The 60,948-nt window shown below is 45.5% G+C and overlaps 2 protein-coding genes across 3 annotated transcripts in view; both read left to right on the top strand.

Moving 5' to 3' along the window:
- The first annotated feature begins 437 nt into the window (after nucleotides 1-437).
- Nucleotides 438-25,357, top strand: LOC123833981 (cytochrome P450 4F6-like). The gene is given in 13 exon segments (XM_064598485.1): nucleotides 438-1,037; nucleotides 5,714-5,858; nucleotides 7,533-7,586; nucleotides 7,680-7,807; nucleotides 9,215-9,336; nucleotides 10,113-10,383; nucleotides 10,725-10,791; nucleotides 10,985-11,048; nucleotides 11,050-11,112; nucleotides 23,610-23,740; nucleotides 23,822-23,886; nucleotides 24,051-24,133; nucleotides 24,542-25,357. Coding segments are annotated over 13 exon segments (1,569 nt in total). The 5' UTR covers nucleotides 438-839; the 3' UTR covers nucleotides 24,720-25,357.
- A 15,553-nt stretch (nucleotides 25,358-40,910) lies between these two features.
- Nucleotides 40,911-60,948, top strand: part of LOC123841436 (cytochrome P450 4F3-like) — a 21,343-nt gene continuing 1,305 nt past the window's right edge. Inside the window, exons 1-9 of one of the 2 annotated variants that reach the window (XM_064598472.1) lie at nucleotides 40,911-40,977; nucleotides 41,334-41,532; nucleotides 45,604-45,748; nucleotides 46,852-46,905; nucleotides 46,999-47,126; nucleotides 50,489-50,610; nucleotides 51,367-51,637; nucleotides 52,643-52,709; nucleotides 52,896-53,025. In XM_064598472.1, the coding sequence (XP_064454542.1) occupies nucleotides 41,335-41,532; nucleotides 45,604-45,748; nucleotides 46,852-46,905; nucleotides 46,999-47,126; nucleotides 50,489-50,610; nucleotides 51,367-51,637; nucleotides 52,643-52,709; nucleotides 52,896-53,025 (1,115 nt within the window). In that variant the 5' untranslated portion in view covers nucleotides 40,911-40,977; nucleotide 41,334. Of the gene's footprint in view, nucleotides 40,978-41,333; nucleotides 41,533-43,362; nucleotides 43,508-45,603; nucleotides 45,749-46,851; nucleotides 46,906-46,998; nucleotides 47,127-50,488; nucleotides 50,611-51,366; nucleotides 51,638-52,642; nucleotides 52,710-52,895; nucleotides 53,026-60,948 lie in introns of both variants that reach the window. The other variant, XM_064598477.1, reaches the window with a different exon arrangement.

The raw sequence follows: 60,948 nt of genomic DNA, 5'->3' as shown, positions 1-60,948 counted from the left end.
ATGTATTGGGAGGAGGCTGGCCTGATCCTGTTCCCATGGCACCTGAACTCTCAAGTGCAAGTTTTTACCTGCCACAACCCCAGCTTTGAAAGGGCAGGGAGGCTGTTAACTTAGGGGCCCGAAATCATCTTTGCCCATCCCTCAACTAACCCCCCACCCCACGTGGGAGGTGTTGAGTTCTGTGTGACCCTGGACTGGTTTCTTTGTGTATCCCACTGGCTCCGTTCTCAGGTCTTGGGCGGCTGCCAGGTGGGGAGGTGGCAGACAGACATGCTGCCATTGGCCGACCCAGCCAAGCCCAGCCTCCCCCAGTTCAAAGGTCAGGGGCCGGGGACAAAGACCAGCTGGAGGAGGTGTGTAGAGCTCGTGTGGAAGGTGACCGGCTGGGGCTGGCAGGGCTGAGAGTGTTCCTGTCTGGAGCGGGGGTGGGGGGAGAGCACTGTCTTGGGGGGGGGGGGGGAGGGAGGAAGCACTGCCCCAGGCAGAAGGGGCTCCAGGAATCGGCTGGCTGGGGGTTGGTTCTTTCCTTGTAACCGGATCTCCTGGCAACCTCTCACTGACTGAGTTTGGGTGTTTTTTCATAAGTTTCTCTCTGTCTTTCTTCTCCCTCCTCCACCTCTGTCTCTCCCTCTTCCTCTTCCTCTGGAATTCCCCGTGTTCACCCACCCCCTCGGAGCCCCCATTTGCCCAGTGCCCCGCACTCACCTTCCCTGCCCCTCCCTGTCCCTGTCCCTCCCATCCTGGGCCCCCCCACCTCTGTTTGTGAGCAGTGCAGGGAGCTCACTTTCTGCCCCACAGCTGGGTCTCAGGAGCTCCCCCTCTGTCCCCTGTGCCCCAGGATGTCACAGTGGAGCCTGTCCTGGCTGGGCATGGGGCAGCTGGCTGCCTCCCCGTGGCTGCTCCTGTTGCTGGCCGGGGCCACCTGGCTGCTGACCCGCGTCCTGGCCTGGAGCCACCGCTTGCATGACATCTGCTGCCGCCTCCGGTGTTTCCCGCAGCCCCCAAAACGGAGCTGGTTTTGGGGTCACGTGGGCCTGGTGAGTGTGGGTGGGACATGGTCTGGGGTATCAGTGTGGATGGACTTCCTGAGGGGCCGGGAGTGGGGATCAGGGGTTGGGCTGGAGTCTGGGACGCAGTGAAGGGCTGCATGAGACGGGTCCCCCGGTGCCCCCACAGTCTCCCCAGGGCCACTGTCTAGGGTTCACTCCCTGCCTGGCCCATTTTTGTTGGCCTCAGGCCAGCAGGTGCTCCTGTCTGGGCTTTGGCTTCCCCACAGGAATCAACTATGACTTCTGCCCTCCCCTCCCCCCATGGGGGCACAGCTGGGCTGGAGGAGAGGTGTGGGCTGTCTGTCCATTTCCTCCCCTTCCTCCTTATGTAATCTTGCCTTCCATCCCCAAGGTATATCAATGGGGCCCATTGCTCAACTTGGATAAAAGTTGACCACTTCCCCTTTCAGAAGGAATCACTCTGGCCTTGACCTTAATGGCCAAACATTTCATTTATTGCCCCCATTTGGCCAATCTTCACCTGCTGCAGCCTGGTTCCCACCCCCGTCGTGCTTCCACGAGATGACCAGGACCTCATCCCCACCCAGAAGCAATCTGGCTTTGCTGACTGCTGACCGGTCCTGAACCTCCTTGTTCTCTGGGTTTTAGCATTCTAGCACACCGCCCTCCACTGGGCTCCACTGGGCTCCTCCTTCACCCCACCTCTCCACGTGGGGAGCCCTCAGGGTTCTAACCCTCCTTCCCTCTTCTCTGGCTCCCAAGGCCATCACCTTACCCCAGGATCTGACTCCCTAAGTGGGCCACATGGACTTCTTCCACAAGTGAATTACAAGTTCAAGTCCCAGCCTCCCCTCCTCAGGTGGGGTCTCCTAAACACCTCATTCCACCAAGTCAAAATCCAAACTCAGGTTCCCTTCCCAGTCCTGCCCCACCCTCCGTCTTGTCCACCCTTCCTTTGCCCACTTCCCACACTTTGGGGCCCCTGACCCCCCTCTTTTCTCTCCTGCAGTCTGGTCCTTCAGCACGACCAGACGTGCTGCTTCCACAGCCTCTCCTCAACCTGTCCCTTCTCTGCAATCTCCTGCCACTTCTCCTGCCACATCCACTGGTATCTTTCTCCAGGAAGCCCTCTCTCCGACTCCTCAGGCTCCTCATTGCCACTCTTGTCCCCTGTCGTCCTTTCTCTCTTGAGCCCTGGAGACATTTTTCTGAAATTTAGCTTTGGTTTACACCTCTATTTGGCTGAAAACCATTCTATAAGACTGCCCATCATTCTGAACATAGAGACTAAGTGTTGTCAGGCCCACTGCATACCCTAGATACTCCAAGCTCCTGCTTCTTTCCTCAAAGAGCCAAACCCTTTCTACCTCAGGGGCTTTGCTTGTGCTGCTCCTTTGCCAGGAAGGGCTTCCCTTCCTGCAGCCACTGGGTTGATCCCTCCTTTTCATCCCATTTTTTAAGCTCAAGTGTAACTTCTCCAAGCCTCCCTTGACTTCCCCCACTAGACCTGGACCTCTGACTTGGTCCTGCTTAAGCTTAAACAGTTACTTGTCCAAAAAAAAAAAATAAAAAAATAAAAAAATAAACAGTTACTTGTCCAATTATTAGTGGATTATCTCTCTCTCCCACTAGACAATAGCACTGGGGAACGGACATATCTATAATGCCCAGCTCAGGAGCTGCGTAGAGTTGGCCCTTAATAAATGTTTGATGATGTCATGGTGGAAGCCATGTCCTAGGTTTGGGTGAACTTACCATCACTCTCTTAGTCATCCAATGCCAAAGGGATGGGCATCCAGCTCCTCCCCTCCCCTCCTGCAGACCAGCTCATTACAGAACAGGATGTCCCAAGATCATCCTGAAGGTTGCTTAAAATTTTAGGTCTTGGAAATTTCTCATCAAGCCCTGGAAGTAACAGGAATGTTATCAAGTTACTGCAGTTCTACGCACCCCTCTAAGGGCTTGGCTATGGAAACTGGTCTAGGTCCTCTTCTCTCTGCTAGTCCCTCTCGCCGTGTGCGTGACCTCAGCTGAGTCACTCTCCCTGTCTGGGCCAAACTCATCAAGTGTCTCAGGGTCCTTGGGGATCAGGGGGCAGTCAAAAAGGTGAAAACGCCTTCTGTTCACCTGTCTGGAACCCCTGGGAGTTTTTGTCAGGCCAGCATGGGGCATCCTGGAGGGATGGAGAGGGACTGGAGAGGATGCGTCCCCAGGAGCTAACCATGCCCCCATTTCTCCTTTTGGGGCACGTGGCCTTGGTTTCTTCATTTGTAAATGGCATGACTGATGGGAGAGTCCATAGGTGCAGGGGAGATAGGTAGAAAGAGATAGATAGATGATATAGATAGATAGATAGATAGATAGATAGATAGATAGATAGATAGACAGATAGACAGACAGGATGTTCTATGCACAGCCTGGCAGGCAGTAGGGGCTCATAGGTGGGAGCTGCCCTCTTGACTGATGAGCAGAGTTCACATCTGTCCCCTGGGGTCTGCCAGGGCTGGAAGGTCTGCAGACCCTTCACCATGTGAGGAACTGGGGGCTATGTATACTGGCCAAGACATGACAGGGTGTGGGAATGAGCCCCAGTAGAAGTCCTGAGACCACCCTGCTGACCACAAACCTCCCCCATGGGGAGCTCGCTGAGTTTGGAACCACTCCCAGGAGAAGAAAAATCTGACTTCTCGGGGCCCCTGGGTGGCTCAGTCATTAAGCATCTGCCTTCGGCTCAGGTCAGGATCCCAGGGTCCTGGGATCGAGCCCCACATCGGGCTCCCTGATCGGTGGGGAGCCTGCTTCTCCCTCTCCCACTCCCCTTGCTTGTGTTCCCTCTCTCGCTGTGTCTCTCTCTGTCAAATAAATAAATAAAATCTTTAAAAAAAAAAAAAAAGAAAAATCTGATTTCTCAAGCCAAGGTCGGCCTCTCTGTGGGCAGAGAGCATGTCTTCTCTCTGTGACCTGGGATGTACCCTTGGGACGTGGAGAGTCCTCCAGGACCCTCCTGTCCCCAGAGGGAAGGAGCAGGAGGAAGCAGAGATTCCCTCCATCCATGCAGAATCTGGACACCCTGTGCACTATAGAGGCTGCAGGGGATCTGCCGTGGTTCCTTCTGGGGAGGTCACGGCCCCTTTCTTGCTTGTAGGCCCCCTGCCCCCTGGAGCAGGGCTTAAGGGTCATAACTCAGCTGGTGGCCACCTGCCCCCAGGGATTTATGTTCTGCATGGGCTCTCACTATTTTCTGCAATCCTGACATTGCCTGATCTGTCACCATGCCACAGGTACCCACCTGGAATACATGGTGGTGGGCCCTGTAGTAGCATCTGGGGGCCGCAAGCCCCTCCTTACCAAGCTTCTGTAGATCCCAAGGCCCTTCCTGCTCTTGGATGCCCTTGGTCATTTCTTTCTTTCTGCACACTGCTTCAGGATGCTTGGAGAGACTCAGCCCCAGGCTCTGTCCTGGAGGAACCCCAATCTTGGGCATGTAGAACTAGAGACAACCCCAATTCTGTGTGGTCAGAGTGGGTCTGAGGGAGAGATAGGGGCTGGGGGAACCCAGGGGGAAGCAAGGCCTCTGCTGTTAGGGCAGGCTGGAAGACTTCTTGGAGGAGGAGTCGTTTGAAGTGGGTTTGGAATGATGGGTAGGAATTTTTTTTTTTTTTAAGAAAAAAAGATAAAGTATATGCTGTGGAGAGGAAGAGCCCACTCAAAGGCCTGGAGGGGACAGAGTGAGCACCTGGTTTTTGAGCAACAAAGAGTTCAGTGCAGTGAGAGCAATGTTGATGAGAGGCAGGGGAAAAGGTGGAGGGGACAGCAGAGCCAGCAGGGCCAGGGGATTTATTCTGAGGGCTCTGAGGAGTCATGGAGGGTGTGGAGGTGAGGAGGCACAGACTCAGGGAGTAGGAGAGATGGAGAGAGAAATAGGGCTGAAGAAAGAGGGAGATACAGAGAAAAAGTGAGGGAGAGAGAGGCCATACAGAGAGTGTAAAAGAAACATACACATAAACAGATGCAAACACATATCATCTGTCTATCATCAATCCATCCATCTCTCATTTCTCTCCATCTGTCCTTTATCCATCCATCCATCCATCCATCCATCCATCCATCCATCCATCCATCCATCCACTCATCCAGCCATCCACCCATCCATCTGTCCACCCATCCACCCATGCATCCACCCATGCATCCATCCATGCATCCATCCATGCATCCATGCATCCATCCATGCATCCATCCACCCATGCATCCATCCATGCATCCATCCATGCATCCATGCATCCATCCATGCATCCATGCATCCATGCATCCATCCATCCATCCATCCATCCATCCATCCATCCATCCATCCATCCATTTTCCATTCATCCATTATCTATCTGCCTATCATCTAGCTAGCTAGCTAGCTAGCTAGCTATCATCGTCTAGCTATCTATCAACTACCTAAAGAAACAGATGAAGAGAGTGAGGGGACAGGGAGAGACTTATAGATAGATAGACACCTGAAAGACCAACAGACCAACAGAAGGAAGCTGACTTAGTGAGATATAGAAGTATAGACTAATAATGCGGGCAGAAGGGGGAAGTGGGGGAGGGGGTGTGGTGGGTGGAGGGTTGCAGTGGGCAGTTGTGAGCTTCTTGGTTCTCCTGTTTGACCTGGCCTCATCCCCCCACCCATCCTTTCCCGGCCCTGCCATCCACAGGTGAAGAGCAATGAGGAAGGCTTGCGGATGATAGAGGATCTGGGCCACCACTTCCATGATGTTCCCCTCTGGTGGATTGGGCCCTTCTACCCTGTACTGTGACTCGTCCACCCTACCTTTGTTGCTCCCCTGCTCCAGGCACCAGGTATCTCTCCCAGGAGCCCCAACCTAGCCACTCCCCTGCCCCTGCTCCCAGTCCTTCCCACTCCTGGACAGACCAGGTTGAGCAGGCAAATGGGCAATGTTGACGGAGACCTGCCATTAACCCGCTGGATGACTCTGGGCAGGTCCCTGGCTCTCTCTGGTTGCCAGTCCCTTTCAGTTTTGAGTGGTGGAAGTTCAACACTGTTGGTCTAAGTAAAGAAAGTGAATCTGTTGACTGAAAAATTGAAAGAATGTTGTCTTCAAGCATGGTTGACATGGTTGGATCCAGGTCTTAAAGAGTGCCATTGGGAATCTGTCTTCATCTTGTAGCTCTGTTCCTCTCTGACAGCTTCACTCTCATGCTGATAAAGATGAGTCCAAGAAACTCAGCTTCCATGGAAATGTGAGCTCATTCTCTGCAGACCCAGAAAAAGTTGCAGGATTCCTTTACATTGGCCTGGCCTGGGTCACAGGGACCAATTCTTCCTCTAGTCACTGAGACTTAATTGCTGAGGCTTAGGGTCATATGCTCAGCTCTGGAACAGAGGATGGGGTGGCATGGCCACTCTCCTAACTACTTGGATTGAGAGTGGAGGAGGAACAAGATGCTAGTTCCAGAAGGGGATGAATGCTGGGCAAGTAGATACCACAGATGTCCATCCACCAGCATCCCTGCTAGGTTGGCATTTCCTGGGTGAGGAAACCAAGGCTCAGGGGGCATAATAAGTTCTGAAGGCCACATAGTATGCTGAAGCTTCCCTCTTCTGTGTGTTCTTGGCTGCTCTAGCTGCCTCTGCTGGGAGGGACCCTAAGCTGGAAAGGGATTTGGGGTGTGAAGATGGCCAGAGTATTGTGGGGGAAGATCTACCAGACCTCAGGTTGGTCAACTGTGTCTGGTTGGCCCTGGAGGGCTGGTCTAGAGGCACAAGGGAGCAGTGGCAGCTCTTTGTGGTGGATGGGGCTCAGCATCTGAGGGTGGCAGCATCCTTTGGTCTCTTTAAGGGCATAGGAACCCCTTACCTAAGTACTTAATGGCCAGTATGGGGTGGAAGGGGATACTGAGGAAGGCTAAGTCACTCCTGGGCCATGTCTGGGACATTAATGGGACCTTTAAGTCCTGTTTGGGACCATCTGTAGGGCACACTGAGGTCGTGTCAGATTGTCTTTGGGTCCATGTCAGAGCATGTTGTGTCCTGTCAATGTGTGTTATGCATGTTGTTTCATGTCAGGACATGTCAGGACATAGCCCCAACACATGGTGTGGCCATGTCAACTGTTGCAGGAAATGTCAGGGGGCTCTGGGACAGATGAGGTGTCCTAGGTCCCTGTAAAGGCATTTTGTAGAGTGTTGATTTGTGTTCGGGTGTTTTGAATGTGTTGGACCAGGTAGGAGCCATGTCAAGGCATGCTGGAGTATGTTGTGCCATGTTAGGGTGCATCTAAGTACATCTAAGTGTGTCTGCAGGCTCTGCCTTTGCTCTGCTCTGTGCTGCAGCCTGGTCTGGTCCCCCTTCATCTACCCACTCCTCTCTGTTTTCTCTGCCCTTGTTCCCATTCCTGCTATGCTGGGCTTAAAGGGGGTATGCAGAACCCTGATTGGGATCCTCCACCTCCCAACAAAAAGGCCCTCCCCACCTCTTCTCCATGGCCCCTGATGGTCTATCTCTTGTGTCAGCCACCATCATACCCAAGGATATGTTTTTCTACAACCTCCTGAAGCCCTGGCTGGGTGAGTAACTGTGGGTGAAGGGGGTTGGGGACAACCTTGGGGTCTCCGGGGAAGGCACTGCCCTTGTCCATTCCTTGTGACTGCCTCTACTAGGGGATGGGCTCCTGCTGAGTGCTGGTGACAAGTGGAGCCACCACTGCTGCTTGCTGACACCTGCCTTCCATTTTGAAATCTTGAAACCCTATGTGAAGATTTTCAACAAAAGCGCAGGCATCATGCATGTGAGTTCCTTAAATCCAGGGTCCCAGCTGGAGCTTTGGGAAAAGGGGAGTAGCCTCAGACACATATGATCTGGAGTCCTGGTTTGGCTGGATGGCTTTAGGGCCATTCCTTTTCCCATTTAAGCCTCAGTTTCCCCATCTGTAAAATGGGAGGGGGATAAGCCCTTTTTAAAGGGTGATCAAGATGATGTAATGGAATCATGATCCTGGCACATAGTAGGTGCTCAGAAGGTTTTAGTTTCTAGTCTGCCTCACTGAAACTCTGTAAAATTCAAGACACTAATGATGAAGATTGTATAATAGCTCTTTCTGCATAGCATTCCACCTTAAAATTCACTGGTTTGAAAGAATGAGTGTTTGTTGTTGCTCCCAAGATGATGAGTCAGTAGAGTAGTTCTTATCCTGGCTGGAATCACTCACATGTCTGTGGTCATGGGTGGGTTTGGGAGACAGCTCTGCTCGTCCAAGCTCAGCTCTGTGGCACGTTTGGGGCACTGGTCGAGGATGGCTTTGGTGGAACAACTGGATTCCTGCATTTGTCCCTCATCCTCCAGTAGGCTAGCCTGAGCTTGATCACATGGTGGAGGCTCCAAGAGAAAGAAGAGAAACATGCAGTACCTCTTGAATCCTAATTTCAGAACAGGCAACTATGACCTCCACCTTCTTCTGTTGGCCAAACAAGTCCCACATCCAGCTCAAGAGCTGGAGAAAGAGGTTCTACCTCCTAATGGAAGACCTGCAAAACCTCATTGCAAAGGGTGAAGGTATAGGGAGGGACAAAGGAATGGGGACATTTTTGCATCAGTTATCTACCACTATGATAATGATGAAGATGAGGATGATAGCTAACAGTTATTCAGCACTTGCTGTATACCAGAAATAATGCACCAGTTCTATTGCATATGTTGTCTAATTTAATTTTCACAACCATATGAGGTAGAGATGATTATTATTGCCTCATTACAGGTGATGAAATTGAGGCTGAGAGAGGTTAGAGAGCTTGCCCATGTTCAGCTAGCAAGTGAGCTAATAAGTGGAGCTGGGATCCAACCTGATTTGTCTGACACCAAAGCAGGTCATCTTTGACAAGCTTTGACAGGTAGATCCCAATGAGCTTTGACAGGAGGAAGACAATGAGTTGACCAAGAGCACACAGAGTATAGGAGGTAGAGCCAGGATTTGAACTCAGGTCTCCTGACTCCTAACCATGGGGTCTTTTTTTTTTTAAATGGGTTCTTAATAGTAACAGTTTCTACTCCCACCCAAGCCTGGTCCTTCCTGGAGATGGGTACCTGGGGTGGAGGATCAGGAGGCTGGGTCTGGGGGAGTCCATCTTGGTGGTTGGGGCTGAGGAGGAGCTCAGGGGAAGCAGATCCCAACCCCGGATTTGCCCCTTTCTCTGTCCAGGCCAAGTGGCAGTGCCTGGCCTTGGAAGGCAGCACCCATCTAGACATGTTTGAGCACATCAGCCTCATGACCCTGGACAGTCTGCAAAAATGTGTCTTCAGTTTTGACAGCAATTGCCAGGAGTGAGTCTCTGCCCTGGGCATGCGAACATGAGCCATAGACCCAAGGGAGTAGATGGGGAACGGAGGACTGGTTAGCACAATCAGAGGGGACTTCCTGGAGGAGATGGATCAGAGCTAGACATTGAAGGACAAGGAAGGGAAAGAGAAAGAGTGATTCTTTCAGGTAGGCAGAAATGTTTGATAAAGGCCAGGGGGCCACAATGAGCAAAGCATGTGCTGCAGTGAGGAGCCACCTTGGGAATGAGGTTGGAGGGCTTGGCAGGGGCTTTATCTTAAGGACATTCAAAATCCAGACAAAGGCATATGAACTTTATCCTGAGGTTTCCAGGGAGGCATGGAAGGTGTTTGAATAGATGAGGGTCATGGTCAAAGTTGTTTTTGGACATCTGACTCTAAAGAAGACCAGCTGTCATATAGACACAGAATTCAGGGAGACCATGGAGAGGAGAAGGCTTGAATTTGTTGGAGAAAATGGGGCAGATTTGGGAGAAACTAAGAAAGAATGGGCAGGGTCAGATATTGTGTAGGAAAGAGAGGAGACGAGCATGATGCCCAAGCTCTGCCCTGGGGTCTGGGACATGAGGCTATTCATAAAGGTGGGATGTAGAGGGAGAAGCATGCCTGGAGAACACTCTGTTGTGAATAAAGTCCAGGGGGGCTATGATGAGCAAAGCATGTGCCACAGTGCTTCTGGGTTTCTGGTTGGAAGGTGCTCTTAGGGTTTCATGTGGGTTAAGAAGCTGTTTCTTAAGGTTCTCTCTGGCCTGGCCCTGCAGGAGTCCCAGTGAATATATTGCTGCCATCTTGGAGCTCAGTGCCCTTGTGGTGAAATGGCAGGAGCAGATCTTCCTGCACATGGACTTCCTGTACAATCTCACCCCCAATGGGTGGCGCTCCCGCAGGGCCTGCAACCTGGTGCACAACTTCACAGATGCTGTCATCCAGGAGCAGCGCCGTGCCCTCATTAGTGGGGGTTCCCATGACTTCCTCAAGGCCAAGGCTAAGGCCAAGACTTTGGACTTCATTGATGTGCTCCTGCTGGCCAAGGTGGGCTTCCCTGGGATCAGAATTCAAGAGATAGAATGGACCTTGACTTCAAATGTCACATGGAAGAACTTGGACTTGACCCACAGGGTACTGGGCAACCATGGGAGGTGCTTGAGGAAGGGAGAGATGGGTCAGGGATATGTTTTAGACATGACTCTGTAGAAGGCTGCCTGAAAGGGATAAATAAAAGGCTGAAGACCAGGGAGGAGACCTGTTGGGTGGGCTCTAGAGATGATGAGGGACAGATCCTGCTTTGTTGATGGAGCCTGAGGGACTGTTTCAGATTAGACTTAGACACCCTCAGAGCTGGTGTGATTCAGGAGGTCTTGCCCTTTCTCCAGGATGAAGATGGAAAACAATTGTCAGATGAGAACATCCGAGCTGAGGCTGATACCTTCATGTTTGAGGGTGAGCATCCCAGTGTGGGACTATGGGGGTGGGCAGGGGTATGTCCAATCCCAGGAACTTGGTAGGTAGGCCCTGGACCACCCCATCCCACCCCATGCTCCCCATCCACCCTTGAGGGCCTTAAGTAAAGGCGCTGTCCACCCTCTGGTGCTGAACAAGCCCAGAGATGCAAGCCTGTCTGGCTGCCTCTCAGGCCATGACACCACAGCCAGTGGCCTCTCCTGGGTCCTGTACAACCTTGCGAAGCACCCAGAATACCGAACGCTGTCGGCAGGAGGTGCAAGAGCTCCTGAGGGACCGTGAGCCTCAAGAGATTGAATGGTGAGTGCAGGTCATCATGGTTTGTTCCTGAACCCCTCATTGGCTCTGCTCCCAAGCTGGGGAGAGGAAATAACTTTTTGTTAATTCTGTCATTATTGTTTCCTGGGAATAGGAGCAGAACCTAGAGGCAGGTTGGCAGACAGCCTGGAGAGCAGGGAAAGCTTGCAGGCTTATGCAACAGAAAGATCTGAGTTCCACATTTATTGCCCTGCTTACTTGCTATGTGACTTTAATAAAATCAGTTCCCTTTTCTGAATACCACTTTTCTCCTCTGTAAATGGGGGTGGGGCAGGGAATCTCTTCTACAGGGCTGCTTGGTGAACTGTGACAATGTGTTTAGAACAGATGCCATCCAGCATGTGTTCAGTAAATGAACTTCTCCCCACCCTTGCTTTTCTGTCTGAAGTTGCACGCTTTCCCCAAAGATCCTTACTCCCTTTAATTTTTGCTCTTATATCTAATTCCCACATAAAAATCTATTGCAGGGAGTCACAAGAGGTTTTTGGGGGTGAAAAATTACCCATCTCTTTGTTCAGTAAACGTGTCCACACTGCTTGCCCTCTCCCAACTCCACATCCAGTCCCATTCGAGTCTTACCTGGGCAAGGCTGGGGCAGTTAGGAAAGAAGGTGGGTGAGGCTGGGTAGTGAAGCAGCAAATACGAATTCACCACTCTGGTTTTGGGTAGTGGACAGTGCTCCAGGCCTTGGAGATACCTTGTGCAAAGGCCAGGATGGAGGCATGGAGGAGTGAGCCTGGCATGTTTGGGAGGAGGTAAAAGTTGGCTGGATCTTCATGAAATTTACAGTGTAAAGAATCAGAGGGGTCCCAGCGAAGCTAGAGCTGGTAATGGAAGTCCTTCTGCGAATGCTTTGGAAACCATATGAAGACCTTCTAAAGGTGTCAGTTCAAGTTCTCTGGGAAGCCAATATTGGATAAAAGATAAAAGTGGGCAGGGATGCTGCCAGGGAGCCTTACATTGGGCAGAAATGGTCAGGAAGTGGGGGCCCACCCTGCCCTATCATTGGCTGGGAGCTGCCTAAGAAAGCATGGGCTTGGCTTGAATGCTGCCACGGAGCCCAGGGACCCTATAAGTGGAAGCTGTCAGCCAACTGCACTCCTTGCAGCTGGATAGCAAGTTCTTCTTTGAAGAGAGATTCATGACTAACATAGGAGGGCAATGGGGAGCCATGGGAGATGTTTGTGCAGAGGAGAGAAAAGTCAGATATTCTTTTTTTTTTTAAATTTTATTATGTTATGTGAATCATCATACATTATATCATTAGTTTTTGCTGTAGTGTTCCATGATTCATTGTTTGCATATAACACCCAGTGCTCCATGCAGAACGTGCCCTCTTTAATACCCATCACCAGGCTAACCCATCCCCCCAACCCCCTCCCCTCTAGAACGCTCAGTTTGTTTCTTAGAGTCCATAGTCTCTCATGGTTTGTCTCTCCCTCCAATCTCCCCCGCTTCATTTTTCCTTCCTACTATCTTCTTTTTTTAACATATAATGTATTATTTGTTTCAGAGGTACAGGTCTGTGATTCAACAGTCTTACACAATTCACAGTGCTCACCATAGCACATACCCTCCCCAATGTCTATCACCCAGCCACCCCATCCCTCCCACCCCCACCACTCCAGCAACCCTCAGTTTGTTTCCTGAGATTAAGAATTCCTCATTTCAGTGAGATAATATGATACATGTCTTTCTCTGATTGACTTATTTCGCTCAGCATAACACCCTCCAGTTCCATCCACATCATTGCAAATGACAAGATCTCATTCCTTTTGATGGCTGCATGATATTCCATTGTATATATATATATACCACATCTTCTTTATCCATTCATCTGTCGATGGACATCTTGGCTCTTTCCACAGTTTGGCTATTGTGGACATTGCTGCTATAAACATTGGGGTGCATGTACCCCTTCGGATCCCTACATTTGTATCTTTGGGGTAAATACCCAGTAGTGCAATTGCTGGGTCGTAGGGTAGCTCTATTTTCAACTTTCTGAGGAACCTCCATACTGTTTTCCAGAGTGGCTGCACCAGTTTGCATTCCCACCAACAGTGCAGGAGGGTTCCCCTTTCTCTGCATCCCCGCCAACATCTGTCATTTTCTGACTTGTTAATTTTAGCCATTCTGACTGGTGTGAGGTGGTATCTCCTTGAGGTTTTGATTTGGATTTCCCTGATGCTGAGTGATGTTGAGCACTTTTTCATGTGTCTGTTGGCCATTTAGGTGTCTTCTTTGGAAAAATGTCTGTTCATATCTTCTGCCCATTTCTTGATTGAATCATTTGTTCTTTGGGTGTTGAGTTTGAGAAGTTCTTTATAGATTTTGGATACTAGCCCTTTATCTGATATGTCATTTGCAAATATCTTCTCCCATTCTGTCGGTTGTCTTTTGGTTTTGTTGACTCTTTTGCTGTGCAAAACTTTTTATCTTGACGAAGTCCCAATAGTTCATTTTTGCCCTTGCTTCCCTTGCCTTTGGCAATGTTTCTAGGAAGAGGTTGCTGCGGCTGAGGTCGAAGAGGTTGCTGCCTGTGTTCTCCTCTAGGGTTTTGATGGACTCCTGTCTCACATTTAGGTCTTTCAACCATTTTGAGTCTATTTTTGTGTGTGGTGTAAGGAAATGGTCCAGTTTCATTCTTCTGCAGGTGGCTGTCCAATATTCCCAACACCATTTGTTGAAGAGACTTGTCTTTTTTCCATTGGACATTCTTTCCTCCTTTGTCGAAGATTAGTTGACCACAGAGTTGAGGGTCTATTTCTGGGCTCTCTATTCTGTTCCATTGAACAATGTGTCGGTTTTTGTGCCAGTACCATACTGTCTTGATGATTACAGCTTTGTAATAGAGCTTGAAGTCCTGACTTGTGATGCCACCAGCTTCACTTTTCTTTTTCAACATTCCTCTGGCTATTTGGGGTCTTTTCTGGTTCCATACAAATTTTAGGATTATTTGTTCCATTTCTTTGAAAAAAGTGGATGATATTTTGATAGGAATTGCATTAAATGTGTAGATTGCTCTAGGTAGCATTGACATCTTCACAATATTTGTTCTTCTAATCCATGAGCATGGAACGTTTTTCCATTTCTTTGTGTCTTCCTCAATTTCTTTCATGAGTATTTTATAGTTTTCTGAGTACAGATCCTTTGCCTCTTTGGTTAGATTTATTCCTAGGTATCTTATGGTTTTGGGTGCAATTGTAAATGGGATCGACTCCTTAATTTCTCTTTCTTCTGTCTTGTTGTTGGTGTATAGGAATGCCACTGATTTCTGTGTATTGATTTTTTCTTTTTTTTTTTTTAAAGATTTTATTTATTTGTATGACAGAGAGAGACACAGCGAGAAAGGGAACACAAGCAGGGATAGCGGGAGAGGGAGAAGCAGGCTTCCCGTTGAGCGGGGAGCCCAATGCGGGGCTCGATCCCAGGACCCTGGGATCATGACCTGAGCCGAAGGCAGACGCTTAACGACTGAGCCACCCAGGTGCCCCTGTGTATTGATTTTATATCCTGCCACTTTACTGAATTCCTGTATGAGTTCTAGCAGTTTTGGGGTGGAGTCTTTTGGGGTTTCCACATAAAATATCATATCATCTGTAAAGAGCGAGAATTTGACTTCTTCTTTGCTGATTCGGATGCTTTTTATTTCTTTTTGTTGACTGATTGCTGTGGCTAGGACTTCTAATACTATGTTGAATAGTAGTGGTGATGGTGCACATCCCTGCTGTGTTCCTGACCTTAGGGGGAAAGCTCTCAGTTTCTCCCCATTGAGAATGATATTTGCTGTGGGTTTTTCATAGATGGCTTTTATGATATTGAGGTACGTACCCTCTATCCTTATACTCTGAAGAGTTTTGATCAAGAAAGGATGCTGTACTTTGTCAAATGCTTTTTCTGCATCTATTGAGAGGATCATATGGTTCTTGTTCTTTCTTTTATTAATGTATTGTATCATATTGATTGATTTGCAGATGTTGAACCAACCTTGCAGCCCAGGAATAAATCCCACTTGGTCATGGTGAATAATCCTATTCACGTGTTGGATCCTATTGGCTAGTATTTTGGTGAGAATTTTTGCATCCATGTTCAACAGGGATATTGGTCTGCAGTTCTCCTTTTTGATAGGGTCTTTGGTTTTGGGATCAAGGTAATGGTGGCCTCATAAAACCAGTTTGGAAGTTTTCTTTCCATTTCTATTTTTTGGAACAGTTTCAGAAGAATAGGTATTAATTCTTCTTTAAATGTTGGTAGAATTCCCCTGGGAAGCCATCTGACCCTGGGCTCTTGTTTATTGGGAGATTTTTGATTACTGCTTCAATTTCCTTAGTGGTTATAGGCCTGTTCAGGTTTTCTATTTCTTCCTGGTTCAGCTTTGGTAGTTGATACATCTCTAGGAATGCATCCATTTCTTCTAGATTATCTAATTTGCTGGCATATAGTTGCTCATAATATGTTCTTATAATTGTTTGTATTTCTTTGGTGTTGTTTGTGATCTCTCCTCTTTCATTCATGATTTTATTTATTTGGGTCATTTCTCTTTTTTGACAAGTCTGGCCAGGGGTTTATCAATCTTTTTTTTTTTATTTTTTTTATTCTTATGTTAATCCCCATACATTACATCATTAGTTTTAGATGAAGTGTTCCATGATTCATTGTTTGTGCATAACACCCAGTGCTCCATGCAGAATGTGCCCTCCTCAATACCCACCACCAGGCTAACCCATCCTCCCACCCCCAGGGGTTTATCAATCTTATTAATTCTTTCAAAGAACCAGCTCCTAGTTTCTTTGATCTGTTCTACTGTTCTTTTGGTTTCGATTTCATTGATTTCTGCTCTGATCTTTATTATTTCTCTTCTCCTGCTGGGTTTAGGCTTTTTTTGCTGTTTTTTCTCTAGCTCCTTTGGGTGTATGGTTAGGTTGTGTATTTGAGACCTTTCCTGTTTCTTGAGAAAGGCTTGTATTGCTATATACTTTCCTCTTAGGACTGCCTTTGCTGCATCCCAAAGATTTTGAACAGTTGTGTTTTCATTTTCATTGGTTTCCATGAATTTTTTAAATTCTTCTTTAATTTCCTGGTTGACCCATTCATTCTTTAGTAGGATGCTCTTTAGCTTCCGTGTATTTGAGTTCTTTCTGACTTTCCTCTTATGATTGAGTTCTAGTTTCAAAGCATTGTGGTCCGAAAATACGCAGGGAATGATCCCAATCTTTTGGTACTAGTTGAGACCTGATTTGTGACCTAGGATGTGATCGATTCTGGAGAATGTTCCATGGGCACTAGAGAAGAATGTGTATTTTGTTGCTTTGGGATGGAATGTTCTGAATATGTCTGTGAAGTCCATTTGGTCCAGTGTGTCATTTAAAGTCTTTATTTCCTTGTTGATCTTTTGCTTAGATGATCTGTCCATTTCAGTGAGGGGGGCGTTAAAATCCCCCACTATTATTGTATTGTTGTCGATGTGTTTCTTTGCTTTTGTTATTAATTGCCTTATATAATTGGCTGCTCCCATGTTAGGGGCATAGATATTTACAGTTGTTAGATCTTCTTGTTGGATAGACCCTTTAAGTATGATATAGTATCCTTCCTCATCTCTTTGGTTTAAAATCTAATTTGTCTGATATAAGGATTGCCACCCCAGCTTTCTTTTGGTGTCCATTAGCTTGGTAAATGGTTTTCCACCCCCTCACTTTCAATCTGAGGGTGTCTTTGGGTCTAAAATGAGTCTCTTGCAGACAGCATATTGACGGATCTTATTTTTTTATCCAATCTGATACCATGTGTCTTTTGATTGGGGCATTTAGCCCATTTACATTCAGGGTAGCTATTGAAAGATATGAATTTAGTGCCATTGTATTGCCTGTAAGGTGACTGTTACTGTATATTGTCTGTGTTCCTTTCTGGTCTATGTTGCTTTTAGGGTCTCTCTTTGCTTAGAGGACCCCTTTCAAGATTTCTTGTAGGACTGGTTTCGTGTTTGCAAATTCCTTTAGTTTTTGTTTGCCTGGAAGCTTTTTATCTCTCCTTCTATTTTCAGTGACAGCCTAGCTGGATATAGTATTCTTGGCTGCATATTTTTCTCATTTAGTGCTCTGAATATATCCTGCCAGTCCTTTCTGGCCTGCCAGGTCTCTGTGGATAGGTCTGTTGCTAATCTAATGTTTCTACCATTGTAGGTTACAGATCTCTTGTCCCGAGCTGCTTTCAGGATTTTCTCTTTGTCTCTGAGACTCGTAAGTTTTACTATTAGATGTTGGGGTGTTGACCTATTTTTATTGATTTTGAGAGGGGTTCTCTGTGCCTCCTGGATTTTGATGCCTGTTTCTTTCCCCAAATTAGGGAAGTTCTTTACTATAATTTGCTCCAGTATACCTTCTGTCCCTCTCTCTCTTTCTTCTTCTTCTGGGATCCCAATTATTCTAATATTGTTTCATCTTATGGTATCACTTATCTCTTGAATTCTGCCCTCGTGATCCAGTAGTTGTTTATCTCTCTTTTTCAGCTTCTTTATTTTCCATCATTTGGTCTTCTATATCACTAATTCTGTCTTCTGCCTCATTTATCCTAGCAGTTAGAGCCTCCATTAAAAAATTTTTTCTATTTTTATGTTAATCACCATACATTACCTCATTAGTTTTTGATGTAGTGTTCCATGATTCATTGTTTGTGCATAACACCCAGTGCTCCATGCAGAACGTGCCCTCTTTAATACCCATCACCAGGCTAACCCATCCTCCCACCCCCCTCCCCTCTAGAACCCTCAGTTTGTTTTTCAGAGTCCGTCATCTCTCATGGTTCGTCTCCCCCTCCGATTTTCCCCCCTTCATTCTTCCCCTCCTGCTATCTTCTTCTTCTTCTTCTTTTTTTCTTAACATATATTGCATTATTTGTTTCAGAGGTACAGATCTATGATTCAACAGTCTTGCACAATTCACAGTGCTCACCGTAGCACATACCCTCCCCAATGTCTATCACCCAGTCACCCCATCCCTCCCACCTCCCCCCCCAACTCCAGCAACCCTCAGTTTGTTTTCTGAGATTAAGAATTCCTCATATCAGTGAGGTCATATGATACATGTCTTTCTCTGATTGACTTATTTAGCTCAGTAGAACACCCTCCAGTTCCATCCACGTCTTTGCAAATGGCAAGATCTCATTCCTTTTGAGGGCTAGAGCCTCCATTTTTTATTGCACCTCATTAATAGCCTTTTTGATTTCGACTTGGTTAGATTTTAGTTCTTTTATTTCTCCAGAAAGGGTTTCTCTAATATTTTCCATGCTTTTTTCAAGCCCAGCTAGTATCTTTAAAATCGTCATTTTGAACTCAAGTTCCGACATCTTACTAATGTCCGTATTGATTAGGTCCCTGGCAGATGGTACTGCCTCTTGTTCATTTTTTTGAGGTGATTTTTTCTGTCTTGTCATTTTGTCCAGAGGAGAATAGATGAATGAGAGAACAAAATGCTAACAGGGTAACAACGACCCAGGAAAATATACACTAAACAAATCAGAAGAGACCAGAGCTCCTCCCATTAGCACAGCATGGTAATTGAGGGGAAACTCCCAACTCCTGGCTTCTCCCTTCCAGAAAGTGGTTGCTTTTCTGTTCAGAGAGTTGCTGCTATTCTTTTCTTTGATCTCCTGTTGAATTCGTAGGTGTTCAGAATGGTTTGATCCCTATATGGCTGAATTCCTGGGACCAGATGAAATTTAGGTCTCCTACTCCTCCACCATCTTGCTCCTCCCCACTCAATTCAAATTCTGAAAAGTCAGATATTCTTATTAAAAATATCTGTAGCTACAGGGGCAAATTGGAGGTGATGAGCTGGAGCCTGGGGGCCAGGGAGCAGATTTGGAGCCAAGGGCTGAAGGATGCAGAGGAGATGTTGGACTGAACACTTTGGAGGTAGTGCCCTCAACTTCAAGGCTTTGCTCAGCAGAGCAGTTCTGTGAAGTGGAGAAGTGTTTTTGTGCTTCTCCCAGCTTCAAACAATTATACACTTGGTAAAAATTTCAACAGTATGAATTGGTTTGCAATGGATATAAGCCTTTGTCTTTTTTTCTTTCTCAGCTCTATTGAGATATAGTTGACATATAATACTGTGTAAGTTTAAGGTGTACAACACAAGGATTTGATATATATTGCAAGATGAGTAAAAGGTTAAACTCTTCTATTATTTCACATAAGCCTCTGTCTTATGCCAGCACCCCAATCCCATCCCCACCTTTGATAGTTTCCTGTGTCCTTCCAATGTTCAGTCTATGCCCACATGTATCTGTCCACCATCTCTTTGCTCATTCAGTTTTCTTTCTACAACTGAGAATATACATAGAACATTCAGGCATGCAGGTTGACAATATAATTTCCAGATCTTTTCATTTTTTTTTCAGGATACAAATTTTGAGAAATTAATTTGAATTACAAAATCAATAATGGGAAGAAGACTTTTTATTTTTTCTTGCACAAAATGAAACACTATGGAGAAGTTAGGTTCACCTTTGTTACCCTCCCCCCAAGCCTCATCAATCCCCTATCTCCTGAGGGGTCTCTAGGGGCATCAATTTGTCATATGTCCTTTCAGACTTTTCTGAAATTCTTAGAGTTATATATTTATGTAATTATTATAGTTTAATAGAAATACATCCCCATACATTTAGTCACTTGTTTTTTTCACTCAATATTATGTCTTAGAGCTCCTTTCTGAGTGCGATATAGGATTGCATAAATTATTCATCTCACCCCTTTTTTGGGGACATTTATGAGAAGATTTGTAGTTATGATAGATATTGCTGAACTGCCTTTCAGCATCTCTGTACTGATTTACCTTGCAGCGTGTGTTAGGACTAGTGAGCCCTATTTCCTTCTTTTTGTTAGCTGTATAGTATTCCATCACATGGATGTACCATGATTTATCTAAACATTCCTGTCGATGGACATTTGTAGTTTGGGAGCTTTTGCTATAATAAACATGATGTAGTAAACATCCATGTACACTGATTTTTGCTCACATGTGTAGATGTCTCTCCAGAACAGATTTCTAGAAGTGGTGTTGCTGAATCAAAGACCATTTGAGTTTTCATAATTTAATTAGCTCTTGGCAAATCGACTCCTACAAACGGATTTTCAGAGTGCCAATTTCCTCGCATCCTCACTGACAGTGTGTGTTATGAAACTTTACAACTTGTGCCAACCTGGTAAGTGAATATTATACTTTGTTATTCTAATGAACATCACTTTAAGTATGGGTAAAACTGAGCACTATTTTCACATGTTTATGAACCATGAATATTTCTTTTCCTGCAAAGCATCATTTTGCGTAATTTGTCCTTTTTACCTTGAGTTTTTTTGTTTTTTTTCTTACTGATTTATAAGGACTCTTTAAAGAGAATTAATTTCTTTTCTTTTTTGCAAAAATTCTTTCCCAGGATGTCTTTTGACTTTATTTTGGTTTTCATTCATTTCTTTGTAATCACATTTATTAGCTTTTTTTTTTAAAAGATTTTATTTATTTATTTGACAGAGAGAGACACAGTGAGAGAGGGAACACAAGTAGGGGAGAGGGAAAAGCAGGCTTCCCACTGAGCAGGGAGCCCGATGTGGGACTCCATCCCAGGACCGTGGGATCATGACCTGAGCCGAAGGCAGACGCTTAACTGACTGAGCCACCCAGGCGCTCCTTATTGGCTTTTTTATAGCTTCTGTTTTTTTTGTTTTTTTTTTTAATGCTTGGAAAAGCCCTTCACACTCTAATGCTAAACTTTAAAACTTGTTTGTTTTCTTCTAATGGATTTATTTGTTTATTTTTTTAAAGATTTTATTTATTTATTTGAGACAGAGAGAATGAGAGAGACAGAGAGCATGAGAGGGGGGAGGGTCAGAGGGAGAAGCAGACTCCCCGCCGAGCAGGGAGCCCGATGCGGGACTCGATCCCAGGACTCCAGGATCATGACCTGAGCCGAAGGCAGTCGCTTAACCAACTGAGCCACCCAGGCGCCCCTAATGGATTTATTTATTGAAAAATGTTATTGAACTTAAATTTTATTTAATATTTTTATTATTATTTCTTACATTTAATCTTTCTTCCATATTAAATCCATACTGGTATAAGTGCTGAAGTAGGAATCTATTTTTTTCTCCAAATGGCTAATTATTTCAACAGAATTTGATACATAGTTTGTATTTGTCTTAGGATTTTAAATAATAGCAGCTTTACAATAAACTAAATTTGTTCATATATTAGGGCTTATTTCTGGACTCCATTCTGTTCTATTTATATATTCATACATAAGCACTAAGCAGTCTTCATTATCATATTAAAAAACATTTTCATAATTGATAAAGTTGGTTCAATCTCATTACTTTGCATTTACATTTTTTCTTGCATTTTTATTTTTTTCATTTGAACACTATGATTGGATTGGGTAGTTTGAAAAATACTCTTGACAGTTTTAATCTGTTAGTTATTTGGGCATCAGGTGTCAAGGATGAAGTTAACCGTGGCCCTTTACTCATGACTAATTATCATCATTTTTTTTTTTGTGCAATACTTACTTATTCCCATTCATTCCAATTCTCTACTTCCAGCACTCCACCAATATGATTCTAGAGTATTCAATCCTTTTATTTGCATAATTTGTTGTTTTGGGTAGATGTATTTTAAAATTCACAGGTATGTGTTATATCACAGATCTCCTGCTGGCTCTTACCTTTTTCAGAAACATAGCACTATGACTTTACTAGAAATCCCTGGTTCTGTTATATTTAGGTTATTGCTTTGAACTGTCATATAGAATTTCCCTCTACAATCCCTTAGAGCTGAATATCCAGGAGGCTTCCATCTCATTACTGCAATGAACATCTTGGTGTGCATGTCTTTATCTACCTATCTGAGAATTTCTCTGGGTTCTATGCCCAAGAGCCAGGTTGGTAGGTCGTAAAACACACATTGCCTTTCCTTGACCACACTGATGCCTTTTAGAGTGGTTGCTCATGTTCATACTGTCACCGTCAATGCATGAGGTCTCTCTACCCCATGCCTCAGCTACTTAATCTTCACCATCACCCATCTTGTTAATTCTCCCCTCAAATAGATGTGAGGTAATATCTCATTACTAGATAATTTCCATTTGTCTCATAACCGGCAACTTTGAGCTTCTCTTCATGTTTTAAATCTCTGAGTTTGAGCTCCCATGAATTCTTAGAACATGTCCTTTGTCTGCTTATCTCTTGAGTCCCTGTCATCTCTCTTGTTGATTTGCAGGAAGTCCTTGTATATTCAAGATATTGTTCTAGATCCATTTATTTATTGCAGATAATCTTCTGTAAATCTCTCATCTGAATGTTAATTTGGTCCAGGGTGTCTTTTGTTAAACAGAAATCCTTAATTCTGTGCATAGTTTTCCTTTTTTTTTCTTCTTTCTCTTCCATTTTATGTTTTGGGGGTTTTAAGAATTCCTTCCTACTCATAGGTCACAAAGATGTCTTCTATGTTATATCTTCTTTTAACTTTATGGTTTTACCTTTCAAGTATAAGAGAAGACTGCATCTTCATGTAGAGTGCATGATAATCCAGTACTTTTTATTTCCACATCATCAGTTGTCTGACCATCCATTTCTGAGGGATTGTGGGGCCTCCTTTACCAGATGCTATGTTTTCAACTATTCATGTGCCTGTCTCTGAGCTCTCTATCCTGTCCCATGGGTCTGTTTTCCTGTTCTTGAAACAGTGCCATGCTGTTATTTTATTTATTTTATTTTAATATTACCATACTTTTATAATAGGTCTTAATATTTGGTAGATGAATTCTCTTTCTTCAATCTTTTATTTTTAAATTGACATAGCTCTTTTTTTCTTTATTATGTTATGTTAATCACCATACATTACATCATTAATTTTTGATGTAGTGTTCCATGATTCATTGTTTGTGTATAACATCCAGTGCTCTATGCAATACGTGCCCTCCTTAATACCTGACATAGCTCTTGAAGTTTATTTTTTTCAAACTGAGTAAGATTACTGAGTTCAAAACAACAACAACTAGATTTTTACTGAATTGCCTTGAATATATCAATTAACTTACAAAGAATCTACGCCTTTATAATATTAGGTCATCCCACCTTAGAGTGTGGGTCTTATTTGTTCAAATAATCTGTTAAGTCCAGTATATATTTTTTTCCTTTTCAACTAATTGTATACTTAAAAAACTTTCTTATGCAAATGTATTAACACTTTTAAGGATACCCTGTGAATGTTGTGCTTTGCTCAGAAATGCTTCTAAAAATACTAGGTTAAATTTCCTTCTAGTGACTTTTGTGATTTTGATTTTCTAATGCTTAAATTTTTGGCCCATCTGGAATTTATTTTGTTATAGAAGTGAGGGTCAGAGCAAGGTGGGGAGAGGGTCTCCAGGGGCAGCAGGAGGGCTGGGGGAGTCTTTGATTCGATCCTTGGATAATTGTTGGGGGGCTTCCTTAGGGACCTGGCCCAGCTGCCCTTCCTGACCATGTGCATCAAGGAGAGTCTGACGCTGCACCCCTCGGTTACAGTCATTGCCCGCCGCTGTACCCAGGACGTCAGGCTCCCTGATGGCCGGGTCATCCCCAAAGGTGTCCACAGCATCAGGGGGAGGAGGGTGGTGGTCCTATCTGCTGAGACCTTATCCTGACTGTTTCTCTTCTCCCCCATAGGGAGCATCTGTGTCATCAGCATCTTTGGGATTCATCACAACCCGTCTATCTGGCCGGACCCTGAGGTGCTTCCCTCCCTCTTCTCCACCCGGCGACCCGACCAGGGGGCGGGGTCTTGACCAGGGAAGTCAGACACTCCCCCTCCACTGTATCCACAGCTGTCTTTTCTAGCGTTGTCTGGGTATCTTGAGAAACCCCACCCAGCAGCCCTGCCTCTGTCTGACCCCAGGTATACAATCCCTTCCGCTTCGACCCAGAAATCCCCCAGAAGAGGTCTCCCCTGGCTTTTATTCCCTTCTCCGCGGGGCCCAGGTGAGCGCAGCGGGCATCCCAGGTGGGAATGTGGTGGTGAGGGCAGGGATCTGGGACTGAAAACCCAGACATGGCTGTGGGGGCAGGAAAGGGGGGAAATTGAGGATGGCTCTCCTTCTCTCCCCTCTTCCAGAGGTTAGAGGTAACGGTCTGGGGAGTGGAGGTTGGATGGGTCTAACAAGAGCTCCTCGGTGTGGGCAGAGCCCCTTCCCCCTGTCTGCTGGCCTGAGTTCAGGGCTGGGGTCTGGGCCAAGCTCAGGGGATAGGCAAGCCCACATGGGGGTCCCAGGCATGGGTTAGCCCACTTCTGGATCCCTGCAGGCAGGGCTGGGGGTCCCGGGCCAAGTTCTGGGCGCGATGGGACCTGCTGGGTCCCTGGCGAGTCAGAGCCGTCACTTCCGCCCACAGGAACTGCATTGGGCAGACGTTCGCCATGACCGAGATGAAGGTGGTCCTGGCGCTCACGCTGCTGCGCTTCGGGTTCCTGCCAGAGGAGGAGGAGCCGCGCAGGAAGCTGGAGCTCATCCTGCGCGCAGAGGGTGGACTTTGGCAGCGCGTGGAGCCACTGAGCGCGGGCTCCCGGTGACCTTGCGAGCTGCTGGCTTGGGATCCACCCAGAACCTACACGCCTCGCTTTGTGGATTCCCAGGAATGAAACTTTGCAGTCTCCTCTGCCAGAACCTCATCGAGAGCCAGCAGGGGTGGGCGAGGCGGGGTGGAGAGGAGGCCCAAGACCCTGAGAGCCTTTCCAGATGACCACAGGCCCCCCATGTTGATTGCTGGTTCTACCAGAGCCCGATCAAGGAGTTTATCCTGTAGGCAATAGGGAGCCTTGGGAGGTGTTTGAGCGAGAGAGGGACCAGGGTTAAGGACTGACTTAAGGGCATGTTTGAGGCTCTGGGTCACAGAGGAGAACCCGTAGTAGCACTACGCTCTGATCAGCCTGACCTCTGTTCCTATCTAATATACCCAAACTTCTCTTACCTCAGGATCCTTCACTATGTCTATAGTTACTGTGTTTACTTCAACAAAGCAAATATACTTTATCCTGTGTGATCATTGCAGTCACTGTATCTGTTATATAGTCTGTTGTTTTTGCTGGTTTTCACTGGCAGAGTCGTCGTTCTTGTGTGCCTGGTTATCTTTGCCTGACTACTGGTTATCATATTTGAAATAAGATTTGTAGAATTTGAAGAGGGTAGCTTTCTCTAAGGAGGAGGTCTTGGAGCCTTGCTGATGGAAGATTATGTTAAATCAAGTTCAAGACTTGTGGTGGCCAAGATCAGGAAGGCAGTTTAAATTCTAGTTGAGATCACACTTATAGGCTCCTCCACTCCTCTCACTCTGAGGGGTGTAGCTTTTTGAGGTCTCCACTTATGTAAGGAGGGTCTTCTCACAATTTCTCTTTCTCGTATCACTATAGGCCTTGATTTTTCTCCCCTGACCATGAAGCCATCAAAACAGCTTCACATTTTCCTGACTTGAGAAATGCCTCCAGGGCAAATGTGTAATTCATGTTCATTTAGCTCTAGGCTTCTAGTTTCATTTGAGTGGTGTCTTCGTAATTCTTTACTATCTTTTCTGGTCATGTATTCATTTAAGAAATTGGAAAAGTATCCAGCTGTGAGAGTTGTTTTTTAAAAATTGAAAGTTTAATCCAAGTAACCTAGCTTGCCATTAGTGGGAACAGGAAGTCTCAGTTGGAATTTTAATGGTCACGATCCAGTTATTACTCCACTCTTGAATGTATTGAGGATGAAAATTGCCTTTAAGTGTAGACATTCCTGGACCACAAAAAAGCTCACATCAGGGCTTGAGGGAGAGGACAGCACATCATGCAGAGACCCTGGAACCTGGGCTAAATGGAGGGAGCTGGTGCACTTTGAGGTTGACTCCCCTGGGGGTGTTTCTTGTATAGGAAGAGGAGTACACATTGGATGCTTTGGTAGTCAACAGGATGGATGGTGTCAGAGACTGCTGTGTATCCTGACGTTCCTTTTTGCCTTCCTGTAATCCTTAGGTTTTGTTAGGTGCATGGCAGGCTGAAATACAGATAGTATTTGAAAACTTTTCTTGAAACTAGATTCGCTGAATGAGTATGCCCTGTCCCATGTGGAAAAGTTAAAGAGTACCTGGTAATTCTGGAAACTCTCCTGGAGAGAAAGCTGGACATTCTCTGTCGAGTTTCCCCTTTCTTCTTTTCTGTTTCTTGGGGTGGTGTGGGTAGCTGGAGCTCTCTCTTGGCTTAAGAGGACAAGACCACTCTTTAGGAAAGGTGGGGCAGATAACTAAATGCAGTGAGGCTCCGATGACCCTAATCCAGCGCACCTTGGAGTTGTATTACCAAGATCACAATCCCAGTCTGCTATTTCCTAGCTGTGTGGGTTTGGGAAAATTGTTGATCTCTCTGAGCCTCCGTCCCGTTACCATACAGTAATAGCCACCTTATTACACTGATGGGGAGATTGCATAAGCAAGCATGTGCAACATCACTGAGTCAATATCTGGTAAGCATCAGTACTCAGTGAGGGTTAATTTGTTCCCTTCTGTCATCTTTTTGCATCACGTTCTGAAATTTAAAAAGCTTTAGTCACAAAAGTTAAATTTAAGTATTGGTAAATGTGGCAACCTTCTGTTGAAGAAAACTAACATTAGAAGACCCAGTTGTAAATATCCATAGTTACCTCGGAGAAACTCCAAGGGCCTTTGATGGCAAGCTGGTCTTGAAGCTAGGAACTAAAAAAAAAAAAAAAAAGATTTTTTTCCCCCTCGAGAGGCATGAAACTGCCTTCATTTTTGCCTAAATGTTTCAAGAGGTGGAGATCATGTGCATCTCAATAGTGAGGTGGGGGGTTGAACCGCTTCCTTTGACACCTGGAACAGTGGCTGCCCCTGGACTCCTTCCTCTCAGGCTGTAGGAGCACCCCCCTGGGGTACAGTGTCTAGGACCTCAAAACCTTTCTGAGGCCCACAGATTGGGGGCCCTGGAGGCTTACAGATTGCAAAATATGAAGGAAACATTGCAACATGAAATGAATAAATATTTAATATATTGTAAGCTGAAAATCACATGTGTTTTTCTTTGCCGAGTTCTTAACTAAAATATTGTTCGTCTTCCCAAAATGATATGTCTTCATAGGAGAAAACACAAAGAAGAAAATGTAAGAAATAAAAATCATTTTTATATCCATAATTCACACATATCAAAATAATCACAGTTCATATTTTCTCACATATACGTCCAGCTCTTATTTATATATATAATCTTTATACAAGTAAAACAATGTATTTACATCTAAATGTATTATATTTACATGTAATCTTCTGTTTAAAAATGCTGTTTTTGGGCGCCTGGGTGGCTCAGATGGTTAAGCGTCTGCCTTCGGCTCAGGTCATGATCCCAGGGTCCTGGGATCGAGTCCCACATCCGGCTCCCCGCTCAGCGGGGAGCCTGCTTCTCCCTCTGACCCTCTCTCCTCTCATGCTGTTTCTCTCTCGCTCGATCTCTAAAAAAATAAATAAAATCTTTAAAAAAAATAAAATAAAAATAAAAATGCTGTTTTACTGGCTAATAAGCACATGAAAAAATGCAACATCATTGGTCATCAGGGAAATGCAAAGCAATGCTTCATGTGATACCACTTCATACCCACGAGGATAGCAAGAGTCTGAAAAAGGGAAAATAAGAGGTCTGGTGAAGATGTGGTGTAGGTGGAACACTGACCCATTACTGGTGGGAACGTAAAATGGTGCAGCTCCTGTGCAAAACATTCGGTGTGTCCCCAATAAATTAGACATAGAACTATCATATGAGGCACTGATCCCACGCCTAGGTATATACCCCAAAGAATTGAAAACAGGTGTTCAAACAAAAGCTTGTACACAAGTTCATTGTGGCACTATTCACAACTGTCAAAAGTTGGATATTTGGGAAATAATCCGAACATCCATGATCAGATGAATGGATAAACAAAACGTGGTATATCCATAACAAGGATTTTACTGGATTATAAAAAGTAATGAAGCACTGATACATGTTACAACATGGATGAACTTTGAAAGCATGATACTGAGTGAAATGTCACATATTGTAAAATTCCATTATATGCAATATATGTCCAGGATAGGAAGATCTATAGCTATGGAAAGCAGATTGGTGGTTGCCAAGGCTGAGGGGTGGGAGGGGGAACTGGAGGGTGACTGTACAGGGTAGGAGGTCTCCTTTTTGGGTGATGAAGTGCTCTGGACCTAGTTAGAGGTGGTGGTTGCACAACACTGTGAACGTACTAAATGCATGAAATTGTACACTTTATAATGGTTTACATGGTGAATTTTATGTTATGTGCATTTTACCTCAACAACAAAGGATTCTATTTTAACATATATATTTTTTGTTAATCTGGGTTTTTCATATAATAATATATTGTGAACATCTTTCCATGACATTGAATCATCTTTCCATGACATAAAATCATCATTTTGGAGTCTTTAAAATCCCTAAGTATTAAGTTTCAAGCCACTTTTAATTTTTTTAAATGGCATTATATTAGAAAATAATTTAAAATTTTGTTTCGGGGCGGCACGTGGGTGGCTCAGTCGGTTGAGTGTCCGACTCTTGATTTTAGCTCAGGTCATGATCTCAGGGTCGTGGGATCAAGCCCCTGATGGGCTCCCTGCTTAGCGGGGAGTTTGCTTGACATTCTCTCTCTCCTTCTTCCTCCACCCCTCCTCCTACTCATGTGCTCTCTCTAAATAAGTAAATAAATAAAATCTTAAAAAAATAAAATTTTGTCTTGCTTTGCACGAATTCTCTTCATGCACATTGATGGCTTGAGCTATCACTATCAATTATAAATTGAGTTACTCTCAAATAACTTTTTTCTTTTTTTTTAAAAAGATTTTATTTATTTATTCATAAGAGACAGAGACAGAGAGAGAGGCAGAGGGAGAAGCAGACTTCTTGCTGAGCAGGGAGCCCGATGCGGGACTCGATCCCAGGACCCCGGGATCATGACCTGAGCCGAAGGCAGACGCCTAACGACTGAGCCACCCCAGGCGCCCCAAATAACTTTTTTCAAAAAATAATTAATAGGCTTTATTGTTAGTACATTTTATTTTTATTTTTTTAAAAATTTATTTATTTTAGAGAGACAGAGTGAGAGAGTGGGGGAGGGGCAGAGGGAAAGAGAAACTCAAGCAGACTGCACTGAGTGCAGAGCCCAATATGGGGCTCGATCTCACCACCCAGAGATCAGACCTGAGTGAAACCAAGAGTCAGATGCTTAACTGACTGTGCCACCCTGTTTTATTTATTTATTTTTTAAAGTAGGCTCCACGCCGGGCATGGAGTCCAGTGCGGGGCTTGAACTCAAGACCCTGAGATCAAGACCTGAGCTGAGATCAAGATTTGGATGCTTAACTGACTGAGCCACCCAGGCACTGCTGTACAGTTTTAGTTTTACAGAATAATTGAGCACAATAATATAGTTCCGTATAGTTCCATATACCCCTCCAACCCCAACACCAGATACATAATTTGCCCTCAATCAAAGAACTTTTGGTATTGAAATTTTATTTATATATAGTAATAGATACACCTACAGTTGAGTAAGATGTGGGTGTAGTTAAACACCTTTCATAGAAAACGAATGGCCTGGCAACACCACACACTGATGTTTTTGGTCCTATTAACAGTGGTACACCACCGAGAAGGGAGAAGGTAATACTTCAGCTCCCCAGGTAAACACTGATTTCATCCTCACACCAGTCCTATGGGTTGGAGAGATTAACTCACTTGCTCAAGGTCACTCAGTAAATGATGGAGTGGGGGTGAATTTGATCAGCTTGGCTTCAGAGGGGCATCTTAACCTACAAGGGAAGTGATTTTCAAGGTGTGTCTCAGCCCTTGATGCCTCAGATCACCTGGGAACCACTCCAGCCTCACTACATGAGATTCTTTGACAGTGACTAAATTTTTAAATGGAGTATTTTTGGCAGGGAATATATTCACTCATGTAAAAAAATTGCGCAGTGAAAAATAATGGTCCTCTGTCCTTCATTTCCCTGGTTTCTTCATCTTTAGGTAAATACGTTTACTTCTCACATCTCTTCATAGTACATTTAAACAAATAATATATGTGCTTAGTTACCCTTTGCCTCATCTTAAAATTATATATAATTTACAAAAGTGAAATTTGTGCTATTTGGTATACAGGTTTAAGTTTTGGCAAATGCCTGAGTTGTGTGGCCACCATTACCCATGGTCGCTCTTGGGAGTCAGAAATCTCCTTTTTTTTTTTTTATGATTTTATTTATTATTTGCGAGAGAGAGAGAATGAGAGACAGAGAGCATGAGAGGGAGGAGGGTCAGAGGGAGAAGCAGACTCCCTGCCGAGCAGGGAGCCCGATGCGGGACTCGATCCAGGGACTCCAGGATCATGACCCGAGCCGAAGGCAGTCGCTTAACCAACTGAGCCACCCAGGCGCCCCCAGAAATCTCCTTTGACTCACACACACCACCACCCACTAATCTATATCCCCCACCTCCAGAGTCTGGCTTCTTTCGCTTAACACAATGCATCTGAGATGCATCCATGTTGCTGTATCAGTATTTTGCTTCTTTTCATTGCTAAGCAATATTCTATCATAGGGAAAAGCCAGTTGAAAAACATATGGATTGTTTCTAATTTGGGGCAATTATGAAAAAAACTACTATGAATATTTGCGTGCAAGTGTTCATTGCTCCTGGAGTGGGATGGTTGGGCCATCTTATACGTGTACATTTGACATTAAAAGAAATGATCACGCTGTTTCCAGAGTGTCCGGCATTTTAAACTACAATCAGTAATGCATGAGGGTTCTAATTGTACCACATACTCACTGGCACTTGGTATTGTCAGTTCTTCCCCCAGCTGTCTTTTTTTTAAATAATTTTTTAAAATGTTTTATTTATTTATTCATGAGAGTCAGAGAGAGAGAGAGAGAGAGAGAGAGAGGCAGAGGCAGAGGCAGAGGCAGAGGGAGAGGCAGGTTTCCCGCCGAGCAGGGAGCCCGATGCGGGACTCGATCCCAGGACCCTGGGATCATGACCTGAGCCGAAGGCAGATGCTCAACCATCTGAGCCACCCAGGTGCCCCTCCCCCAGCCATCCTTATGAGTGTGTGATATTTCACTGTGGTTTTAGTTTGCGTTTTTTAAATGATTAATGATGGTTGGACATTTTTTCACGTGCCTATTTGCCATCCATTTACTTTCTTTGGTGAAATACCTGCTTGAATCTTTTGCCTGTTAATTTTCCTTGTGCTGTCTGCCTTCTTGTTTTTGGATTTTGAGATTCTTTATGTATTCTGCATGTAAGTCCTTTGTCAGGTGTATGATTTGCAAGTCTTTTTTCCTAGGGTGTTGTTGACCTTCTCATTATCTAAATTTCTTTCACAGAGCAAACATTTTTTAAATAAAGTACTAGGTAGCAATATTTTCATTTTATGGATTATGCTTATGGTGTATATAAGAACTATTTTGTCTGACTCAAGATAACAAAGATTCTCTTCTATTTTTCCTTCTAAAAGTTTTAGATTTTACATAATTTAGTTCTATGATCCATATTAAGTTAAATTTTGTGTAAAGTGTGAGGTATGAGTTCACTTTTTTCTTTTCTTTTTCTTTATTTTGCATGTGGATGTCTAGTTGTTCCAGTACCGTTTATTGAAGACTATCCTTTGTGCATTGACTTGCCTTGCATGTTTTTTAAAAAATCAATTGACCAAATTTGGGTGGGTCTACTTCTGGACTCAATATATTCTCTTTCACTGATTTGTCTAATCTTTGGCCAATACCACACCGTCATGGTTATTGCTGTTTTATAGTACGTCTTGAAAGGGATAATGTGAATCCTTCCATTATATTTACCTTTTTAAAAAGTTTTTGGCCATTCTAAGTCTTTTGCATTTTCATGTAAATTTTATAATCAGCTTATCTATTCCTACAAAAAGTCCTGCTGGGATTAGGGTTATGATTTCTTCAAATCTATAAATCAATTTGAAGAGAATTAATATCTTAATAATATTGAGTCTTCTAGTCCATGAATATAGTTTATCTCTCCATTAATTTGGGTCTTCTAGGGTTTCTTTCATCAGTGTTTTAGAGTTTGCATCTCAGAGATCTGGAACATATTTTGTTAGATTTATACCTTGAGTATTTCACTTACTCTGGTGTATAATATTTTTAAAAATGGTATATGAAAATAGTTTTTCCAATTGTTTTCCAGTTTTACTGCTACCATAAGCAGATTTGGTATACTTTTTCTGTAAAGGATCATATAGTAAACATTTTAGGCTTTGCACATCCCATTCAGGATCTCTCCCTTCTCTTGCTTCTTCTCCTTTTACAATCCTTTTAAAATATAAAAACACTTCTTGGGGCGCCTGGGTGGCTCAGTCATTAAGCATCTGCCTTCAGCTCAGATGATGATCCCGGAGTCCTGGGGTTGAGCCCCGCATTGGGCTCCCTGCTCAGCGGGGAGTCTGCTTCTCCCTCTCCCTCTGTTGCTCCTCTTGCTTGTGCTTTCTTTCTCTCTATCGCTCTCTCAATAAATAAAAGCTTTAAAAAACAAATTTTAAAATATAAAAACACTTCTTATAGACCATAAAAAAAACAGGCCACAGGCCAGATTTGATCCATGGACCGTGGTTTGCTGACCCTTGGAATACAGAAATAGAACTTCTACGTTCTGTATTCTACATAGAATATATTCTGTATAGATTTTTGTATATTGATCATGAATCCTGAACCTTATTGGATAATTCCCATTGGAATACAAATAATGCTGTTATTTCATCAATCTTAAAAAGTCCCTTCCCTTGATCCATTTTCTCACCAGCTGATGCACCATTTCTTTCCTCCACACCCTTCAAAGTGTGATCTATCCTTGTAGTGTTAGTATCTCTTCTCTCACTACAAACAGGCTTTGGCTAAGGACCGTGATGGTGAGTGAATGAGAGATGCGGAGGAAAGGCATGAAGCTCATGGGTCCCAGGACTCTGCTGCACCTGTGTGTGTAATTCTAAAGGACACTAGCCTGCTCTCACTAACTACTATGGGTCTCCTTCCTCTCCTGAGTGCGTCGGACGCGCCCTCTGCTGGTCAGTTTGGGGACAACAGACTCTAAGGCATCTGGTCTCCATTAGTTCAATATGCGGGCGTCTGGGTGACTGTGTGTGTGTCTGCTTTAAGTGTATGTGTGACTGTGTATGCGTTCAGCTACTGTGTGTACACATGTGTGAGTGTGTGTGTATGTGAATGTATGCATGTAATTGGGTGTATGCGTGTGAATATGTGTGCATATGTGTTTGTGTGTGCATGTGTATAATTGTGTGTGCACGTGTGGGTGCATAGGCGTTTGTATGTGACTCTGTGTGCATGTGTAAGGGTGTGACTGCATGTCTTAAAGTCACTAAACCCTGTAACTGTCAGGGACCTAGATGGCTAAGTAAGCGTGAGTTTTTTTTTTTTTTTTTTTTTTTTTTAAGATTTATTTATTTGAGAGAGAGAAAACGTGCGGTGTGCGGGGCGGGGAGGGGAGGCAGAAAGAATCCAAGCAGACTCCGCACTGTGCGCAGAGCCCAAGGCGGGCTGGATCCCAGGACCCTGAGACCATGACCTGGGCTGAAACCAAGAGTCGGAAGCTCAACTGACTGCGCCACGCAGGCGCCCCTAAGCGTGAGTGTAAGAAGGAGCCCTTTGCAAAGGTATGGGCAGGGCCAAGGGAAATTTCCCATCAGGGTTAGTTCAGTGTCCTGGGGGTAGCAAGAGCTGAGAGCTGCCATCAGCCCCAGGTCCATGGGGCCAGAAGTAGCTAGCTATTCCTGGAATCCAGAGGGCTTCGCTGTCATGGAAAGCGCTGTCATGCAAAGTCTCTCCTTTGGCAGATAATGGATGTCATTTTTCTAATATCCTCTAATTGCCTGCAGGTGCATGCTGGTGCATGCCACTGACCCAGCACCATTTCCTTATTTGGCCCAGAGAGGCTGCAGGTAGGTGACCAAAGACTCCTATTGTACTGCAGGGTCTTGACCAGGGTGTGTGTCTGCTCCACATGCCTCCCCAGACGGGGGTTCACTCAGCTCTTCTGCACCAGGGTGGCCCCCTTGCCTGCTGGTTAGGCAGACATCAGGATGGGGGGCGAAATCCTGCCTCTTTCCTTGCAAGCTCTACTGCTTTTATTGTGATGTTTTTGGGGTCCCCCTTCCATTGGCTGTTGTATGAGAAATGCCCTTTTACGCTCCACGGGGATGATCTCTGTTGACAGCAACCCACTCGGCCCGAGTGGTGGGGGTGGTCTGACTACTTTTCAGAGCTGGCACCATCCAAAAACTCCTGTCCAGGGGAAGTTGAAGCCAACAATCGTGGGGCCTCAGGACTTTCCTGAAGTTTCCCTTCAGCCTTATTTTTCCAAATCCAGCTTCTTTGCTCTCCTGGTACTTCTGACAAGAAGCTGGCAACTCCAACTTATGGATCTGACCCTTGCCATGCTTCAGGGGCTGGTTGGGTTTCCTGATCTTTATTATGGTAACTGAAATGTAACAACTATTTCCAGCTTGAGTATTGGGCCAGATTTCACCACCATGAATCTCCAGCAGGACTGGTTCTGAGTGAAATTGCCTCACTGTCTTTGTTTATCTCAGCATGTCTGAGGAAGGAAGGAAGAATGACATAGTTTTTAGGCCAATTGATTACCCCACTCTGTGCTGGGTCTTTACGGTCCTGGTATGGTTTTAGGGGTGGGGTGTGATGTTTATTTGCTGTTCACTCCTCCATGTCATCCAGGTTTCTGCTCAGAGGTCACCTCCACAGGGCAGCCCTTCCTGATTGCCCCTTGGTCACTTGCTAGCATGTCTCACTGTGTTAATTTCCTTCATTACCACCACCATCTGACTCGGTCTTATTTCCTGTTGGCTTCTCCCATCAGACCTGAGCACCACTCTCCAGAGACCTCATTTGTCTTGTTCATCCCAGGTCCAGGGTCTTAGCACCGTGCCTGGTACAGAGTGGGTGCTCAAGTGCAGTTTGTTGTGGAAGAATGAACCACCTGGGAGGTATAAGTCCCCCTCTCCATTTTACTGAGGAGGGCATGAAGCTCAGAGAGGGCCTTGGTCAATTGTGTGATCTTGCCTGTTGATGCTCTTAGCCCCAGTGTCAAAAGAACAAGGACCCACTTGCTTTTTTGTGCAGCATGGGTATCTCCCACACCACGCTTGCCCTTGGTGACTTGCCTCCTTCTTTCAGATCTCATTTCACCCTGATGCCTGTCCTAAGGTGGGGCCCCTACCCTTGCACATCACTTATCACTGATATGTTCTTGATCATTTATTTGATCACACAGCCAGTGAGGAGCAGGGCTGGGATCAGAACTCTGTTGTGCTGAATCCAGAAGTGTTCCTTCCCAGTGGCCAAGGAAAGGAAAAGAGGGAGTTCAGCCACCAGGCAGCCTGCATGCTTGCTCTACAGAGACCCCAGTCTGACTCCTAGGAGGTGTGTCTTCATGGTGACACAAAAGAAAAACTGCTCATCTGTTTTGTGCACCAACTACGTGCCGTGCCCCCCAACCCCAGTGTGCCAAATCCTTATTTCTTTTAAAACTGGTGTTTCAGTGATAAAAATTATAGCAGCACAGTGTGGAAGACAAAAAACATTAGAGTCAAGTAGCAAGTTAAAAAGATAAAGACTCTCATCTATTTCCTCCAATTCCACTGTGATGTGTGGGTTCTTCTGGAATTTTTTCAATGCATATGCAAACATGTGCACACACAGACCCATACGCACATTCATAAGTTTTATATGTAGATGGGACCATTACTCATATGTCAATTTTTTTTGTTGAGATATAACTGACATGTAACATTATATTAGTTTCAGATGTACACATGATTTAATATTTGTGTATATTGCAAAATGATCACCAGAATAAGTCTAGTTAACATCCATCATCACACATAGTTACAGGATTTTTTTTTCCAATGTGATGAGAACATTTCAAAAAAGATTTATTTATTATTTTAGAGATATTTATTTATTTGAGAGAGAGAGAGAGAGAGAGAGAATGAGAATGCTGGGGGGCGCAGAGGGAGAGGGACAAGCAACCCTGTGCTGAGCACAGAGCCTGACACAGGGCTGGAAATCTCACGACCCCGAGATCATGACCTGAGCCAAAATTACGAGTCAGTCGCCCACCTAGGGAGCCTATTATTTATTTATTTTAGGAAGAGAGCGAGCAGGGGAGGGGCAGAGGGAAAGGGTGAGGGAGAGAAGCAGACTCCCTGCAAAATCCAGAGCCCGACACCAGACCCATGAGATCACGACCTGAGCCAAAAGAGTCCGATGCTCAACCAACCAAGCCCCCCAGGCACCCCTAGAGATGAAACTTTTAAGATTTACTCTCAGCAACTTTCAAATACACAATCCAGTGTTATTAACTATAGTCATGAAGCTATGCATCCCTAGGACTGACTTATTTCATAATTGGAAGTTTGTACCTTTTCACCCCCTTCACCCATTTCACCCACTCCCTACACCTTGCCTCTGGCAACCATCAATGTGTCCTCTGTTTCTATGAGTTCATTTATTTTTTAAAGATTCCATATAAGTGAGATCATACGGTATTGATCTTTCTCTGTCCGGCTTATTTCACTGGGCATAATGACCTCAAGGTCCATCGGTCCATCCATGTTGTCACAAATGGAAAAATTTCCTTTGCATATCACTTCGAAAGGTACTTTCCCCTCCTCTTTCTGACCTGTCTGATAGAATGCTTGCAATGCTCTGTGATGTTTTATCAAGCCCACTTTACAGATATGAAGACTGAGGCTGGGAAGGCTGGCAGTCTGTGCCCAAAGCTGGTGACTCACAGAGTGACTGCTACCTCTGGTCTGACAGATGCTTGCCCACTGCCCGGCTCTCGGTGGGAGTGGAAGGATCAGCCTCTGCCTCTCAGTGTGTGGCCGTCTTCCCTCCAGCACTGGCTAGGGGGACATTCCATAAGCCAAATTGTGTGATTCAGCAAGTGAGACATGCTTTGTTGGGCGAGAAACACTGGGGACGCCCCAGCCTCCTCTGGCTCAGAGCAGAAAGACACCACCTGAGACTTCCTGCCTCAGGAATCAGGGGGAGCTCTGGTCTGATAGACTCTCCCTTTGTGATGCTGCAGAGACCTGCTGGGGTTTTAGTCCTTGGCATGGATGGTGAAAGGTCAACACCTACTTAGGGCTTCAATATGGGGCCAGATTTTGCTGCCTACCTGGGCCTTGGTCAATTGTGTGATCTTGCCTGTTGATGCTCTTAGCCCCAGTGTCAAAAGAACAAGGACCCACTTGCTTTTTTGTGCAGCATGGGTATCTCCCACACCACGCTTGCCCTTGGTGACTTGCCTCCTTCTTTCAGATCTCATTTCACCCTGATGCCTGTCCTAAGGTGGGGCCCCTACCCTTGCACATCACTTATCACTGATATGTTCTTGATCATTTATTTGATCACTGCCCTTCTCCCCACAAGGTGTGAGCCCCTTGACAGCAGGGACTGGGTCTGCTGTGCTCATTGCTGCATCCCCAGTGCCTAAAATATGCCGAACACATGAGAGATGTTCAGTAAACTAACAGTTGTGTGGACAGCCTCTGGAGTTTAGATTTTTCTCCTTATTTTATAAGTGAAAAAAGAAAAAAAAGACAATGCTGGGAATCAGAGAAGTGAAGTCTTTCCCCTCCCCCCTTCCCTGCAGAACCTGGACTCAGAGGTCTTAAAGCAACGTTTCTGAAAACTCGAAGGCATGCACACAGTTTTCCTGAGGTTCTACTTAGATGCAGTTTGGAGTCAATATTTCCGAGTAGCGGTGCAAGATTCTGAATTTCCTGCAAGCTCTCAGGTGATACCTATGGTGGAGGTCTGAGGGCCACACCGAGTAGCCAATCCTTAGAGCTCATGGCTGCAAACCTTTCTTTCATCCCCAGATATTCAATGAGCATTGACTATGTGCCAGGCTTTGTTGTCAACTGTGCTGTCATATTTACCTAATCAGCTGTGGGGCTGGAGCAAGCTGGTTCCCCTATCTGAATCTCTGGTTCCTCTTCTGTAAAAACGAGCACATGAACGTGATACTGCAGGGCTGTTGGATAATTACACAGCAACAACAGTAGCAATAACAGTGACTGGCATTTATTAAGCCCTTCCTCTGTCCTATGTGTTTCATGTGCATTGTCTTCTAAAATTATTCCTGCTACCTCCGGAGATGGTGCTAATGAAATGCCCATGTGTAGATGCAAGGAACTTGGTCTGGCGGTTCAGGGCACCCAGGGTGAAGTGGGGATGCCTGGTGCATGGCCTGGCTCCACCAGCTGTAGGACTTTGGGCAAGTCACTCAAAGAGATTTCATCCTCAGCTTTGTCGTCTGTAAAATGAGTGGGGGAAAGTGGTGAATATAACTACAGGGCTTAAAACAAGACCGTGGCTCATGTGGGCAAATGCCATTCCTGCTGTAGCTGCCTGCCCATTCTTGGCACACAGTAGGTCCCCAGTGAGCTGAGCCCCTGTGGGCACTGGGGGCTCTTTCTCTTGTGTGTCCAGGATCCTGCCTGGATTAGTGTACTCTGGCCATGCCCCCTGACCAATATGTGGATGGACTGCCAGCAGGGGAAGTCTGCCTCCATGGAGAGGGAGGAAAAGCAGGGCAGGTGAGGGCTTTAGGACTAGTCACCTGAACCCCCTAGCCCATGGGAGTTGGGAGGGGGAAGTTTGGGGTCTCACCAACACCCTACCAGTGTCAGGAGGACTCTTTCCCCATCCGCATCAGTAGCTTTGCCAGGAGCCCATTCCCTCACGTCTTCTCACCTAAGACCACCCCATAGGCAATTCTGGACAGGACCAAGGATGGGGCCCAGAGAGGAGCACTAGATCCGTTGGTTGATGCATCCTGGTTGTGAGAGGATAATCTACCGGGCAATATGAGTGTCTCAAGGGTTCTCCCTCTGGGTCACCACATTGCCTGAGATTCCACCATAGAGGTGTCCCTGGATTCACAGGCATTGTCCCTTACGAACAGCGTGGAGCCGCATGACAATGGGGAAAGGCTTGGGCTTGAGAGTATGACAGACCTGGTTTCCTTCCAGCTCTGCAACTTGGGCTAGAGGCTTGCCCTCTCTGAGCCTCAGATTTCTCTTCTGTGAAATAGGTATCTTCCCTCATGTGGATTTCATCTCCTGGGTCTCTCTGCCTGATCCTAGGGCACTGGCCTGGAGAGGTGGGGGGGGGGGTGTGATGAATTATTTCATTGCAAAACATCTGTCACACAGTAGGTTTACTTTGTGTAGAGCACCTGGCACACAGAAGGAACATTTTTTGCACAATACCTGGCACACTCAGTGGACATGCTTTATATGGAGCCCGTAGCACATAGTAGGCACTCTTTATGTAGTATGTCTGGCACTCAGTAGGTATGCTTTATGTAGAACACCTGTCATACTGTAGTCAGATTTATGTAGAGTACACAGCAAATTGCAGGTACACTTATGTAGAGTACCTGACACACAGTAGGCATGTTTCATGTAAAGTACTTTGCACAGAGTAGGCTCACTTTCTGCAAAGCACCTGACACATAGTAGATGTGCTGTATGAGGGTACCTGGCACACAGTAAGTGTGCTTTAGGTGAAGTACCTAGCACTTAGGAGGCATGCCTGAGGGAGGGTACCCAGTGCACAGTAGGCATGCTTTGGGTAGAACACCTGGCATACACAGGATTTGTGGAGAGTACCTGGCACACAGTGGGTGCACTTTATATAGTATACCTGGCACATTGTAAGCACACTTCATGTAGAGTTCCCAACACACTGTAGGCATATTTTTTGAGGTGCCCAGCACACAGTAGAACAAATACCGGCTTCCAGCCCTTTCTCTTCAGTCTGTCTTTTTGGAGGCTTCTGATCCTTTCCACCGTCCTGTGGAACTGTCTTCTGCCCTAATCTCAGGCCCTCATCTGACCCCCTATTTCCCAGATGGCAAGACTGAGCCCACAGGGGGCTGACACAGCCCACAGACACAGCCGGGGTGGGGGGCAGAACTCCATGCAGGGTCTCCCAGCTCTGCTTCCTCTGTCTGGGCCCCGCCCTCTCCTGGCCCCTGGCCCCTGCAGGCTTACCTCCTCACCCCCCAGGTGCCCTCTTCAGATTGGACCCCTTATCCCCTGAATCTGATGCAGGTAATCCCCAGCCAGGCCCGTTTCTTTGCTCCTGCCCCCAGCTGTCATGTCTCAACCGAAGCTCTGGGCTGCTTGGAGGCAGGACTTGAACTCCTGCCGGCGTGTGCAGTCCAGAAGCCAGAGGCTTCCTGATTCTGTGCTGAAAAATGGTGCAGGCCACCCTCTTGACTCACACATTGAGGGGAAACCCAGAGATGTATTGGGAGGAGGCTGGCCTGATCCTGTTCCCATGGCACCTGAACTCTCAAGTTGAAGCTTTTACCTGCTGCATCCCAGCTTTGAAAGGGCAGGGAGACTGTTAACTTGGGGGCCCAGAGTCACCTTTGCCCATCCCTCAACTCACCCCCCCCACCCCATGTGGGAGGTGCTGAGTTCTGAGGATCCAGAGCCTAAACTATCTTGATAATGCTCAAGTCCCCCTCCCCCACCCACCATTTGGCCCACTGCCAAGTGGGGAGGATGTAAGAAGGCGGGCAGGGATTGGATGGCTTAGCCTGGCCCCTGGCAGCCTTGTCCCCTAGGTCAGGGGCCAGAGGCAAAGACTTCCCAATAGGAGAGGAGAGGAGAGGAGAGGAGGTTGTGTGGCTAAGCTGCTCCTGACTGAAGGTACCAGGCTGGGTGTCCTGGCACCAGGTGGGGAAGGATGCTGCTCAGGGTTGGTGGGGGGGGGGGGCTCCAGTAAGCAGCTGTCCTGGGGTAAGGGGGCTACCAGTGGGTGGTTAACTATCTCTCGCTCTGTGTCTCCTTTTCTCCCTCTCCCTCTGCCTCTTCCTCTGGAATTCTCCCAATCCTCCTCCCCCTTTGACCCCCCTCATTTGCCCAGTTCCCCGTGCTCACCTTCCCTGCCCTCCCTGTCCCTGTTCCTCCCATCCTGGCCCCCCCCTTTGTGAGCAGTCCAGGGAGCTCACTTTCTGCCCCACAGCTGGGTCTCAGGAGCTCCCCCTCTGTCCCCTGTGCCCCAGGATGTCACAGTGGAGCTTGTCCTGGCTGGGCATGGGGCAGCTGGCTGCCTCCCCGTGGCTGCTCCTGTTGCTGGCCGGGGCCACCTGGCTGCTGGCCCGCGTCCTGGCCTGGAGCCACCGCTTGCATGACATCTGCTGCCGCCTCCGGTGTTTCCCGCAGCCCCCAAAACGGAGCTGGTTTTGGGGTCACGTGGGCCTGGTGAGTGTGGGTGGGACATGGTCTGGGGTATCAGGGTGGATGGACTTCCTGAGGGGCCCGGGGTGGGGATCAGGGGTTGGGCTGGGGTGTGGGTCAGGGGAGAAGCAGGGAGGCTAGTGGAGCCCCTCTTTACTCACTCACTCTTCCACTCTGCCGTCCCAGGCCATTTGCACATCTTTGTCCTCCCACCTTTAGCCTGTTTTGGATCCACTTCCTGCCTCTCTTCCCCACATTAATGTCCCCCTGAGGGGTTCCCGTGGCAGGCTGCACAGGCACAGTCCCCGGGGGTTCCCAGGGCCCATGGCTATCCTGGAGACCTTCTCAGGGGCGCTATCCAGGGTTCACTCCCTGCCTGGCCCATTCCCTTCTGTCTGCTCACTTGTCTGCAGGAATTAGCTATGACCTCCCTACCCCAGCCCACAGGGGTCTAGCTTCCCACCCACACCCCTTCCTAGGACAGCTTCCTCTCAGCTTCCTCTTCCCTGCTAAGATATCCCAATGGGCCCATTACACAACCTGAATAAAGTTAACCAGTCACTTCCCCTTGCGAAAGCTTTCTTTCACTCCTCTCTTGCACCCCAGTTATTGACTTTTACTGTGGGTCTGCTCATGTTTAATTAAAGAGTTAATTGTTCAATTACTTATCTTCCACCTTTCCAACTAGATATTTGCTCTGGGGAGCAGACACTAGAGTGCCCAGCCCAGGGGCTGGCATACAGCAGACACTCAAATTAAGTGTTCGATTACATAGGTGATAAACTTGTGCTCACCTGCCATGGTCAAGGCCAAAGGATGAGCAGCTAGCTCCTCCCATCCCCAGGCAGGCTGACGGATGGGCACAGCTCACCGTAACTGCCCAGGATGAGGACCACGGCTGGGGGAAGGACTTCCTGTGATTTTACTGCTTATTATAGTTAAGGTCGGAACGGGGGCATTCCCGAGGCTCATTGTGAAGGTTGCCTTAGATTCTGGGTCTTGGAATGTTCTTAACAAACCCTGGGGGTAGCAGGAATGTTATCAAGTTACTGCTCCCACTCGCCCTCCATGGCTTGGCCATGGAGACTGGTCTGGGTCACTCTTCTCCTGTCTGGAGCGCCTGGGAGTATTTGTCAGGCCAGCATGGGGCATCCTAGAGGGATGGAGAGGGACTGGAGAGGATGCGTCCCCAGGAGCTAACCATGCCATTTCTCCATTTGGGGCATGTGGCCTGGTTTCCTCATTTGTAAAGGGCACAACTGATCAGAGTCCATAGGTTCAGGGAAGATAGATAGGAAGAGATAGATAGATAGATAGATAGATGATAGATAGATAGATAGATAGACAGGATGCTCTATGCACAACCTGGCAGGGTAGGGACTCATATGTGGGAGCTGTCCTCTTGACTGATGAGCAGAGTTCACATCTGTCCCCTGGGGTCTGCCAGGGTTGGAAGGTCTGCTGATCCTTCACCATGTGAGGAACCGGCCAGGACATGATAGGGTGTGGGAATGAGCCCCAGTAGAAGTCCTGAGGCCACCCTGCTGACCACAAACCTTCCTCATGGGCACCTCCCTGAGGTTGGAACCACTCCCAGGAGAAGAAAAATCTGACTTCTCAAGCCATGGTTGGCCTCTCTGTGGGCAGAGAGCATGTCTTCTCCCTGTGACCTAGGATGCACCCATGGGATGTGGAGAGGCCTCCAGGACCCTCCTGTCCGCAGAGGGAAGGAGCAGGAGGAAGCAGAGATTCCCTCCATCCGTGCAGAATTTGGATACCCTGTGCACTGTAGAGGCTGCAAGGGGACCTGCTGTGGCTCCTTCTGGGGAGGTGACGACCCCTGTTTCCTTGTAGGTCCCCCCCACGGAGCAGGGCTTGAGGGTCCTAACTCGGCTGGTGGCCACGTACACCCAGGGGTTTAAGTTGTGGATGGGCCCCACCATGCCCCTGGTCATTTCTTGCCACCCTGACATGGTCCGGAGTGTCACCGGTGCCTCAGGTACTCATGCAGAGCTTGTGGTGGTGGGCGCCTTGACATAACCCAGGGCTTTCAATCTCCTCATCTCCAAGCTTCCCTGCAGCCCCTGCAGGTCCCTGGCTCCTCCTCCCCTCTTCTCTCTCAGCATCTTCCTCTTCCCTTCTTATATTCTCCAACCCCCTTCTCATCCTCTCCTCCCTCCACTGCTGTCTGCTCTCCTGCCCCCACCCTGGTGCTCTCGGCACCACTGGGGCCCCAAGAGGTCTCATTCCAATGTTCTGTCCTGGAGGAACCCCCAATCTTGAGGAGATGGATCTAGACAGAGAAATCCCCAAACTGGTGAGGTAAGGAATTGGCCAGAAGGAGATGGCTGTGGCAGCCCAGAGGAGAATCAAGGCCTCTGTTTGGGGCAGGCTGGAAGACTTCCTGGTGGAGGAGTTACTGGACCCGGGTCTGGGACAAGACCAAAATTTTTTTAAAAGCAGAGGGCAGAGTGATGTTGTGGACATCCATAGCATCTGAGGTCCCCTGCTGGGCCTGGTCTCGCTCTCACCCATCCCCAGGGCCAGAGCAATGAGGGTTGGCAGCTGGTGGAGTACCTGGGCTACTATTTCTGTGATATCCACAGACATTCTGGTGGGTTGGTTGTCCACTGCAGCTTGTCCACTGCAGGTTCATTGCCCTCCTGCTCCAGGCCCCAGGAATCTCCCTGAGGAGAGCCCACCCGAGCCTGGCTCCCTTCCCTTGTCTTCTGCTTCTTCCACCTCCAGACAGACCAGGCTGAGCAGGGAAATGAGCAGCATCTGACAGAGACCTTGGCTTTGACACCCAAATTCTGGGTGAGCAGGGAAGATCCCCCAGCTCTCTCTGGCTGCCAAGGTCTCTTTCAGTTGTGAGTGGTGGAAACTCAACCCTGTATAGTCTAATCAAAGAAAGGACATCTATTTACAGTGAAGTCCAGGGATGTTGTCTTCAGGTATGGCTGGATCCAGGTCTCAAACAACATCATCAAAATCTGTCTTCATTTTTTTTTTGGGGGGGGGGTTCTGTTTTGCACTGTGGTGGCTTCATTCTCATTCTTGTAAAGATGAGTCCCAGAAGCTCAACCCCTGTGGAAAAGTCAGCTGATTCCCAACAGTTCCAGGAAAAGTTGCAGAATTCCCTTTAATTTTCCTGGCCTGCACCCCAGGGTCAATTTTTAATTAATTACTTATAAAAGATTTTATTTATTTATTTATTTATTTATTTATTTATTTATTTATTTATTTTTAAGATTTTATTTATTTATTTGAGAGAGAGAATGAGATAAAGAGAGCATGAGATGGGGAAGGGTCAGAGGGAGAAGCAGACTCCCTGCTGAGCAAGGAGCCCGATGTGGGACTCGATCCTGGGACTCCAGGATCATGACCTGAACCGAAGGCAGTCGCTTAACCAACGGAGCCACCCAGGTGCCCAGATTTTATTTATTTATTTGAGAGAGAGAGAGAGAGAGAGAGAGAGAGAGAGAGACTGCACGAACTGGTGGGAGGGGCAGGGGGAGATGGTGAAGCAGACTCCCTACTGAGCAGGAAGCCTGATGTGGGACTCAATCCCAGCACCCCAGCATCATGACCTGAGCCAAGGGCAGATGCTCAACTGACTGAGCCACCTAGGTGCCCCAATTTTTCATTTAATCACTGTGGATCTGACTGCCTGGTTTTGGCAAGCATAGGTTCTCAAAGCTATTATTTTGGGACTCAAAGCAGTTCAGTGGCTAAGAACAGAGGCTCTGGGTTCAGACAGACCTGGGCTTAGATCTCAAGAATGTACTCAGTACCTGGGAGATTGTAGGCAAGTGACTTCATCATTCAGAGTCTCAGTTCTCTTATCTGGAAAATGAGGTTAGAAGAGAAGCCAGGTGAACGTGGTGTTTGGGATCCCAAATGGGGAAAGACCCTTTTTGTTTTTGTAATCATGGGACCCCAGTTGTCATATGGATGGTCTGGGGAGGGATCCCAGGAGGAGGCTGGGCTGCTGGAGGGGATTCATGAGGCTCAGGTCGGTCTTGCCCTGCATGTCCTTCTATCCCATGGCCACCTAGAAAGAGTGTGAATTGGGTCCTCTTTGTTCCTCTCCAGATTCAGAGCTCAGAGGAAGGTCTTCTGTACACACAGGACCTGGCAAGGACCTATGGGGATGTGTGCTGCTGGTGGGTGGGTCCCTGGCATGCAGTTATCCGCATCTTCCACCCCACCTGCATCAAGCCTGTGCTCTTTGCTCCAGGTAGACACACCATGGCCACGGCTTACTCACTGCTGAGGTCTTTGTGCTGCTTCCAGCTTGGCTGGTGGCCCAGTTGCAGATGGGGGGGGGGATGGGTTGTGGCAGAGATGCCACTGTCTCCGTCTCACCTGGACCCCCCTGCCAGACCTGCAGTCATGTGTGCTCACGCCTAGGGTGTGATTGTGCAATGTCTGCTGGGTGGGATTGTCTGGTCACATTTATGTTTCCACCTGCCTTCTGGTTACAGCTGGTATACATCATGCTTGATTATACATGGTATATAGTTATACCTGAGATCAAGTGAAGATGCCTTTAGTCATGTCTGGGGCTTGTCTGTGGCCAGGGATATTTGAGGCATGTGTGGGGTCTGTCTGGTTTTTGTCTGAGATGCCATTTGAGATGTCCGGTTCTCCTGTAGGTCATGTTTGGGCCATGTTTGGGGTTTGTCTGAGGTCAGCGACCCAGAGTCCTGAGAAGTGCTGAGGGCTTATGTGAGTCTGTCCAGGGCAGGTCTTAGGATATGTCTGTGTCATACCTAGTCCACAGCTGTGGCATTAGTGGGTCATATTTAAGTCCTGTCTGGACCATCTGTGGGTCACACTGAGGTTTTGTCAGGTTGTTTTTGGGTCCATGTCAGAGCATGTTGCATCCTATCAGTGTGTGTTATGCATGTTGTTTCATGTCAGGACATAGCCCCAACACATGGTGGGGCCATGTCAACTGTTGCAGGAGAGGTCAGGGGGCTCTGGGACAGATGAGGTGTCCTACTTTCCTGTAAAGGCATTTTGTGGAGTGCTGATTTGCGTTTGGGTGTTTTGAACATGCTGGACCAGGTAGGAGCCATGTCAAGGTGTGTTGGGGTGTGTTGTGTCATGTTAGGGTGCATCTAAGTACATCTAAGTGTGTCTGCAGGCTCTGCCTTTGCTCTGCTCTGTGCTGCGGCCTGGTCTGGTCTCCCCTCACCTCCTCACTCCTCTCTGCTTCCTTTGCCATTGTTTCCATTCCTTTTATGCTGGGCTTGGAGGGGGTATGCAGACCCCTGGTGGGAGCTTCTACCCCCCCAAACCCAAAGTGCGTCTCCTGATGGTCCTTATTCATGTCAGCTGCCATTGCGCCTAAGGACATGGTCTTCTACAGCTTCCTGAAGCCCTGGCTGGGTGAGTAACTGTGGGTAAAGGGGACTGGGGACAACCTTGGGGGCCCAGGGAAAGGCACTGCTCTTGTCCACTCCTCCTGGCTGCCTCTATTAGGGGATGGGCTTCTGCTGAGTGCTGGTGACAAATGGAGCAGCCACCGCCACATGCTGACACCTGCCTTCCACTTCAACATCCTGAAGCTCTATATGAAGATTTTCAATGATAGCGTGAATGTCATGCATGTGAGTCTCTTGAACCCAGGGTCCCAGCTGAAGCCTTGGGGGTGATGGGGGCTCTGTGACGTCTTGTCTGGAATACTGGCTCTTCTAGGTTAGCTTTGGGGCCATTGCTCTAGCTCTCTGAGTCTCAATTTTCTCAGCTGTAAAATGGGAATAATGGTCCCCATGTTGCAGGGTGGTAAAGATAATGTAATATAGTCATGTTCCTGGCACATAGAAGGTGCTCAGAAGGTGTTAGTTTCTCTGTTTTCCTTGCAAAGGAGCCTTGGAACCTGAGACACAGTTGAATGTATGAACATCACACAGTAGTTATTTCTGAATTAATGAACCACTTCCAAAATCACTGGTCCCAAACAATTGAGGTTTATTATTGCTACCAAGTCTGTGAGTCAGTTGGCTGGGTCTTCTGGATATGGATGGGGTCACATGTACCTCTGATCAGCTGTGGGTCATGTATATACTTTGCAGAACTGGCCTCACATGTTTGGGCTTGGCTGGCTGCAGGCTGATCTAGAGGGGTCTCAACTTTCTTTAATGTGATTCTCTCCCTCCAGAAGGCATTTCAGGTTTGTTCACATGGCTGAGGCAGGGTTCCAAGAGACTGAGAGGAAGCTTCAATGCCTCTTGAGATCTAGGTGTAGGGTTTTTTCACCATGGTCTCTTGATCAAAGCAAGGCAATAGGCCAGTATAGAATCCAAACGTAGTGAGAGAGGCTCCACCTCTTAATGGCAGTTGCTGAAAAATCACATTGCAGAGGGTATGGATATAGAGAAGTGAAGAAATGGAGGTGTAGGTTTTGTAAAGTGCCTGGGATTTTTTTCATACTTGCAAGCTGAGGAGTGAGATTGTTATTGTTTTGTGGATTCTGTCAGAAGACAGGAGACTCTTGTGTCAGAGACAAAGGACAGTTTATTACTCATGGTACAACAAGCACACAGGCTTCTTGATTTGCATTCTTTCTCTAAGTCGCCAAATCCAATGAGGGTAACACAGGTGGGCTTCAATGCTTATGCAGTATGTTGCATGACAGGGTAGGGGTACAAGGTTTAGGGACTCTGTGACTTTTTAGACATTAGAAGCAAGCCTGACATTTGTCCAGGGGGAAACATTACCTTATCCCTAAAGGTGTTTGCTGCAAACACAACTCTGAGAAATGGCTCAAGTATAGAACATTAGGGCCTTGCATTTTGGGGGACATACCAGCAAGAATGTGCAGCTCATAGTGAAACAAAAGCAAAAATGAACTTTTGGGACTTCATCAAGATAAAAAGCTCTGCACAGCAAAGGAAACAGTCAACAAAACAAAGAGGCAACCCACAGAATGGGAGAAGATATTTGCAAATGATACTACAGATAAAGAGCTGGTATCCAAAATCTATAAAGAACTTCTCAAACTCAACACCCAAAAAACAAATAATCAAGTCAAAAAATGGGCAGAAGATATGAAAAGACACTTCTCTGAAGAAGACATACAAATGGCTAACAGACACATGAAAAAATGTTCATCATCATTAGCCATCAGGGAAATTCAAATCAAAACCACATTGAGATACCACCTTACACCAGTTAGAATGGCAAAAATGGACAGGGAAAGAAACAACAAATGTTGGAGAGGTTGTGGAGAAAGGGGAATCCTCTTAGACTGTTGGTGGGAATGCAAGTTGGTATGGCTACTTTGGAAAACAGTGTGGAGGTTCCTCAAAAATTTAAAAATAGAGCTACAGTATGACCCAGCAATTGCACTACAGGGTATTTACCCCAAAGACACAGATGTAGTGAAAAGAAGGGCCCTATGCACCCCAATGTTCATAGCAGCAATGTCTACAATAGCCAAACTGTGGAAAGAGCCGAGATGCCCTTCAACAGATGAATGGATAAAGATGTGGTCCATATATACAATGGCATATTACTCAGCCATCAGAAAGGATGAATACCCAACTTTTACATCAACATGGATGGGACTGGAGGAGATTATGCTAAGTGAAATAAGTCAAGCAGAGAAAGTCAATTATCATATGGTTTCACTTATTTGTGGAACATAAGGAATAGCATGGAGGACATTAGGAGAAGGAAGGGAAAAATGAAGGGGAGGGGGAAATTGGAGGGAGAGATGAAGCATGAGAGACTACGGACTCTGAGAAACAAACAGGGTTTTAGAGGGGAGGGGGGAGGGGGGATTGGTTAGCCCAGTGATGAGTATTAATAGGAATGCACGTACTGCATGGAGCACTGGGTGTTATACGAAAACAATGGATCGTGGATCACCACATCAAAAACTAATGATGTGGGGCGCCTGGGTGGCTCAGTCATTAAGCGTCTGCCTTCAGCTCAGGTCATGATCCCAGAATCCTGGGATCGAGCCCCGCATCGGGCTCCCTGCTCGGCGGGAAGCCTGCTTCTTCCTCTCCCCCTCCCTCTGCTTGTGTTCCCTCTCTCGCTTTGTCTCTGTCAAATGAATAAATAAAAAAATCTTAAAAAAAAAAAAACAAAAAAAACCTAATGATGTATTGTATGGTCACTAACATAACATAAAAAAAAAAAAAAAAAAAAAGAATGTGCAGCTCAGTGACCACGGGCTACCTCTCTCAAAAAGGAGATTTTTTCTTTTTTTTAAAAAAAAAGATTTTATTTATTTATTTGACAGAGAAAGAGACAGCGAGAGAGGGAACAGAAGCAGGGGGAGTGGGAGAGGGAGAAACAGGCTTCCTGCTGAGCAGGGAGCCCGATGGGGGACTGGATCCCATGACATGACCTGAACCGAAGGCAGATGCTTAACGACTGAGCCACCCAGGCGCTCCCAAAAGGAGACTTTTTCTTAATTTATAACAATGAAAATGATGAAAGCTAACATTAAGCACTTATTATTGCTAGAAACTATGTGCACATTCCATAACATATGGTGTCTCATTTGATTTTCACAACTCTATAAGGTAGAGATAATCTTGTCCATTATAGGTGATAAAAATGAGGTTCAGAGAGGTTAGGGAGCTTGCCCACGTTCACACAGCTAGCACGTGAGCTAATAAGTGGAGCTGGGATTTCATCCTGGTTTATTTGACACCACAGCAAGTCATCTTAACTGTCACTGAAGCTTTGGCAGGTGGAGCCCAGAGAGGGCAATGAGGTGACCAAGGGCACACAGAGTATAGGAGGCAGAGCCAGAATTTGAACCCAGGTCTCCTGACTCCCAGCCATGGGGTCTTAATAGTAACAGCTTCTACTTCTACCCAAGCCTGGTCCTCCTTGGGGATGGGTGCTGGGGCCAGGAGGCTGGGTCTGGGGGATTCCATCTTGGTGGTTGGTGTTGAGGAGGGCTTCAGGGGAGGCAGGTTCCAGACCCTGCTCTGCTTCCTTCTCTTCCCAGGCCAAGTGGAAACGCCTGGTGTCAGAGGGCAGCACCCATCTGAACATGTTTGAACACATCAGCCTCATGACCCTGGACAGTCTGCAGAAATGTGTCTTCAGTTTTGACAGCAATTGCCAGGAGTGAGTCTCTGCCCTGGGCATGAGAACATAAGGGAGTGGATGGGGAAGGGAGGACTGGTCAGCATAATCAGAGGGGACTTCCTGGAGGAGATGGATCAGAGCTAGACATTGAACGACAAGGAAGGGAAAGAGAAAGAGTGATCCTTTCAGGTAGGTAGAAATGTTTGATAAAGGCCATGGGGCCACAATGAGCAAAGCATGTGCCACAGTGAGGAGTCACCTTAGGAATGAGGTTGGAGGGTTTGGCAGGGGCTGTATCTTAAGGACATTCAAAATCCAGACAAAGGCATATGAACTTTATCCTGAGGTTTCCAGGGAGGCATGGAAGGTGGTTGAGCAGTTGAGGGTCATGGTCAAAGCTGTTCTTGGACATCTGACTCTAGAGAAGACCAATCACTGTGTAGATGGTGGATGGTATTGACATTGAATGCAAGACTAGGGAGGGGCCTGGGTCCATTGACCAAAGGGGAGAAGATAAAGTCTGAATTCCATGGAGAAGGAGGAGGAAAGCATAATGTCCCAGCTGGGATAGGGTGCCTGGGGCATAGGGGCAGCTCATAGAAATGGGAATCAGGGAGAGAAGAAATTCTGGAGAGTCACGTCTCCTGGATCATCCCCACCATGTACCTGTGGGGTCATCTGTTCTCGGATACTCAGTTTTCTGATGGGAGGTAGCTCCCAGCTTCTGGTGGGAGGCATTTTCTCAGTCTTCAGGTGAGCTAAGCTGTTGCCCCCCTTCATGTCCCCATCCTGCAGGAAGCCTAGTGAATATATTGCTGCCATCTTAGAGCTCAGTGCCCTTGTGGCAAAACGGCACCAACAGATCCTCGTGCACAGGGACTTCCTGTACTACCTCACTCCAGATGGACAGCGCTTCCGCAGAGCCTGCCACCTGGTGCACAACTTCACAGCTGCTGTCATCCAGGAGCGGCGCCGCACTCTCCCTGATCAGGGTGTTGATGACTTCCTCAAGGCCAAGGCTAAGACCAAGACTTTGGACTTCATTGATGTCCTCCTGCTGACCAAGGTGGGTTTCTCTGGGATCTGAATTCAAGAGGTAGAATGGACTTTGATTTCAAATTTCAGATTGAAGAACTGAGACCTGATTCAGAGGGCACTGGGGAGCCATGGAAGGTGCTGAGGAAGAGAGGGATGGATTAGGGATATGTTTTAGAGATGACTATGTGGAATGCAGCCTGCAGGGGACTGCTATGTCTGAAACTGGGAAGGGCCTGAGATTTTATTCTACTTAATATGGTAGTCTAGTGTGTGTGTGTGTGTGTGTGTGTGTGCATGTGTGTGTTTATTTACATACAAGAACCTAGATCAGAGAAGCCCATTTATTGCTCACAGAAGTAAGGGTAGCCAGAGTAAAATTGTAGGTGTGATTCCCCATTCTAAAATTCTTCTGAGAGCTACATGATGCTTTTATCTGTACATGCAACCATGCTTCCATCACAGGAGAGGTAACTCTACATTATGAATCTTGGAACTTATGAAGGACTGCTGACAAATCTGCCCCTTCTTATTCTGAGAGAGAGAGAGAGAGAGAGAGAGAGAGAGAGAGACAGAGTTGGTGTATAAACAAGTCCTCTTCACTGAGAAGGCAAAGCAATGTTTACAGGTTCTGTTGGCTTATTGCCAGGGGAGTTAAAGAATCTCTGGATTTACTATCCTAGAATGTGAGCAAATGGCTCTGGAGCAATGCTCAATCTCTAACTTCCAAGGGAAGTTGTCATTCAATATCCTGTAATCCAGGTTGCCAGTTCAATTTTTTCTGAAAGTCCTCATCAGGTAGAAACATGAAAATATTCATGGATCATTGATTTCTCCCACCAGGAATGAAGGAAGAGGGAAAGAGGCCAAGGAGGAGAGCTGTGGAGTGGGGTCTCTGGTGATAGTGAGCAAAGGAGGTGTAAGAGTGGAGGGTGGGCTTGGGTTTTTGGATTGTCTCAGGTTAGGCTCAGGAGCTCTCAGAGCTGATATGATTCGGTGTGTGTGTGTGTCGGGGGGGTGTCTTATTTCTCTCCAGGATGAAGATGGAAAACAATTGTCAGACGAGGACATCCGAGCTGAAGCTGACACATTTATGTTTGAGGGTGAGCATCCCAGTGTGGGACTATAGGGGGGCAGGGGTTTGTCCAATCCCAGGGACTTGGCAGGTTGGCCCTGGACCACCCCATCCCACCTCATCCTCCCCATCCCCGATGACGCCCTTAATTAAGGGTGCTGTCCACCCTTTGGTGCTGAATAAGCCCAGAGATGTAAGTCTGGTTGCCTCTCAGGCCATGACACCACAGCCAGTGGCCTCTCCTGGGTCCTGTACAACCTTGCAAAGCACCCAGAATACCAGGAACGCTGTCGGCAGGAGGTGCAAGAGCTCCTGAGGGACCGTGAGCCTCAAGAGATTGAATGGTGAGTGCAGGTCATCATGGTTTGTTCCTGAACCTCTCTCATTGGCTTTGTTCCCTAGTTGGGGAAGGGGAAGAATCCTTTGGTTAATTCTGTCATTATTGCTTAGTGAAAATAGGAGCAGAGCTCAGAGACAGGGCCTGTACCCAGCCTGGAGAGCAGGGGAAAGTGAGAAAGATCTGGGCTGCTGAGAGAATTAGTGACAATGTATGAAGGCAGATGATGCCACTTAGTACATATTCAGTAAGTGAACTTCCACTCCATTCTCTTACTTTTCTCTCTTAAATCACATTTTTTTACCCTGAACATCTTTACTCCCTAAATGTTTGTTTCTCTCTTGCCTTCTAATTCCTTCCATATTGTTCAGTCCAGGATTCGTTTGGGATATGTGGTTTTAAAATCATTCGCTTCTTGTCCAGGAACACCTGCATCTTCATCCATCCAGCCCCCATTCAGAGAACACTGCCACACTGCCTTTCTATTCCTGGTTCTGTACCTTCTCCAATTCTTACTAGTCCATACTCTGTCCTGGAGACCCCAGAAGGAACCGGCCCTGGTCCTTGTCTTCCAAGAGCTCTAGACTGGTGGGGGAATTGTGTAGGGTTAGGACACTCCTGGTCCACATGGGCTGGACTAGGGTGGAGAGTATGAGAGGCAAGGCTAAGGGTAGAGAGGGTGCCTCTGCTGAGACACTGAGTGATGATCAGTAGATATTTGGGTGTGGTTGGGGTACAGTTAGTTCAAGAGGACAGAGTGGGCAAAAGTGAAGAGGAGCAGAGGAAGGGAAGAGGGAAAGGGAGAAGAGAGGGGGAAGGAGGGAGGAGGGCGGAGACAGAGAGAAAGAGAGAAGGGAGGAGGGGAGGAGAGAGAGAGAAAGAGAGGCAGACAGGCAGATACACAGGGGGAGACAGAAAGAAAAAGAGAAAGAGACACTGACTCATGGTGAGGTGATGTGGCTGGGGAATGGCAGCAGAGACTGGTTGTGGGAGACTTTAGAAGCAATGTTATTGGCTTCAGTTGTTAACCCAAGAGCAATGGGGAACTGCGGGAATTGTTTGAGCAGGAGGAAGACAGGTCAGATCTAGGTACCAGGAAGATCTTTCTAGGGCTAGTGTGGGGAACATACTGGAGAGGACAAGCTGCAGCATGGGGACCAGGGAGGGGATTCTGAGGTCTGGGGCAGGCCAGGGGCTTGGGGATGTTGAGCAGGCATTGAACCGGACATGAGCCAAAGGCAGACGCCCAACCAACTGAGCCACTGAGGCACCCCTATAAAAGAGAGTTTATAATCAGGGCACCTGGGTGGCTCAGTTGGTTAAACGTCTGACTTTGGATTTTCACTCAGGTCATGGTCTTGGGGTTGTGAGATTGAGCCCCATGTCCGGCTCCATGCTCAGCATGAAGTATGCTTAAGATTCTCTCTCTTTCTCTCTGCCCCGTCCCCCTCCCCCCTCAAATAAATTAATAAATTTTTAAAAGAAAGAGAGAGTTTATAATAGAAATGAACTTTTTCTTAATCTTCACTCTAGGACTAACTCCTGTCAATGATTTCCTATGTGTCCTTCCAGAAGACCTCTATCCTTATACCCACATTTATATGAAAACTATCTCCCTACCCCATCCAATGGGAATTAAGGTCTATACATTAGCAACGTCTTTGAGATCTTTTTTTCCCTCAAAACATGAATGCTGGAAAAGTAGTTTTGAATTACAAAAACAATGACGAGAACAAGTTCTTCTTGCCCTGAGACATTATAAAGGAGACTACAGTTATCATTGACTTCCTGCCCCCCAACTGAATCCTCTCCTGTCTCCCTAGGGGTTTCCAGATTCATTGATTTGTCATGTGTCTTTCCATAACTATCTGTCTATCATCTATATCATCTATATCTATCGTCTTTCTCTCTCCTCTTCTTGTCCTTTAACACAATTTCCATTTCTGTATACATACAGTTTGTAACTTGTTCTATTCACTCAACAGTGTGTTTTACAGCTCCTTCTTTCTGTATGCTGCATAGCTGTTCATAGTTCACTTGGTTCGCTCCTTTAGGTCACTCATGTTAGTATTCTCAATTATACTAGACATTGCTGAATTGCCTTCCAGAGTCTCTGTGCTGATTTACTTTTCAGCCTGCAGTGTGTGATAGGACTTGTGAGCCCTAATTCCTCCTTTTTGATTGCTGTGTAATATTCTACCATAATGGCAGTGACGTAATTTATCTAAGCCTCTCCCACTGGTGGATATTTGGATTGTTTCTAGGCTTTGGCTAAAATAAACATGGGACAGTCAACATCTGTGAACACTGACCCACGCTTACACATGTGAACATCTCTCCAGTGCAAATTTCCAGAAAGGCAGTTGCTGAGTCAAAGACAGTCTGAGTTTTTGTCATTTTGATAGCTATTACAAATCTATTCCTGTCAGTCGAATTTGATGTTGTCAGCATTCCCATACCTTTTTTTTTTCTGGTGTGTATAATTTAATGCATATTTGCAAAATATATTACATATACATATATTAGTATACATATATATACATATATGTTATGTACATATAGTATACATAATATTTTAAAATTTTTATTGTTATGTTAATCACCATACATTACATCATTAGTTTTTGACGTAGTGTTCCATGATTCATTGTTTGTGCATAACACCCAGTGCTCCATGCAGAACATGCCCTCCTTAATACTCATCACCAGGCTAACCCATCCCCCACCCCCTCCCCCCTAGAACCCTCAGTTTGTTTTTCAGAGTCCCTAGTCTCTCATGGTTCATCTCCCCCTCCGATTCCCCCCTTCATTCTTCCCCTCCTGCTATCTTCTTTTTTTTTTCTTAACATATATTGCATTATTTGTTTCAGAAGTACAGATCTGTGATTCAACAGTTTTGCACAATTCACAGCACTCACCATGGCACATACCCTCCCCAATGTCTATCGCCCAGCCACCCATCCCTCCTACCCCAGCCCCCACTCCAGCAACCCTGTTTGTTTCCTGAGATTAAGAATTCCTCATATCAGTGAGGTCATATGATACATGTCTTTCTCTGTTTGACTTATTTCACTCAACATAACACCCTCCAGTTCTATCCATGTCATGGCAAATGGCAAGATCTCATTCCTTTTGATGGATGCATGATATTCCATCGTATATATATATATACCACATCTTCTTTATCCATTCATCTGTCAATGGACATCTTGGCTCTTTCCACAGTTTGGCTATTGTGGACATTGCTGCTATAAACATCGGGGTGCACGTATCCCTTCGGATCCCTACTTTTGTATCTTTGGGGTAAATAACCAGTAGTGCAATAACTGGATCATATGGTAGCTCTATTTTCAACTTTTTGAGGAACCTCCATACTGTTTTCCAGAGTGGCTGCACCAGCTTGCATTCCCACCAACAGTGTTGGAGGGTTCCCCTTTCTCCGCATCCCCGCCAACATCTGTCGTTTCCTGACTTGTTAATTTTAGCCATTCTGACTGGTGTGAGGTGGTATCTCATTGAGGTTTGATTTGGATTTCCCTGATGCTGAGCGATGTTGAGCGCTTTTTCATGTGTCTGTTGGCCATTTCGATGTCTTCTTTGGAAAAATATCTGTTCATATCTTCTGCCCATTTCTTGATTGGATCATTTGTTCTTTGGGTGTTGAGTTTGAGAAGTTCTTTATAGATTTTGGATATTAGCCCTTTATCTGATATGTCATTTGCAAATATCTTCTCCTATTCTGTCGGTTGTCTTTTGGTTTTCTTGACTGTTTCTTTTGCTGTGTAAAAGCTTTTTATTTTGATGAAGTTCCAATAGTTCATTTTTGCCCTTACTTCCCTTGCCTTTGGCGATGTTTCTAGGAAGAAGTTGCTGTGGATGAGGTCGAAGAGGTTGCTGCTTGTGTTCTCCTTCAGGATTTTGATGGACTCCTGTCTCACATTTAGGTCTTTCAACCATTTTGAGACTATTTTTGTGTGTGGTGTAAGGAAATGGTCCAGTTTCATTCTTCGGCAGGTGGCTGTCCAATTTTCCCAACATCATTTGTTGAAGAGACTGTCTTTTTTCCATTGGACATTCTTTCAGCATTCCCATACCTTTACCTATGGTATTATTGTATTGAATTTTAAATCTTTGCCAATTTTTCATATTTCCTCTTTTTATGAACATTTCTTTAAATAAGAGGTTTAACATCTTTTGCACATTTTGGGGGGCTACTCCCAACACTTTTTAATATTGAGGTATAATTGACATACATTCTATTACTTTCAGGTGTACAACAAATGAGTTAATATTTGTATATATTGCAAAATGATCAGCACAAATAGTCTAGCTAATATTTGTCACCACCATAATTATGGAAATTTTTTTCTGAATCTGAGATTCAACAGTTTTGCACAATTCACAGCGCTTACCAGAGCACATACCCTCCCCAGTGTCTATCACCCAGTCACCCCATCCCTCCCACCCCAACCCCCACTGCAGCAACCCTCAGTTTGTTTCCTGCGATTAAGAATTCCTCATATCCAATCAAAAGATCTACTTTTGATCTACTCTCTTAGCAACTTCCAAATATGCAATACAGTATGATTACCTACAGTATTAACTATAGTCAATACAGTATTATTAATGAAAATACAGTAACTATGTAATGCTGTAGATAACATCCCTATGACTTAATTATTTTATAACTGGAAGTTATTACCTTTTGACTCCTTCACCCATTTTCCTCCCACCCCCCACCTCTGGCAACAACCAGTCTGCTCTCTGTATCCATGAGCTTGTTTTTGTTGTTTGTTTGTTTCTTTAGATTCTACCTATAAGTGAAATCATATGATATTTGTCTTTCTCTGTCTGACTTATTTCCTTAGCATAATGCCTGTAAGGTCCATCTATGTCATTGCAAATGGCTTGATTTCTTTTTTTATGGCTGAGTAACATTCCATTGAATATATATCACATTTTCTTTACCCATTCATCCATTGATGGGCACAAGTGGTTTTCATAACATTGGCTACTATAAATAATGCTCCAATGAACATGGGGTTATATATACACTTTTCGAGTTAGAGTTTTCATCTTCTCTGGATAACTTCTCTGGATAGTGTGGTGGTTCTGCTTTTTAATTTTTTTGAGGAAACATCATACTGTTTTCCACAGTGTCTGAATCAATTTACAGTCCCACCAACTGTACAGGGTTCCTTTTTGTCCACATCCTCATCAGAATTTATCTCTTGTGTTTTTTTTTTATTCTTATAGTCTCTTGTGTTTTTAATAATAGCTATTCTAACAGTTGTGAGGTGTGAGGTGAGATCTCATTGTAGTTTTGGTTTGCATTTCCCTGATAATTAGTGATTTTGAGCACCTTTTCATGTACCTGTTGGCCATTCATGTGTCTTTTAAAAACGTCTATTCAGATCCTTCTTCTGCACACATTGATAAGCCATTTGTCTTTCACTTTATGTGAGTGGTACTCACCTTTTTGTTGTTGTTGTTGTTTCTCTTTGAGGTTTTCTCTTTTTTCATATTTACTTATAATAACTCACTTAAAAAAGTAATCCTTTTCTCTCTTGTGTTGCAAAAGATTGCCTTTTGACTTTTGAGGGGCACTTTTGGTTAATTTTTATGGAGACAAATTTGTCCAAATTTTCTTTCACAGCCCTACTGTCTATCCTTATTCTAGGGTTTTGTGGGCTTCCCTTACCAGATGTTAAGGCTTCAGTTACTCACATTTTCTGTTGCATGGGTCTCTTTTCCTGTTCTTGCAGCATGGCCACACTGGGTGTTTGTTTGATCACTGCACCTTTGTGGTAGGTCTTAATATCTGGTAGAGTGAGTTTCTCTTCCTTAATCTTTCATTTTTATTTTTTAACAATTTAAAAAAGATTTTAATAATGAGAGAGAGAGCGCACAAGCAGGGGAAGAGGCAGAAGGAGAAGGAGGATCCCCACTGAGCAGGGAGTCCAACGTGGGGCTCGATCCCAGGACCCTGGGATCATGACCTGAGCTGAAGGCAGATGCTTAACCAACTGAGCCACCCAGGCACCCTTTCATTTTTATTTTTATTATTTTTAAAGATTTATTTATTTATTTGAGAGGTGGGGAGGGGCAGAGGGAGAGAGAACCTTAAGCAGACTCTGCGCTGAGCATGGAGCCTGACATGGGGCTCGATCCCACAACCCTGAGATCATGATCTGAGCTGAAATCAAAAGCTAGATGCTCAACCAACCACCCAGGCACCCCCTAATCTTTCGTTTTTAAATTGGCCTAACTCTTCATGATCTTTTATCCTTCCAGAAATGTTTTAGAGTAAGGTTACCAAGTTCCTAAAGGTATCAGGTAGATTTTCACTTGAACTGAATATATTCTATTGGTTGAGTTGAATATATGATTGACTTGTGGAAACAGATTACTTCATGATATGAACACATACCATCCTAGATTGTGGAAGGAATACTCCCATTTTTGGATATTTGAATACTCTTTAGCCTTTTAATAAAGTCTAAAATTTTTTCTTAGAGATCTTATGCATATTTTGTTAAATTAACTCTAAGACACTTCTGTTGCTATGCTGATTCATATCTTCTATTTGTATTGACAGAAGTTTAAAAATTCATTGGAATATACAGATTTCAATCTCTATATTTTTGGGGGGGCTAAGCTTAATCCAGGTATTTATATCATCATCATCTTTTCTTTTATCTTTTCTAATTGATTGTTATTTCAACATGGAAAACTAATTTTTAAAAAAATTTTTATTATGTTATTTAGTCACCATACAGTACATCATTAGGGAAAACAAATTTTTTAAATATGCATGTAAATTTTGTGTCCAGTGAACCTAGTAAATGGTAAGCATGGAGTCTCATATTAAAAAAAATGAAGAAGCTCTTGGAATAACTGGGGAGCTATCCAGAAAAAAGTTAATTCGACTTGCTTCTCATGTCTTGTAATAATGTAACATCAAGATGGAATCAAATATTTAAAATAAAAAAATTTAAAATAAAATTAAAATTTTATTTTAAACAAAATAAAAAAATAAAAGTGTCTTAAAAGCTCTAGAGGAAACAGTGGGAAATTATTTTAGAATTCCAGAATATGGATGCCTTTATTCTCAACACAAATCCCAGGAAATATACAAGAAGAGATTGCTATACTGTTGAATGAAAAAGATACAGAGCAGTGTGCATAATATATAGTATGCTACTCTAAAAATTTTTTAATGCAAAAAAGTAGCTCTGAAAGGATAAATAAAAAATAAGAACCTAGGCAAACTGTGAGAATGGGAAATGAGTGGGGTTGAGTCAGAGGGGTGGTGTTTTATAGTTTTCCAGTTTGAACCAGTTAACTGTACCAGCTGTTAAAAATTTAAATCACCACACAATTTGAAGCGGACTAAAGAAAAAGAATCTAACCCCCTTACTTTATCGTCAATGTTTATAAAGGTTTTCTGGTGTATTCTCTTGTGTTTTCTAAGCATAGAATCACTATCTGCCAAAAATGACACATTTACCCCTACATTTCAGATTGCATTACTCTCCTTTTTTCTCTTGTCTAATTGCATTAGCTAGGATCTCTAATACCATGAGAGAAAGAACATTGGATCTGTTTCTATTGTTTCTCACTCATTTGGCTTTTGATTTTGCTCTCTTGCAATAAACAATATGTAATTTTTATGCAAATTTGTAAAACTTTTTATGGTTGGCTTTTGGGTGCTGTGTTTTGCTCAGAAAATCTTCTAAAAACACCCAGCTAAATTTTCTCTTCTTCTGTGATATTGCTTTTCTTTTTTTCTTTTTTAAAAACCACTTTATTGAGGTATGATTGACATATAAAAAGCTGTACATATTTAATGTACAAAAGTCAATGAGTTTGGAGATATTTGATCCATCTGGAATTTATTTTGGTATAGGGAGAAGGGATCTCATGGGGC

The sequence above is a fragment of the Mirounga angustirostris genome, unplaced genomic scaffold (assembly GCF_029215605.1).
Source record: "Mirounga angustirostris isolate CCGP_5_RB_7025 unplaced genomic scaffold, mMirAng1.0.hap1 SCAF_1, whole genome shotgun sequence".
NCBI lineage: Eukaryota > Metazoa > Chordata > Mammalia > Carnivora > Phocidae > Mirounga > Mirounga angustirostris.
Note: the sequence above shows the minus strand (reverse complement) of the source record. Positions and strands in the feature narration are given on the sequence as shown.